General features: G+C 39.1%; 2 protein-coding genes across 2 annotated transcripts; one reads left to right on the forward strand and one right to left on the reverse strand.

The window, feature by feature from the left end:
• Positions 1-1,230: 1,230 nt before the first annotated feature.
• On the forward strand, positions 1,231-36,004 carry GFM2 (GTP dependent ribosome recycling factor mitochondrial 2; the record flags this gene model as incomplete). Its single annotated transcript, XM_084232936.1, has 20 exons — positions 1,231-1,416; positions 2,153-2,237; positions 3,353-3,410; positions 3,854-3,951; positions 6,072-6,197; positions 6,879-6,967; positions 7,775-7,863; positions 9,215-9,275; positions 9,518-9,697; positions 13,186-13,266; positions 14,053-14,201; positions 16,076-16,216; positions 16,305-16,404; positions 25,073-25,262; positions 26,275-26,351; positions 27,224-27,362; positions 29,819-29,998; positions 31,528-31,643; positions 35,107-35,289; positions 35,867-36,004. The coding sequence occupies exons 1-20, from the start codon at positions 1,354-1,356 to the stop codon at positions 36,002-36,004; spliced, it is 2,343 nt and encodes a 780-aa protein (XP_084089062.1). The 5' UTR covers positions 1,231-1,353.
• A 448-nt stretch (positions 36,005-36,452) lies between these two features.
• On the reverse strand, positions 36,453-58,507 carry HEXB (hexosaminidase subunit beta; the record flags this gene model as incomplete). Its single annotated transcript, XM_084232937.1, has 14 exons — positions 36,453-36,513; positions 36,835-36,939; positions 37,095-37,185; positions 39,086-39,260; positions 40,052-40,124; positions 41,053-41,139; positions 42,241-42,421; positions 43,717-43,846; positions 46,456-46,557; positions 47,822-47,932; positions 48,181-48,227; positions 50,682-50,747; positions 54,813-54,958; positions 58,263-58,507. The coding sequence occupies 14 exons, from the start codon at positions 58,505-58,507 to the stop codon at positions 36,453-36,455; spliced, it is 1,620 nt and encodes a 539-aa protein (XP_084089063.1).
• Positions 58,508-72,089: the final 13,582 nt, after the last annotated feature.

Genomic DNA, 72,089 nt, shown 5'->3' on the forward strand with positions numbered 1-72,089 from the left:
GATTCAGAACTTCAAAGAATGTTGTTCATGTGGTGTAAGGTAGGTGAAGGTTGCACAGGCTTTTATTCCTCTAGCCTCTATAGCTATCACCTGCAGCCCTGAATGCAGGAGGCGCTTGGGAGCGTGGGCTCGGGGTACACATGCCTGATGGTGGACACCTGGAGTGTGATGTGGGCATGCATGAGTGGGCACACCTGAACTTGAAGGCTGAGGCTATAAGGGCAGTGTCACATAGAGAATGGGGGTCGCGGATGACCAAAGGCTGCAAGAGTAAGAGACCACAAGGCGACACCAGAGAGAGCCCAAAGAGAAAGAGTAAAGATTCCCCCGGGGCTAAGAAGCCTACAAGCCTCTTGGTCCCCCATCCCTGACTTGTGAGCCTGCAGGCTTGCCCCACAACAATGGCTTACAAAGAGCTTTAAAGCCTGAAAAGGCCACTGAGGGCTCGAGGACTCTCTTTTACCTGTCTGCCCAATTGATAGAGAACCTGCCCTGTGCAGGTTATAATTGATAGTCAAATGCTAGAAATTAAATAAGACTTTAAAATATTGTATCCATTTAGAAATAATACAGCCACTAGCCTTTAAAATAAGTAGATTAGCTTTATGGAAAATACCTTTGTTTTTCAAAACAAAAATAACATTTGGGGGTGTGTTTATTTTATATAATTTTATAATTTTGGCTTAATATAAAACAATACCTCGTATCTGCTTTTGTAGTATGTTACTATATATGTGTATGTGGGTTTTTTGTTTGAAGTGTATGAAGCAAGCCAAGTCTAATTAAATATATAATATGATTAAATATATGTGGTTGGGATATTTTAATAGGGAGGAATGTTTTAATACTCTTTTCAGAGAATTGTGGGCCATCTTACATGCTATGCCAGATTTTCACGAGTGGTAATTTTTTTAAAAAAAATTATTTATGCATACAACAACTGGGGTACAGGCCAGAGGTGTGGGGGTTAGAGGATTCACCAGAGACAAAGTAGGGAACAGAACAGGCAGACTGACTGAAATACACTCCTGAAGGGAGCAGTGGGCGAGGCAGGAGAGGTCTGCTGCACCATGTGGGTAGCTCCCTGGCCGGGGATCGAACTCATGCTGCAGTGGCTGCGGATAGCTTCATAGGTTGCGTCTTAACCCCTTGCGCCACTAGGGAGGCCCACAAGTGGTAATTTCTTAAAGTTTAGTTGCAATGTGTAAATCAAATTGTATTAGTGAGCTTTTATATTATGTTAGAATCCATTTTCCTATTTTAGAATGCATCTAACACAGGGTTTTGCAAACCTCTTGTTTTTATAATTTTGTATATTTTTTTTTTCAGAGAAAACCAGTTTAGAAGGCCAAGATGTTTTTCAACTTGAGGATATTTTCACTGAACCATAAGAAAATATCCAGCTTCCGTGTTAATGTAAGCTTTTCTTTAAAATTAAGTGTACTTTGGCAATGTTACTTTATTGCCCAAAAGTCCCAGTTATTTCCAGCAGTTTCTTAATTGGGAGTATGGGAGAACCTGGAACCTGGGAGAAGCATATACCTTATCAATCTGTAAATTCATTTTGCTACTTTAAAATCACCTGTGCAGCATTTTGAAAACCATCTATTTTGATTTTCCACTTTGAGGTCACTAGTGGCCCTAAGCTGTTACACACAATTTTCTTCAGTGTTCATGTCCCCTGCCAGCTCTTAGCAGCTGCAGAGAACAACCAAGGAATATCTAGGTGTGAGAGGCCTTGTATTTATTTTAACCTTTCTGAGTTTTTGGAAACTAGGGTCATAGTCCTCAAGCTGCAGCTATCAGAGAGCTTGTTGAAACACAGGTAATTCACTACTATCCCCCGAGTTTCTGGTTCCCTTGTCTGAAGCAGGTCTTGAGAATTAGTCTTTCAGATAAGTTCCCTGTGATGCTGATGTTGCACATCTGGGGGAACTATCACTCTAAGGTCAGCTCAAAATAGCAGATTAGTATTAATTTGACCTTTATTCTTGTATTATAGTTTTGGTTTGTCACTTTTTAAAAGAATTGGAGTTAATTGAGATTAAGGAGATTCAAAGTATTTTGTTCTCTGACAAAGTTAGGATGTTAAAACTACTGTAACAAGTCATGCCGAAATAAAATTAATGTCATTTCTTTTTCTCCTCACTAGAATATGTGTTGCTGTAAAATAAGAACAAGTTTAAAAAAATTAAAGCCACCTGTGCCTCTTGGAAGAAGTTATAGTTCGCTACCAGGTATAAATGTTCAACTCTTATTTTCTTTAAACTTTCTTCTCCTCTCTCTCCTCCCTCCAGTTTGTAGGCATCTCCCTTATTAAGTAAACATCTGCTCCTCTTCTGGCCATCCCAATAAGCTCAACAAAGGGGAGGGCTGGCACAGCAGTTTAGCATGTGAATTTGCTTGTACTCTTGCTACAAAATACTGATTTTTCTACTCCACTTATGGCTTTTATACAAAAGCATTTTCTATCAGGCTTACCAGAATAATTTATTTTGAAGGTTGTTGAGAGTATTAGTTGTCTGGAATAGTATAGTTTAGGTAGTGTGGTTATTAAAAGTTGTAAGACTGAGGAGCTAATTCTGGATGTCATTCCTGTATTTGGAGTAAGCATATGGGAGACTCAATGAAACTAATTTCATTCTTTTGCTATTCTCATTACTGTCTTTGTCATGTGAAAATAATGGAGTAAAATTACTGACTGGCTGTGTGACTTGTAAGGAGATGTTAATTTAATGACTTGCATTATTGGTATATGCCTTGATTTCTTATTTTTCACATGCACATTTAACTGTTGCAGTGCAGATTACTGCTTGATCTTCAAGATACTGTGTTGTTTTCAAAGTATAACTTACAGAATTTTGGTTTAAATCATTATGATTTTGTTTTTTTTATTCCACAAATACTACTTAGCCTTTTAGAAGTATTAATTATAGGATCTGTTCAGTGATAGCGCCAACGCCATCTTTAAAGGTACTGTGTTAATGGGATGGCTGCAGGAAGGTGGGTTCAAAACTGTAGAAAAGTTAATTGTTGGCTCATAGAAGAATCACTCGTAGGTCCTCAGGCCTTGGAAAAATGCAGGTTCACGGGATTGTGCATATTTCATTTTACTTTGTTTTAAGATCTACTAGTACCTTAAGATTTTTGCTATCATTTCTATTTATGGAATAAATCTGTTTTGCAAAGTATATGATCCAGAAATTGTTTAAAATTTTTACTGCTTTTTAGAGATTGAGGGAAAATAAATATTAGATAAAAGTTACATTAATTTGGATTTTATATTTTTCATTTGTAAATTAGGTATAACTTCTTAAATTTAACAGTTCATATTTCATCCTCTTTCCATTAGGATTAATAGGAAATGATATCAAATCCCTTCATTCCATCATCAATCCTCCCATAGCTAAGTAAGTACTGCCACTGACACTGTCTTTTCTATTGGCTGCCATCAAAAGTTAGATTTCTCTCATGAACTTAATTTAGTATTGTTTGTGAATGCTCTAATTTCTGTGATTTTTTTTTTGCCTTACCTAATTATGAATAGATGTTCATATATATTTTTAAAGTTTCCTTTTCTCAGTTCAGTTCTAAGAATTTTAATGTAGCAACAGCACACTTTTCATAGAAATAAATATAAGACATGAGATTTTAGTTAGCTCTTTTATTAACTATTTTGTCAGAGTAGGTGGTAGGAATATGTTTTCCTTTTTTTTTCTAGTTTTCATGCCATTATATAAATTATTGAAATGCTAATCAACTTCAAGATTAGCAAAGTGGTGATATTTTGCTTTTATAGTTTTAGTGATGTCCACTTCATAATACCTGTTTTTTTTTTCCCCCTTTTAAACAGAATTCGTAATATTGGAATTATGGCTCATATTGATGCAGGGAAAACTACCACCACAGAAAGAATATTGTACTATTCTGGATACACAAGATCACTGGGAGGTTAGAACGTATTCCTCTTCCCAACCCCCTTTAGCAAAAACGTCATTGGGTAATATTTTGATTAAGAAGTCCACCTAGCAATCTTGAATATGACATGGAAACATTGATATCCAAACCACAACATAAAGATAAGGTGGTTGCAACACCCACCAAAGGATCTTTTTAGGTTCAACTAAACATTGAGACTCACAAGATTATCCTGGGCCATAGTTGGCACTCGTGTACACAGAAAACTGTAGGATAGGGACCATAGTTTAAAAGATACCAACAGTAGGGTAATTTTTTCCCCCATAGCTTGTAGCAGTCCACATAACTACCTGGGAATTACCTTCTTTGGCCACCCCACAGTGATGCTTAGATGCAAGGTAACAATGTATATATATAGGTGCCACCATGGCTTAGATGGCTCATGCCCCTAGACTGAATCTCATAGCTTCATGGGTACAGTTTTCAGGTCTCACACCAGGGTGACATGCCGTACCCCACTCAGGGAAGCCTCAAGCTATGACTCTCCTCCCTGTATTTGTGATTTATTCATAGTTCTTCCCCATTCTGATGTAGTTTACCATTCAGAAATTATTTTTTTTAAGATATGTTATCTTGATTTTTTTCATTTTCTTTTTATAGATTTATTTTTTATTTATTTATTTATACAAGCACTGGGTACAGTCAGAAGCGCGGGAGGGTGAGAGAATTCACCAGAGCCAGAGCGGGGAGCAGAGCAGGCAGAAGGACCGAAGCACACTGCTGAGGGGAGCAGCGGGTGGCAGGGGAGGTCTGCGTGCCATGCGGGACCCTCCTCCGGTGGCCGGGGAGCAGCCGGGGATTGAACCTGCGCTGCAGAGGCTGCGGGCAGCCTCGCAACCCAGCACTCAACCGCTGCGCCACCGGGGAGGCCCCAGAAATTATTTTTTTATGAGATATGTTGCTTAATTTACATAGTTGACATACTTCAGTTTTCTGGTTTATAGAGAAAATCACTGTAAAATTAACTGGAGGTCAAATTCTTTTACAGAAGAAGAAAGAGTTTTGTTAATCTTCAACCCATAGTTATAGTACTCTTTACCTAAGTTTTGAAATTACTTTAAATTGAAACGTTAAAGGCTGATTTCTGATGGGGAATACACATTTAAATCCCCCTGTAGGCTCTCTCTTTTTAAGTTTGGTTTTGCTTTTCTAATAATGCAGAGTTCTACTTTGTAAATTAAGATTCAGCAAGTCTGTGATATGTGTGGGTTTTTGTATGATACATTTTGAAATTATGTATTTGACTCATTGTGTTCATGATAGTTGTGGTTCTCGGATGCATTAGCACTTATATTATGGGGCTCCTTATCTTCGATAAAACAATTTTTTTTTCCAAAATAACTTTTACATAATAAGGACTCTGTAGTTCCAGTGGGTATTAGTTATGGATATCATTTTTTAAAATGTATATTTTACAACATCATTTTTGTACAGTGTATGCTTGCTCGTCTTGATTATAGTTCCCGTGAAATTCCCACCATCAATTCACCTGTGTACCATGATGGTACTCTTCCCACCCCTGTGAAACAATTTATTTTGAAATTTTGAGATGGAGATCATTAGGTCCATAATACCAAGAGTGAGAGTGACTCTTTTTCAAAAACTGCAGGATGATTTTGAAATGTACTCTGTTGAGAACCATTTCTCTAGACTCTTGGAATTGGTTAAGTAGGTTAAGTAACTTGTTCAAGACCACAGAATAAGAAGTAATAAAGTTGGATTTCAATCTAGGTCTGTTTGCTCTTTCATTGCATTACTCTGCCTCCTAGCAAGGGATCAGGTGTGAGGAATGTCAGATAAGGAAGGATAATGAAGGTTAAACTAGGAAAAAGATAAAAGATGTATATGGTTCAGTAAAATTAAAATATTTAAATAGATGTTAATCTTCATTATTAAAGAAGAATGATTTTAATGGCAAAATTACTAATCTTGATGAAAAAGCTTTTTATACAATGAAGATTTATCTTAAGAAAGATTAAGGGCTCTAAATATTAAACCTTGTACTTTATGAACAGTTTTTATTAAACTGTCAGATATCAAGTACCAATACAATATATTTGCTGCTAAGCTTATGTCATGTTTTTCCTGGTTAGATGTTGATGATGGAGACACAGTGACAGATTTCATGGCTCAAGAGCGAGAAAGAGGCATAACGATTCAATCAGCTGCTGTTACATTTGATTGGAAGGGGTATAGAGTCAATCTAATTGATACACCAGGTATGTTGCTGTTTCAGCAATGCAGAAATGCTGCATCACTTGAGGGTTTTATCATTTGTATACATGTATGTTTTGCAAATTGTGTAAAAATCATATAATTTAATAACTTAACCGTTTTTAAGTGTACTATTCAGAACTTTTTTATCTACAAGAACTGAAACTCTGTGCCCACTAAACAACTATTTCATCTTGTATCCTCTTCCTCCTCCCTGTAACCATTCTACTATGACTATGAGATTCACTGCTTTAGATACTTCGAATAAGTGGGATCATGCAGTAGAATCTTACAGTGTTTGTCCTTCTGTGACTGGCTTATTTTACTCAGCATAAAGTCCTCCAGGTTATCTTGACTATCCACCTACTTACACATGTATACATAGTTTGGTAAGTGACAGAATTTCCTTTCTAAGGCTGCATAGTATTCCATTGAATGAACATAACACATTTTGTGTGTATAAAATATTTGTGTATATACCATTCATCCATTGGTGGGCATTTGGAGTGCTTCTGACTCTTGCCTATTGTGAATAGTGCTTCTGTGATCATGAGTGTGGTAATACCTATTTGGGGCCGTCCTTTCCAGTCTTTTGCATACTTATTCAAAAGTGGGATTCTGCATCACTAGTTGTTTTTGTTTTTTAAAAAAGATTTTAAACATCACATTTTTCATCTTTTTCTTAGGTCATGTGGACTTTACCTTGGAGGTTGAACGCTGCTTAAGAGTACTGGATGGTGCAGTGGCTGTATTTGATGCCTCAGCTGGTGTAGAGGTAAAAAATATTGCCTAAGTGAAGACAGCAGAGTGATGTTTTTAAAAAGTAGTATGTATCAGGGGCCGCCCTGGTGCTGCAAGGGGTGAAGTCTAAGCACTATGAAGCTATCCGCAGACACTGCAGCATGAGTTCGATCCCCCGCCAGGGCACTAACCCACATGGCACAGCAGACCTCTCCTATCTCGCCTGCTGCTCCCCTCAGCAGTGTATTTGGTCAGTGCACCTGTTCTGTCCCGCACTGTGTCTGGTGAATCCTCTCACTGCCCACACCTCTGGCCTGTAACCCAGTTCTTGTATGCATAAATAAATCTTTTTTTTAAAAAGTAGTATGTGTCAGATTTAAATATAAGCCTTTATTTGGTAAATTTGACAAAATCAAATTATGGTTAAAGGAAGTTGGAAATTACTACTGAGATGTGCTCTATATGTAGCTTCAGATATTTCATAGTAAAAGTGAACTATTTTACTCTTTCTTAACACATAGGAAAGTTAATGTTGAGAACTGAGAAGAGCCTGACATTTTACCTTACTTTCAAGCTGATGAGTTAGCCTGCCAGAGTTTGATGACTTCTGGCAGCCCTAATTGCCACAGCGTGTCAGGTGACAACTGCACATTCAGTGGGAACCCTGTGCTTAGAGAATGCAAATATTTCATAAGCAGCAGAAAGAGAAACTTGAGACTTGGTGAGATAACTGATTTATTTTGATCAGGGTTAGTAAACTATTTTGAACATTGACATCATGTATGTCTATTCCATGTGTAATAGTTACTTTTGTCCATATAAATATTTTTCCTTTGAATAGGCACAGACTCTCACAGTATGGAGGCAAGCTGATAAACACAAGATACCTCGCATCTGTTTTTTAAACAAGATGGACAAAACTGGAGCAAGGTATTTAAAGTATGTCTCTGTGACTTAGCAAAATGAGACTACAGTTTGAGCTTTCAGTGAACTATAAATTAAATTTAGAAGCACACTGTTTCAGGGTGAATTTGAGTATGTTGGAAATTCAGAGGAATTGTCCTAATCCTTACCAATTCTGAGTTTGCTGATTTAAGAATAATTTCAAAATCTCATTATTGGTATCCTTGCACCAACTTTTCTATTTTCTTTGGTGTCTTAAAAGGCCCAGTTAAATTTATTCAAGAAAACATGTAGGCTCAGAACATCTTGAGACCTAAATTCCATTCAAAAATATCTTAAACCATGTATTTTGATTCTGTGTAGAGGTTGTTCGACTAAATGATCAACTAAACGTCTTATTAAACAAAAATAAAAAGCAAATATTCCCTATAAAGTATAAATAGACTGTGGAATCCCAATTCTATCCCACTTTAAAAAAAAACAAAACTGGGCCTCTCCGGTGGCGCAGCGGTTGAGCGCTGGGTTGCGAAGCTGCCTGCAGCCTCTGCAGCCGGTTCGATCCCCAGCTGCTCCCCGGCCACCGGAGGAGGGTCCCACATGGTGAGCAGACCTCTCCTGCCGCCCGCTGCTCCCCTCAGCAGTGTACTTCGGTCCTTCTGCCTGCTCTGCTCCCCGCTCTGGCTCTGGTGAATTCTCTCACCCTCCCATGCTTCTGACTGTACCCAGTGCATGTATAAAACAAACAAACAAACAAACAAATAATAAATAAATAAGACATGCCTCTAGAAAATTAAAAAAAAAAAAAAAAAAAAAAAAAAACCTCCTGAACAGCTAGTTCATAGGTTAACTAACAAGTTGGGATTAACAGAGATCTGATAGATAATCGATCACCTGGATTCTAATGTGTGGAGGCTACATCTTGTTATCTAGGATCCTGAAAGGTGATATATTACTGATTACACTTTTTCTATTTACAGTTACAAAGCATAGTCTTTGTATTCCTGGAAGTTATGGTACTCACCTTTATTGCTAAAATTAGGGGATGTGAGAGAATTGTTTCTTGTGGTTGCCTCACAGAAGGATGTTCTTCCTTTTCCCTTGATTATCTTTAGCTGCTGGGTGATAATGCTCTCAATTAAATGGAATTGGGAGAAGAGAATGTAGATATTTTAAGACCTGAATATAAAGCAAAAGCGTTAATGCTGACATGTGGTAATGCTCACTCTTACAAAGTATTGGGTTTATTCAGGACATCCCATGGAAAGTTGCTTAAAGGTAAACATTGGGGAGAATGAAAACAATTACAGTTATAGAATAATCTTAAACCTTTTTTTAGAATCTTAGCTTTTTTTTTTACTATTTATCTTTCTCTCTACAGTTTTAACTATGCAGTTGAAAGCATCAGAGAGAAATTGAAGGCAAAACCTTTGCTTTTACAGGTAATTTAATCAATAGCACTCTCAGTTTCTTTATCATTTTATTTTATTGTGACATACATATATTTCTGAAGCTATATATTTCTCAAGTCCTTTGTGGAAGAACGGGCACAAATAAAAATAGCTATTTATTATAGTAATAACAATTACTTGGGGAAAGTGGTATATAATTAGATAAGTTTTATCACCAACGCTGTTCTAAATGAGTGATCGTTTAAGAATATTGCTCTCACTTTGACTTATAGTTACCAATTGGAGAAGCCAAAGCTTTCAAAGGAGTAGTGGATATAGTAAAAAAAGAAAAACTTCTTTGGCATCCCAATTCACATGATGGAAAAGACTTTGAAAGAAAACCCCTCTTGGAAATGAGTGATCCCGAGTTGCTGAAGGAGACAACAGAAGCAAGGAATGCCTTAATTGAACAAGTAAAATAAATACTTTGAGTATAAAATTACCGAAGTAATTAGAAACTTAACATTTTTTATTGTGAAATGTTATGTAAAGTCACTTTTGGAAAATGTAAAGTATAATGAGTAATACTCTGAAAACTAATGTAAGCACCACCTAGCTTAAAAAATAGAAGATTAGTAATATTCTTGCATCACTGTGTGTACTTTTCATATTTCCCCCCACTAATCATTTATCTCCCAAACACTATCTTAATTGTAATAATCGTCTTCCATTTGCTTTTCTTTAGGACAAAGGTATGTATCCCAAAAGAACTTAGTTTTGCCTGTTTTGGGACTTTACATAAAAGGAATGTTACTACTTTGACTACATTGTTCAACATTTTGTTGGTGATACATCCATGTTGATAGGTGTAGTTATAGTTTGTTTATTATCTTGTCTGGTGTTACAGTCTGTGATTATACCACAGTTTGTCTATTCTCCTGTGGGTGGACTTGAGGTTGTTTTCTCTTTTTTGCAGTTACAGTGTTGCTGTGAACATCCTTATATATATCTCCTTGCGCACATGTGCAAGAATTTATTTTATGGTTAAGCCTAGGAGTGGAATTGCTGGGTCAAAGGGTATGTTCATTTTTCACTTTACTAGATGTCAAATTGTTTAGAAAATACAATAAGTGGGGTACAGGCCAGAGGTGTAGGGGGTGAGAGGATTCACCAGAGTACGGAATAGAACAGGCAGACTGACTGAAATACACTCCTGAGGGGAGAAGCGGGTGAATTAGGAGAGGTCTGCTGTGCCTTGTGGGTCACCTCCCTGGCTGGGGATCGAACTCATGCTACATTGCATGTGGATAGCTTCATTGTGCTGTGTCTTAACCCCTTGTGCCACCAGGGAGGCCCCTGTTCAGAAAATTTTAAAATTATTATTTTTATAGTTAATATATAACTCTGGACCTGAACTGCCCTCAAAATAGTAAGATTGTAAATGTTGATAATATTTATCAATATAATGTTAATGTAGAGAGCAATTAGTAAATCATGTTAGGTAAACTCCCGGAATCTTAAGATAGAGAAAAGTATTTGACACTGAACCCTTTGACTTTTCACTACTAAATTTAAACTGTCCTCTTAGTTTTAATTTTTTTCATTCACTTTTTTACATAGTTATTTTTGAAGTAATTATTTTTCATTATGATTTGTAGTAATCATGAGCTTTATTATTTGTATACCAGTGATAATTACTATTTATTATTGGAAAGTAGTTATTGAGAACCTACTGTGTGCTAGCTTAAATATTCACATATATTATTTCATGCTTACTCCAACCTTATATTATCCCCATTTTACAGGTGAGGAAACAGAGGCTTAGCCTACTTAGAAGAGTTGTTACACAACTGTAGCAGAGCTGGATCAATTTAAAGCTAGACTCTTACCCCCTTGATATGAGGGCATATAATGGATAAAAGTGGAATTGATATTTATTAGTAGATCTCCTTTGGGTTTTTTTTTTTTTATGTGTGTGTGTGTGTCTTCTGCTAAAAGGCATTAGAAGAAACTTAAAAATGTTGTACTCTAGTTGACAGACCAATGTACACTTGCAGATATATCCCATATTCTAGGACATGATTAAGTATAATGAAAATAAAGATTTGAGATGATCACTAGATGATTATATTCTAAATACAAGGAATACATAGATATGGATAAAGTTAGAGAAAAAGACCACATCACACCCATGAGAATTGCTACTATAAAAAGCAAAGTAAATGTTGACAGAGATGTGGGGAAACTAATTCTTCTGCTTGTTGGTGGGAATGAAGATGGTGGGGCCCCCTGTGGAAAACAGTATGGTAGTTCCTCACAGAATTAAAACTAGAGTTACCTTAAGATCTAGCAATTCCACTTCTGGGGATATATCCAAACAATTGAAAGCAGGGTCTCAAACCATGCTTATTTACACATTCATAGTCATAGCAGCATTGTTCACAGTGGTGATAATAGAAGCAACCCATCTATTCACAGATGAGTAGAAATAAACTAAATGTAGTATGTGCATACAATAGAATGTTACTCAGCTTCAGAAACATAGATGAATGTTGGACATTATGCTAACTGAAGTAAGCTAATCATGCCCACACCAAAACCTCAAATACTGTATCATTGTACATACATATGAGGTATCTAGCATAGTTAGATTCATAGGAATAAAAAGTAAATGATAGTTGCTGGGGTTGGGTGTGGGGATGAATAAGTTATTTAATGGATGTAGGGTTTCATTTTGGCAAAATGAAAACATTCTGGAGGTTGATTTGTACTTCAGTATGAACAGAGTGAACACTACTGAACTGGACACTTAGAACTTGTTGAGATGGTAAAATATGTTATGCGTACTTTACTACAGTTAAAAAATTTTTAAATCAGTGAATAGTATTAGTGTAAACTAGAATCTCCTTCCTATGTACTAAAGGTAAACAGTAATGACAGTAATACTTATTTGTATACTTGATGTTCTGAAAGAATAATCCTCACAACATCACCGTAAGGTAGTTAATAGTAAATAGTTATTGGGTAGTTACTCCATAAGTAACCTTGGCAGAGAAAAGCAAAATTAATTGACTGGAGATTTTGAACAAGTAAGTAAGTAGTGGAGCCATTCCCAGGTAGTGTGATTCCAGAGGCTGTGCTTAACCATCACATACACTACTTTTCAGCAGCATGGTTTCTGCTGTAGTTCATTGTGTTAAGTGTTTTTCTTACCATGTTTGCGTGTTTTGCCCCCTTGTACTGTTAGAAACTTTTAAAAGTGTTTCATTAATTTTATTATTAACTGAATAATTCTATTTCAAATAGGTAGGCAATTATGAACAGGACATGAGCATGCGTTGTATTTTTAACTGTTGAAAAGATGTCTATGCCCCTATTTTAAGTATATGCAGGATTACAGTAAGATTACAATAAGATTATTTCTTTTAGTTTGGCTATCTTAGGTGATCTGGGGAATATTCAGAATATTGGAGGAATACCAAATGAAATTTTATGAACTAAGATCTCTGAATTTACCTAAAAGTTACCGCGTGCGCGTGTGCGCTCTCTCTCTCTCTCTCTCTCTCTTTCTCTCTCTCTCTCTATATATATATAAATAAACATGCATGTATTAACATTGGTTATAAATTCTACATTTCCTTTCTTTGGAGAATTCTGAGTGGTTAGTACTTAGTTGAAATGTTTTATCAGGCTCTGGATTCCCATGAATTAAAAAAACTAATAATAATTCTTCAATTTTCAATCTCCTTTCCTTTGGAAGAAAAATCTTTTATTTCTTTAGAAGATATGAAGAGTTTTTTGACCTGGATAAGATAGGTCATGTAAATGTCATGAAATATCTGGATAATGTATATTTATTATATAAATATGTGTATTTATTTTAACATTTATGTGTACTTATAATGTAAGTTATAAGTTATATAAAATATACAAGTTACAAAGCTTAAACCTTTCTTTACAGGTCGCAGATTTGGATGATGAATTTGCTGACTTGGTTTTAGGAGAATTTAGTGAAAACTTTGATTTGCTACCAGCTGAAAAGGTAAATTTTATTATATGTTTTTAGATTTCTCTGTTTCAAGTTGTTTTTTAAAAATCTTTGCATGTGATTAGAAATGTTGAGTTAAACAAAAATTAGAGGTGCATTAAATCAGGAAAAAGGCAAGTAAAATACTGAGTCCATTTTGAAATTTTATATTTAGTATTTGAACATTTAAATGTGATGTTTATTAGTCCTATAGTCATATAACATGATTTCTGTTTTCAGAGAGCTCAGAGTAAAGTGGATTGACTTAACCATTTCTAGTATTGTTGCTTGCAAGCACACCTGTGGCTTTCTTGGTTTTGAGACCTTTTAAACTTTCACTCTCTGAGCTTTCATTTTCCCTTGGGTTTTATTTAATGTGAATATAATTCATTTGAGGAAATAACTAATGTATACTTTTTTATTTCTAACCAATTCCTCTGTTAGACTATCAAGATTAAATCACAAGTATGTTAATTCATCTATTCAAGAATTATTTTTAAATACCTACTGTATTTTAAGCACTTTTCTGGTTTCTGGGGATTTAGTAGTGTTGTTATAAAACTTGTAGATTTATAGTCTAGCAAGTGAGGAGACAGACAATAAACAAATATTTACTAAACCAGGTAGCTATTGATGTTATTTAAAAAACAAACGTAACATCATAAAGAATGATGGGAATGTACTGAAGAGTGCTATTTTGCATGGCTGGTTACGGAAGGCCTCCAGTTCTGATATATTTGAATATTTGGCTGAGATCAGTATACCACACACAAGATACTTATTTATATCCCTGCTTTATAGCTACAGACTGCAATACAGAGAGTAACACTGGCTCAGACAGCTGTGCCTGTACTTTGTGGAAGTGCCCTGAAAAACAAAGGTATTCAGCCTTTGTTAGATGCTATTACCATGTATTTGCCTTCCCCCGAGGAGCGCAACTATGAATTTCTGTAAGTATTCAAGTACATAGATTAAAATCATGTAGCCTTGAAAAAAACAGGTAGGCAAATGGGTCATATTTTGTGACCTACGATTTTAAAATAACATTGGTGAAAAATCATTGTAAGCGATATATGGAGCCATAGTAATATTTATTTGTGAAAGGGACATTTGTTTTGTAACCTGCTGTGTATGCAGTGATGGAGCCAATAAGTGTGGCATTTTGCTGGGTACAGAATATATGTTGACACTGCCGTTTTAGATTTTCAGAAAGTAGTATGGTAAGTCGTCATTTAACATTGTAGATACGTTCTTGGAAACTGCAACTTTAAGCAAAATGAGGCTAATGAAACCAATTTGACTAAAGATTAACTATATAAACAAGAGTTAAGTTCCTATGACATGTTCCTGGTCACAGAAACATTATCAACCTTCTAAATAAAGACAAAAAATACCTTTAACATTAAACAATTTATATTCATTTATTTATTTCCAAACCATTTATTCCAGTTCAGCATTGCAGGTGGCAGGAGCCTATGGAGACAGCTTGGGTGTGAGGTGGGACCAGCTCTGGACAGGACAGTTTTCTGTCACAGGGCACACTCACACACATTTCCACTCACTGAGACTGGGACAATTTTGATGGGCTAATGACCCTAATCTGCACATCTTAGGAAAGTGGGAGGAAATAAGAGCTGCTGGAGAAAACACATGCAGACATGAGGGGAACATGCAGATGCTACACAGACAGTGGTCCTGACCTGGAATGAATTTTTTTTTTTCATCCAAGTTATAAAATAATATTATTTGAGACCTATATACTAGAATGTTTAATAAACATACTGTACGTTTGTTTCTATTCATTACAAATTTTAAGATTTTTCATAAGCTGAAAGTACTTTGCAGCTTTGGAAAGGTTATTTTACTCCTGTTGTCACTGATGGCATTGTGTGTATATAGCAATAAATTATCTAAAATCTGAGTGAGCATTGTGCAAAAATGGCAGACAGGAATGACCTTGAGCCTATTAAGTAGTGCATTAACCACTTTGCATATCTCTAAATTGGAGAGATACTATGGTGAAATGACTGTGAGCATGGACTACATATATTTGGATATAATGCCAGCTCTTCCACATTGCTTAGCTTTTCATCTGTAAAATGCAGGGGCTGGGAACTATGTTATAGTATTTGTATAAGTATCAGATGAGTTGGCATTTATCAAGTACGTGGAACAGGGCCTACTATGTGGTAAATTCTCTATGTAAGTATTTGTTAAAGTTAAAAATTGGAGGGAATTGAAATAAGATTGGAGAAGTTCTATACAGAGGTATCTAACCTATTTTGATTCAGAATCCTTACAAACTGAAAATATGTAACCTCAGCTCAGAAAATGTACTTACATATAAAATTTGGCAGTTTCAAAGGGATTCAACCTCTCTGAAATCTTATCAGTGAACGCCAATTTAAGGACATCAGTCTCTAAGAAGGTTATTTGTGTAAACAACTTCAAGTTTATGGTATAGATTTATGTGAAAGCAGTTATAGGAAAATACTTGCTTATCATGTACGTTTTTTAAGAAGTGATGTGATGTTGCTGGGTATATTTTTTTGTGGCGGAAACTCTTGGCAGTGGAATTATTTGCAAACAGATGAACTATTTGGAAGAGAATTCATTAATTTTAGTTTTGAGAAATTAATGGTAAGATCTCACTTTAGTCCAATGGAATGAATAGCAGTACCTAGTACTGTCTTTATTTAATCTGCCTGAGTATTTAAATGAAAAGATCTGAGGCTAAGTCTATGTAATGATTCTGATCTAGTTTGTATAGATATGAGAAGTATATTTGAACAATTTTTTCTGGAATATCTTCTTAATTTGATAGGCAGTGGTATAAGGGTGACTTATGTGCATTGGCATTTAAAGTTCTCCATGACAAGCAGCGAGGACCACTGGTTTTTATGCGTGTTTACTCAGGCATGATTAAACCCCAGTTGGCCGTCCATAATATTAATGGAAATTGCACGTAAGTAAATGTCCAAGTTACTTTTTAAAACTGCATTTATTTCTTTAAAAATACTTTGCTAAATAAATAATAAATCATGGTTTTACAGGGAGAGAATAAGTCGTCTGCTTTTGCCATTTGCTGACCAGCATATAGAAATCCCATCTCTGACTGCTGGGAACATTGCTTTGACTGTAGGGCTTAAACATGTAAGTGACAGAATGGTTCCTCTAGGAAATAACAAGTTAAATATTTCATTAAAAGTATTTATTTTGTGATAGCAGTAACCCATTAACAGTCCAAATATCCATTAGTAGAGTAATGAATATTGTAGCATATTCATTAATATTGTTGAACTGATACGTTTAGTAAGAAAAAGTAAATTATGAAAGACTATAAAACAGTACGGATTATAGTCATATGAACTGCAAATCCAAGTAAAATTGTTTACTGTTCTTGGATATGTACATATTTTAAGTTTATGTAAAACGGTATTCCTGTCGCAATGTCGGAAAATTTTTTTTTTCCTTTCTTTGTTTTTTTTTTTTCCTTTCTTTCTTTTTTATTTTTTTATTTATTTTTTTTAAGTTAATTCCTTTTTATTTATTTTTTTTATAATAAATTTTATTGTTATATTCCCCATACAATTGCAGCCCCCCCATTCTGACCCCAATCCCTCCCCTCCCGCCCCCCTAAAAGTGTCTCTGGTTCATAGTTTTTTGTTGATTTTGATTTTCACTTTCTTATAGTTATTCATTTTCCTGGTCCCTTATTTAAGTTTTCTAGATTCCTGCTATGAGTGAGACCATCCGGTATTTTTCTTTTTCTTTTTGGCTTATTTCACTGAGCATGATCCCTTCCAGTGCCATCCATGTTGCTGCAAATTGCATGTGCTTATCTTTTTTGAATGCTGAGTAATATTCCATGGTGTATATGTACCACATCTTCTTGATCCAGTCATCTATTTTTGGACATTTGGGCTGTTTCCAAAGCTTAGCTATTGTAAACAGTGCTGCTATAAACATAGGGGTGCAGGTGTTCTTTGGAATTGATGTTTCTGTGTCCTTTGGGTAAATACCTAGGAGTGGAATTGCTGGATCATATGGAAGCTCTATGTTTAGTAGGTCCAGAAATCTCCACACAGCTTTCCACAGTGGTTGGACCAGTTTGCACTCCCACCAACAGTGCAGAAGAGTTCCTTTTTCTCCACACCCTCGCCAGCATTTGTTGTTGCTAGTTTTTTTAATATGTGCCATTCTCACTGGTGTAAGATGGTATCTCATGGTAGTTTTGATTTGCATTTCCCTGATGGCAAGTGATGTTGAACATTTTTTCATATGCCTGTTGGCCATTTGCATTTCCTCTTCAGAGAAGTTTCTTTTTAGCTCTTCTGCCCATTTTTTGACTGGATTCTTTTCTTTGTTGTTGTTGAGTCTCATCAGCTCTTTGCAGATTTTTGTGATCAGTCCTTTATCATGAGTGTTGGGTGCAAAAATGTTCTCCCAGTTGGTGGGGTTTCTCTTTGTTTTTGTTATTGTCTCTTTTGCTGTGCAGAAGCTCTTTAATTTGATGTAGTCCCAGCTGTTTATCTTTGCCTTCACTATCACTGCTTTGGGTGATGTGTCTGTAAAGATGTCTTTGATGTGCAAATCACGTAGTGTTTTGCCTATATTTCCTTCTATATATTTTATGGTTTCAGGTCTTACGTCTAGTTCTTTAATCCATTTTGAGTTGATTTTTGTGTATGGTGTGAGGTAGTGGTCAAGCTTCATTCTTTTGCATGTAGCGACCCAGTTTTCCCAGCACCATTTATTGAACAAACATTCTTTGCTCCAATGCATAGTCTTTGCTCCTTTGTCAAAGATTAGTTGACCATAAATCTGTGGGTTTATTTCTGGATTTTCTATTCGATTCCATTGGTCTGTATGTCTGTTCTTGTTCCAATACCATGCAGTTTTGATGATTATGGCTTTGTAGTATAGTTTGAAGTCTGGGAGTGTGATGCCTCCATTCCCTTTTTTTTTCAGGAGAGCTTTGGCTATTCGGGGTTTTTTGTGATTCCATATGAATTTCATCAATAATTGTTCTATTTCTTTGAAGAATGACATTGAAATTTTGATTGGAATAGCATTGAATCTGTATATTGCTTTTGGAAGGATGGCCATTTTAATAATGTTTATTCTTCCAATCCACGAGCAGGGGATGTCTCTCCATTTCTTTGTGTCTTCTTCTATTTCTTTTAACAGTGTTTTATAGTTTTCTTTGTATAGGTCCTTTACCTCTTTTGTTAGATTTATTCCCAAATATTTGATTTTGTTTCAATAACAAAAGGGATGGTTTTTTTGATTTCTTCTTCTTCAGATTTATTGTTTGTGTATAGGAAGGCTCCTGACTTTTGCGTGTTGATTTTGTATCCTGCCACTTTACTGAACTGATTGATGAGTTGAATTAGCTTTTCTGTGGAGTTTTTGGGGTTCTCTATGTATAATATCATATCGTCTGCAAATAGTGATAGTTTGACTTCTTCTTTTCCTATTTGGATTCCTTGGATGTCTTTCTCTTGTCTTATTGCCCTGGCTAGGACTTCCAGTATTATATTGAAAAGCAGTGGTGAGAGTGGACATCCTTGTCTTGTTCCAGATCTTAATGGAATTGCTTTCAGCTTTTCACCATTGAGAATGATACTGGCTGTTGGCTTGTCATAGATGGCCTTTATGATGTTGAGGTATGTTCCTTGTATCCCAAGAATTTCAAGGGCTTTTATCATGAATGGGTGTTGCACTTTGTCGAAAGCTTTCTCAGCATCTATTGATATTATCATATGGTTTTTATATTTCTTTTTGTTGATGTGTTGGATAACGTTGATTGATTTTCGGATGTTAAACCATCCTTGTGCCCCTGGAATGAATCCTACTTGGTCGTGGTGGATTATCTTATGGATACATTGTTGGATTCTGATGGCTAAAATTTTATTGAGGATTTTTGCATCAGTGTTCATTAGGGAGATTGGCCTGTAGTTTTCCTTTTTTGTGTTGTCCTTGTTCGGTTTTGGTATTAGTGTAATGTTGGCTTCATAGAACGTGTTTGGTATTGTCCCTTCCTTCTCAATTTTTTGGAAGAGTTTGTGAAGGATAGGCACTAATTCATCTCTGAATGTTTGGTAGAATTCATTTGTAAATCCATCAGGTCCTGGGCTTTTGTTTTTGGGGAGGTTTTTGATTACCATTTCAATTTCGCTAATTGTAATTGGTCTGTTTAGGTGTTCTATTTCTTCTTTATCTAGCTTTGGGTGATTGTAGCGTTGTAGGAATTTGTCCATCTCCTCTAGATTGTTAAACTTGTTTCCATATAACTGTTCATAGTAGTTACTGATTATTCTTTTGATTTCTGCTGTGTCCGTTGTGATTTCTCCTCTTTCATTGATGATCCTGTTTATTTGTGCTTTCTCCCTTTTTTCCTTTGTGAGCCTGGCTAGGGGTTTGTCTATTTTATTGATTTTTTCAAAGAACCAGCTCTTGGTTTCATTGATCTTTTGGATTGTTTTTTTAGTTTCAATTTCATTTATTTCTGCTTTGGTTTTTATTATTTCTTTTCTTCTACTGGTTTTGGGGTTTTTTTGTTGTTCTTTTTCTAGATCTTTGAGCTTCGAGATTAGGTTGTTTCTTTGAGTTCTTTCTTGTTTCTTGATGTGAGCTTCTATTGCTATATATTTTCCTCTTATTACTGCTTTTGCTGCATCCCATACATTTAGGATATTGGTGTCCTCCTTGTCGTTCAGTTCAAAGAATTTTTTAATTTCTTCTTTGATCTCCTCATTAGTCCAGTGGTCTTCCAGTAGTGTGGTTTTTAATCTCCATGAGGTAGGAAAGTTCCTTGCCTTCTTTTTATGGTTTATTTCTAGTTTGATGCCTTCATGGTCAGAAAAGATGGTTGATATGATTTCAATCTTGGTGTATCTGTTGATCTTTGTCTTGTGCCCCAGTATGTGATTGATCCTGGAGAATGATCCGTGTGCGCTTGAGAAAAATGTGTACTCCGTTTTTTGGGGGTTTAGTGTTCTATAGATGTCTGTTAAGCCCAATTGCTCTAGGTCCTTATTTAGAGCTTTGGTTTCTTTACTTATTTTTTGTCTTGTTGATCTATCCATTGTTGATAGTGGTGTGTTGAAGTCTCCCACTACGTACGTGTTTTCTCTGATGTCTGTTTTCAGAGAGGACAACAGTTGTCTGATATATTTTGGTGCTCCTTCGTTTGGTGAGTATATGTTAATGAGTGTTATTTCTTCTTGAAGTATTGTCCCCTTGATCATAATGTAGTGACCACTGGGGTCTCTTTTTATCTTTTTGAGTTTGAAATCTGTTTTATCTGATATAAGTATAGCTGTTCCTGCTTTCCTTTTTGGTCCATTTGCTTGTAGGATTGTTTTCCATCCTTTAACTTTGAGCCTATTTTTATCTTTTGTAGCTAAATGTGTTTCCTGGAGACAGCAAAAGGTTGGGTTTTGTTTCTTAATCCAGGCTGCAACTCTGTGTCTTTTTATTGAAGAGTTTAGTCCATTTACATTTAGAGTTAATATTGATATGTTAACATCTGTATTTGCCATTGAGTTTGTCTTTCCTTTGATTTTATTTATTTATTCTTTTAATAACTTTTTTTTTTTTTTTTGGCCTTCTTTCATTGTTATTCGTCCCTCTGAGGTTCTGGCTTTAGGACTCCTTGTAGTATTTTTTGGAGTGGGGGTTTAGTTGCAATGAAATTCCGGAGTTTCTGTTTGTCTGGGAAGGTCCATATTCTTTCTTCAAAGAGGAAGGAGAGCTTTGCGGGACAGAGTATTCTTGGTTGGCATCTGTTTTCTTGGAGTCTGTTGACTATGTCCCTCCACTCTCTCCTTGCCCGTAGTGTTTCTTCGGAGAAGTCTGATGTCAGCCTGATTGGCTTTCCTTTGAATGTTATCTGTTTCTTCCCTCTTGCCAGCTTCATTATTTTTTCCTTGTCCTGGATTCTTGGGAGCTTTACTATTATGTGTCTTGCTGTATTTTTCCTTTCGTCGTGGAAGTTTGGTGTTCTTCTTGCTTCTTGTATATCAATTTTCAGCTCCTTCTTCACATTTGGGAAGTTCTCTTCAATTATCTCTTTGAATATTTTCTCTGTTCCTACTTCTCTCTCCTCTCCTTCTGGTATTCCTATAACTCTTATATTTCCTTTCCTCATGGAGTCAGATAGTTCCCGAAGTCTTCCTTCATTCTTTTCCCTTCGTACTTCTCTTTCCTTTTCTGTTTTGGTTCTTTTTATTTCTGTGTCTTCAAGATTACTTATTCGTTCTTCCATTTCATCTATTCTGCTTTCATTGCTTTTCCCAGAATTCTTTAGTTCTTCCACTAATTCTTTGATCTCCTGCATTTCTTTTAATTCCCTCTTTAGGGACTCAATTTCATTCTTCTGATCGTTGATTATTTTTCCCTTATCATTGTTTTCCTTTATGACTTCTGTCTGTTTTTTAATCACGGCAATTTTAAATTCTCTTTCTGGAAGGCTCAGAAGTTCTTCCAAGTTACTGTCGTTGCAGTCTGGGGGCTGGTTTTCTTTTTGTGGTGTGCTTTTTCTCTGGAGAGTTGCTAGGTTGCGTGTGGTTCTTCTCCTCCCTACTGTCTGTTTTCTAATTTGCCGTATGCGTTGGGACACTGTGTAGTTGGGACTGGCCGGCATCTTGGGTGAGCTTCTCTGCTCCCCTCTGGTTCCTCCAGGAGTCATCTGTCAGTTTCAAGCAGTCTTTATTGGAGAAAGGTCCCTGTCCTAAAATGTCGATGTGGGGACACACTCCCCTGTGCGCCTGGTCTGCCCCGGCGGTGGGTTCCTGCTCCCCCTCTGGGCTTGGACTGCAGGCCAGAGGGGGTCTGGCGTGGGCGAACTTTCCCCGCTCACCTCTGGCTCCTGAGGAAGCCTTCTGCAGGTAGTCTTTACTGAAGAAATGTCCCTGTTCCAAGATGGTGATGTGGGACACACTCTCTGCGCGTCCGGTGTCAGGCACACTCTTCTGCGTGCCTGGTCTGCCCTGGCTGTGGGTGCTCGCTCTCCCTGTGGGCTCAGACTACTTGTTCGGAAGGGGCCGGGTGTGGGCTAACTCCCCAGCTGGCCTCTAGCTCCTTCAGGAGCCTCTGCTGGCTTCAAGTCGCTAGGTGGCGCCAGAGATCTCTCCTAGAGCCCTTGGGGAGCTGATTTTCCACCCCGTGTGACAGGGAGCAGAGCGGGGATGGTAGGGTACACCTCAACGGCTTTGGGGTGCTGTGTCTGCCTTGTGCCCCACCGTCGTGGGGAACCCACGCCCCTAATTTCGTGCCCCGGGTCTCAGTTCCAAAGCCCTCAGTTCCAGGACGCGGGCTGTAGCCCAGTTCAGTGGCGCGGGAATGGCGCCTTTTGCACCGCTCCCGTGCCTGGGCGCATGGTTCCTGCTTACTCAGGGAGGGACCTTCACCTCAGTGAGGACCTCCGCGCGTCTCCCCGCAAACTTAGGTCGTCTCCCAAGCCTAGGTCGCAGGCGCGGGGACCTGGGCAGCCACAATCCTGGTCTGCACTTGCTTTTCAAGCGCGCCGAGCGCGCCACTTTCCTCGCAAGCTTACCGGCAGCCCGAGCTGTGTGCGCGTCTCCCGGGGTCTTTGTTCTTCTCTAATGGCGCCCGGAGCTGTTCGCTCACCGCTGCGGCGAATCCTGCAGTGTTCGCCTCAGCTCCCGTTCACGGGGTGTGGTGGCTGTAATAGTTCCTTTCCACTCACAGTCCCGCTTGCTGCGTCCTTTGTTCTTGTTGGCCGTTTTGGTTTGTTGTTTCCCTCCTCTCTGCTGGTGGGAGAGTGCCGCCTCTGTGGGCGGGGGAGGGGAGCAGGGTTCTGCCCTTCCCTCCCTTCTAGTCCTCTTTTATGGCCACTTTCTTCTTCGGGTAGTTTGCTGGAGTCACCCGTTTATCTTCCGTGTCCCAGTTCTCACTGGGACCTGCCGCTTTTCCTCCCTATTAACTTTTTTTAATGGGAGATCTTACTCGCAGCTTCTCCTCGCCGCCATGTTGCTCCGCCCCCCTCGGAAAATTTTTTATTGATGTAACATTACATTATAAAATTATGTAAGTTTCAGTTGTGCATCATTATAAATTAACATCTGGTTATACTGCTTTATTTCACCACTAAAAGTCCAGTTCCATCCTTAACGTACAAGTAGCCCCATTTATGTAATTTACGAACCCCACTGCTCCCTTGCCATCTGGTAACTGTGATTTTTCCTTATAGACTAGTAGTTTATTTTTTACTTTGTTCATTTGTTTTTTCTTTTTGTACCACATAAATTAAATCTTAGGATGTTTGTCTTTCTTCGCCTTTTACATCACTAAGGATAATAGGCTCAGGGGCTATCTACATGGATGCAAATGGCAGGATTTCATCCCTTTCTAGGGCTGAGTAGTATTCCATTGTGTGTGTGTGTGTGTGTGTGTGTGTATACACACACACGTGTGTATGCATGCATATATACACCAAAATTTTTTAATCCAGTCATCTGTGGATGGATACTTAGGCTGTTTTTAGCCCTTGGCTGTTGTAAATAATGTGATATACTTGGAGATGTGTATCTCTTCCAGTTAGTGCTTTTCTATTTGGTAAATACACATAAGTGATCACTGGATTACATGAAGTCTCTATTTTTAACTTTTCATGCACTACTTTCCATAATGACCGCATCAGTTTACATTCTCACTGGATAATGTATAAGGATTCCTTTCTCTCTGCATCTTCTCCAACACTTGTTTCTTGTCTTTTGGATAATAGTGATTCTTATAGTGTGAGGGTTATCTCATTGTTTGATTTGCATTTCCCTAACAATAAGAGATGATGAGCATCTTTACATGTGCCTATTGGCCATCTGTATGTCTATTCAGATTCTCTGTTCATTTTTAATTTGGGTTGTTTATTGTTGACTTTTATGACATCTTTGTATATATTGTATATTAATCATACCTCGTCAGATGTATGATTTACAAATGTCTTTCCCCATTCAGTAGAGTGTTTTCAGGTTTTGATGATAGTTTCTTTTGTTTTACAGAAGTTTTTCAGTTTGATGTAGTCTCATTTACTTATTTTTGCTTTTGTTTCCCTTGCCTTTGGAGTTGAGTCTCCAAGGTCTCCTCACTGATGTGAAATATACCATACATGTTTTTTATGTATTTTCTGGTTTTCAGTGTTTAGTTCATTTTTAATTAATTTTTGTGTATCATCTTAGTGATCTAGTTTCATTTTTATGTGGTTGTCAAGTTTTCCCAACATTTGTTGAAGAGACTTTTCTTGCTCCATTGTATGTTCTTGGCTCCTTTGGCATAAATTAAATTAGCTGTGTCTCTCTCTATATATATGGGCTTATTTCTGGGCTCTCAGTTCATCCATCTATTTGTTTTTTGTTTCAGTACCATGCTGTTTGATTAATATTGTTTGGTAGTATAAAGTCAAGGAGCTTATCTCCATTTTTTTCTTTTTTTTCCTCAGAAATATTTTTGTTATTTGGGGTTGTTTGCAATTCCAAATAAATTTAAGAATTTTTTGCTCTATTTCTGTGAAGAATGCCTTTGGAATTTTGATAGGGTGTACATTAATTATGAATATTACTTCAGGTAATGTGGCCATTTTAATGATGTGAATTCTTCCAACTCCTGAGCACAAAGTCTTCCCATTTCTGCTATCTTTAATTTCTTAGTTTTAGGTGTACATATTTTTCACCTCCTTGGTGAAATTTATTCCAAGATATCCTTTATGTGCCAGGTTAATTTTTTTAATTTTGTCTTGATGGAAGCTGAGTGCTTCCTAATAGCCTGTTTTGTTTCAAAACATTTTATTTGCTTGCAGACTGCCACTGGAGACACCATAGTCTCATCCAAGTCCAGTGCATTAGCTGCTGCTCGTCGAGCCGAAAGGGAGGGAGAAAAGAAGCATAAACAAAACAATGAAGCTGAGAGACTTTTATTGGCTGGAGTGGAGATTCCAGAACCTGTTTTCTTCTGTACCATAGAACCCCCATCAGTGGCTAAGCAGCCAGGTAAAAATAGTCTTGGTGTGTCAGTTAGTATTCTGATTAGTTATATAAACATTGTATCTTCAAAAGATTCCTTAAGTGGTTGTGTTCAGTTTTATCAGTATTTGTTGGTAAGTATTTCTTGTGATTGGTCGAGTTTATTTAAGATGTTTTGACTTTTACAAACTCCTTTCATTTTTTCTTGTCTCATATATTAGCCATTTTTCTCATATTCTTCCTTACTCTTATGGTGCTATCTTAGAATTCTAAGTCATTGATGTCAGGACTCTTCTTCCCATTAGATTTCATAGTAACCAATTCATAACTTACTCAGTTTCTCATCATAATTTATAAAAACTACTTTTTCTTGTTTTCTAGCTCAACCTCCATAATTTGGTGGACAAAAAATACACACAGATACATGCACACACATCTTATAGCTAATATTGTTTGATTTTTTTGAGTGTTATACAGTTTACTCTTTAACATATTTGCTCAAACTTTCAGTGGCTTCTCATTACACCACAAACCCAAACTCCTTAATATGGTACATAAAACTCATGCTTCCAGCTGTATCACTTCCAGTTAGATTTGGTTACATACAGTAGAAAAACCCAAGTAACAGTTGCTTTAATAACAAAAGTTTATATCTCCCTCTTGCGATGTATGCCTTCATTTGGCAGTCTAGGGGTTACAGGATGCTTCACAATGTCATCAGCCATCAGTCCAGTCTTTCTACCCTGGTCTCTCTGATACATAGCACCTAGTCTTAGTCAACTCAAAATGGCTGCTGGAATCCTGGTATCACATTTGAGTCCTTGACAGAAGTAAGGAGTGAGGGGAGGGGAGACAGAATACCCAATCTCAAGTTACCTCCCATCACTATTTTATCACCTTCCTATTCTCTACAAAGCATTTATGGCTGTTAGAAATTTTTTTTTATATATAATTTGCCTATACACCTATTTCCCACTAGAACATATGCTACATTATATAAAAAATGAAATGTAAAGATAAATTATTATTTATTCTCTAGATTTGGATCATGCATTGAAATGCCTTCAGCGTGAAGATCCCAGTTTGAAAGTGAGGCTAGATCCTGACTCTGGACAGGTAGGCATATTATTACTTAATCGCAGAAATCTTTCAATAATAGTATGTTTGTGTGCTTACATAAATCTAAAACACTGCCTGAAAAAGCTTTGTTTTGGTTCTTACAAAATTAATTTCTGATTAGTATAGTGATCGTCAAGCTAAATAGACAAATTCCCCTTAATTCCTTAATATAATTATACTTCATGTAAGTAAACTATTCCTCAATATCTTGACCTTTCAAAGACAGCCTTTTTGAAATTTGGAAATAAGAGCCTTGAGCCTTTTACCAAGGCATAGAAGCAGCATGCCAAAAGGAGGACGTAAAGGTACTTTTAAAGACAGTAATACACAGACTGTAAACTATCACCCATCACTCCTCTAATAACGTGGAAGGAGATTAGAGTTCTAAAGTAGTTATAGAACTGTGGTGTATTTTATAGCACAGTAGAACAGATGTATGTTCTGAATCTTTTTTTTTTCCAGAAGGCAATGCAAAGTTTATATAAGATTTTGGTGAAAGTTCCTTTAATATATTATAAATCTGTCTTTAAAAAGGATAACTTGATTGAGTTACTCTGAAAAATACTACTTTCTTTTCCCAAATGCTGGCTAAATTAGGTAGTAATTAAGTTTAATCCTGAAAGCTACAACAATAGCAATTGTAATTCAACTATAATGGAATAAGGTGGGAATGATTTTTAATTCACTTATAGTTACTAATCTAGTCAGAAAATTTAAAAATAGTGTTTGGATGTAGAAACTAAAAACATTGTAAAAGAAACTCATTTGTAATTAACAATAATATACATTGATATTATGCCTTTATATACTGTTTGTCATAAAACATAATTTTTTTCCCCTTGATCTTTATTTCTTCATCTTTTAACCAGACTGTCCTGTGTGGTATGGGGGAGTTACATATTGAGATTATTCATGACCGAATCAAAAGGGAATATGGACTGGAAACCTATCTAGGACCTCTCCAGGTGGCATACCGAGAGACCATCCTAAATTCAGTTCATGCCACAGGTAAGAAGTAAACTATTAATTCACTGTTTTCATTTCCTCCTCCTCCCCTTCCTCTTCTCCCCCAAGTTGTTTTCTGAATTACTTAGTTAAATGTAAAAGCAGGGTTTCCATTGGGTACAGATTTTATGTATGTTTTCTTTTTTAGGATTTTTTGTGTTTTGTCTTAAACACAGTCCCATTCCATTACCACTCATTACATCTCCTGGATGAACCACTTATCAATAAGCTATTGAAGTAGATGGCTCATCCCAGTTCTCACTACCGGAGTAAGCATAAGAATTTGAAGGTGATGAGTTATTTTTACTATATAAAATAAGAGAAAAATAACTTCCCATTAAATGATACTCCTATGCTGAGGGTATTTTGCGAAAGTACAATTTTTATATTTTTGTCCCCAAATTCATGATTTTCCTACGTCTGATAGTTTCAATTTGGTTCCCTTAAGGAAAAGAAAATGATGATTATGACTATTCCCCCCTCAAAGGAGTACATAAACATGGACAGGCTTGTGAAAAAATTGAGAGAAAAGATGTTTAGGATAACTATGTATATTCATGCAACTCCATGATCTGTCAAAAGGTCAGTTGGTTACTTTTCACTAAAACTTGCAAATCTCTAAACAGGTGGAATATAAGAGCAAATGACACCAAATAAACTTGGTATTATTAAAATTAAAAATTTGTTAGACTATACTATAAAAAGGCAAAAAGATATACTGAGAGATTAGTGTCCAGGATATGTACGAACTTCTACAAATCAGTAAAACCATGACAACTGAGTTGAAGGTGAGCAAAAAAAGATTAAACAGGTTTTCACAAAAGAGGCCACCTAAAGGCCCATGAACATTAGTTTCAGTACTGATTAGGATTATGTAAGTTAAAAGTACAAGGTACTACAGGCATACCTAGTTTTTTTTGTGTTTTGCTTTATTTCCTTCACAGAAACATTTTTTTTATGAAACCCTCCATAGTAAAAAGAGTACAATTTATAGCTCAGATTATGGTTAGCATTTTTTAGCTATAAAGTATTTTTTAATTGAGGTATAAACTTCAGTTTTTCAGACATAATGCTATGACATATTAATAGACTATAGTATCAATATAACTTATAGGTACTGAGAAACCAAAAAATTCATGTGACTTGTTTATGGCAGTATTTTTTAGTGGTGGTCTAAAATTGAACCAGCAATATCTCTGAAGTGTGCCTGTATTTTACCCCAACAGAATTGGCAAGAATTAAAATCTGACAATGCCAATTGTTGGTGAGATGAAATTTCTATAAAAATTTCAAGTGGGATGTAAATTATATATCCACTATGAAAACATTTTGGCAACTTTCTTGTGAAATTGGCCATGTGTCAACCTTAGTACTTAGCAATACCACTCCTAGATACAGTCTAGAGAAACTCACAGGTGCACTGGGAGACAGGTATAAAGCTCTTCTGTAACAGAAGAAAACTGTTAAGTAGAAAAATGCTCAAATATATGTGGCCAGAATGATGGATCAGTTGTATTGTTGCTACAAGGAATAAAAGAATAAACTACATCAATAGGCATCAGAATAGAATATCCAGATGATGATCCCCATCTTGTGAAGCTAGAAAAGCAAGTTACAGGGTATATGTAACAAATTTAAAATAAAGGAGACGTACACTTTCTTGCCTTACTTAACAATGGGAATGCATCAAGTGATTTCATTGTTGTGCGAATAGCATCGAGTATTACACAGACCTAGATGGTGTAGCCTATCACACATTTGGGCTACACGGAACAGCTTTTTGGAACCACTGTGTATACGCAGTGAATGCATAAGTGAATAGGGATACGTGCATGTGTGAGATAACTAAAAAAATCATAAAAGTGAATAAATATGATGTGATAGTGGTTACTTCAGAAAGCACTAAGTTACTGCCATAAATATAGCAGTTATATTTTAATAAAATATTGGAGATTAGTGGCAGCTATCGATTATTAGCAAATGAGAGATGCTGCTTTCTATCTTACCAAAACATTTTTGGGAAAGAAATTTATAAATTTGGGGGAAAGAAATTACAAATACTAAGTATATAAAATATTCTGGAGATTATGAAATTTAAGTTTATGGATTAAGGGTTAAGAGCCTTTTAATTTTCTCTAGATTACCTGCTGTACTCTAAATGTTTTACCTGTAAATGAAAATTTTATAATTAAAAGAATTTCAGTCACTTAAGAGATGTTTCAAGAAAAATTATAATCTGCATGTCAATTTGTGGGTTCTTCTTCCTTGGCACATCTTAACACTAAAGCAATATTAATAGGTAATTACAGCAGATCTTTAATACTATACCTATCATTAATAGTTTTCCTGCTTTGTTGTCTACCAGACTTTTAAACTGTTGATTGTAATTTTGCTAACTGTGACCCTTTGACATCTTTGCAGAACAAATCTCTAAGGTATTGTATTTGATTTGTTTGCAGATACCTTAGATAGAACTTTAGGAGACAGGCGGCATCTTGTGACTGTAGAACTGGAATCAAAGCCAATTGAAACCTCATCTGTTATGCCAGTTATTGAATATGCTGAAAGTGTTAGTGAAGACCTTTTGAAGGCCTCTCAAGAGGCCATTGAAAATGGAATTCACAGTGCATGCCTTCAAGGTGAGGTTCAAATAAGAAAGAGTAAACTTAGTATCACACTTAACCATTTAATCATTGCTAATATTAGATTGTCTTTTTTTCTCCCTTTCTCTTCCAATATGTTATATATCTTTTACAGTTCTCTCATAGTCCTTGCATATTCTATTCTGGATTTCTTTTTAGTCTTCTGTTTGTTTTTCAGTCTTGGAGATTTCTATTGATAAATCTGCTAGTTTGGAGGCTTTTTCCTTACCAGTGCTCAGTCTACCTTTATGTCAATCAAAGACATCTTTCATTTCTGTTAATGTTTTGTTATCTCAAGCATTTCTTTTTTGGTTCTTTCCTAAGACTTCTGTCTCTCAGGTTTTATTACTTATCTGTTCCTGCATGCTGTCTACTTTGTCTAGTAGTGTCCTCAGTATATCAATCATAGTTGTTTTCCATTCCCAATCTGATCATTCCAGATCCCTGATGCTGGATCTGTCTAGTCAATTTATGCTTTTTGCTTTTTAGTATCTCTTGTAATTTTTTTCTTGATAGCCATGTTGATAAATGATGTACCAGCAGGTAAAAGAAGATATGTCAGTAGGCAGTGGTGAGGTATGGGAGTAGTGGAAGTCTTCTATAGGTTATGATTAGGTCTCATTTTTTTAATTTATGCATACAAGAACTGGGGTGTAGGCCAGAGGTGCGGGTGGTGAAAGGATCCACCAGAGACAGAGTGGGGGGCAGAATAGGCAGATCTACTGAAAGCCACTGCTAATGGGGGCAGCGGGCACAAGAGGAGAGGTCTGCTGCGCCATGTGGGTCAGCTCTCTGCCTGGGGATGGAACTCTTGCTGCAGTGACTTGCAATAGCTTGTTAGCACAGAGACTAACTCCTGTGCCACCAGGGAGGCCCTAGGTCTCATTCTTAGAGTGAGCCAGTGCATCTGATCTGGGAAGAGCACAAATGTTTTTTTCCTACCCTCTAAGGAGGAACAACATGGTTAGAGTGGGCTGGAGTTGGGTATTGCCCCAGGCTAGTTAGGCTCAGCTAGTACCCCTGACATTCAGGCTCCAGTTAACTGGCTTTTCCTGAGGGTAGGTCAGAGAGCTCTGGAGGATTTCAGAATGATTTCTTTTTCCTTCTCCCTGCTGGAAGCACAAGATTTCCCCCTATTTAGTGTGAGAACCTAACTGAGCTCCTAGAGGTCCATCTCATAAAATTGTGGGGCTCCCTTATAACTGGGCCTCCCTGGAATTTTTAATTCAAACTAGCCCACATCCAACCTGCAGCAGCTCAGCAATTACAGTTGGTTTTCCTATCCCAGCACTGTTTCCTAGGGAGGTTTCTGCATATGAGTTCTGTGCTCCAGAAAGTGTGACTCTGTTTGTGTCTGTTGTGGATCCAAGGAAGAATTGTTGATTTTTCAGCCTGTTTCGCTTTTTATTTGTTGTTAGGACAGAGTGACAACTTATATGTGGAACTGGAAACCAGAAGTCTTCTATCTTTACATTTCTCAGTTACTCCTCACTATGTATTGAGTCTAATACATTTTCCCTTGCTAGGACCACTGCTTGGATCCCCAGTTCAAGATGTGGCAATTACTTTACATTCACTGATAATTCATCCTGGTACTTCCACAACTATGATTTCTGCCTGTGTCTCAAGATGTGTACAGAAGGTATAGAATTATCCTAATCCCTTTTGCTTTAAGGTGGCTCACTTGACAATAATGCAGGAGGTGATCCTGCAGACAGCTGTGCTTGCAGTGCCTGAACTGTTTTTATCTTCTGAGCCTTATAGTTTTGACATTGGAAAATTTTTGATTTCTTAATCACCACGGTTTTATTTGAAAGAGGATCTTAGAAATTACTGTCTAACAAAGATTGCCAGAACATAATCTCAGATTTTGACAGAGGCACTTTTCCTTACTGGCATCTTATGTGTTCCTACCCTGGACATACACCCATTAGAGGCAAGCTTGCTAGGTTTAAGTAGAGGAAACTTCTGGGGACAGCTTGGCCTAAGATGGGCTATATTCTAAAGGACATTGAAGATATAAGACTAGTTATAATATTGGAATTCCTGTTTATTCAGGTAAGATTATTTTAATCAAGGATCATGAAAATCAGCAGATTCAGAATAGGCATCTTCTCTTTTTAAGGCATCAAGCAATCTGATACACTTGTGGAAGCCTTGGGATATGTGTTGCCCCAGTTACATACCAGAGCTGGGTTAACCCCAGGGCCTGGTGTGCTGAGTGCTGATCCCAGGCACTCGGTGTGGAAATACTCTAGTTTTCCAGGGGATTGATTCTGCATTAAAATGTTTGTCATTGTAGCCATTTTTTAATATTTTTGGATGGCATTTGAGATCTGATTTTCTGTAGTTGTATTTGAATCCATGAAGATAATGTAAATACCCTAAAACCCAGGCTTTAAAAGGCTGAGTTCAAGTTAATACTTTCTGAAGTAATTAAAGGCTCTTCCGAAATTGGTTTTAGTATTGGGGGAAAAAAACCTGAAAGACAATGTAATGTTTCTAAATTAATTCCAAGCCCCAGTATATTGGCCAGTCCTTCAAAATCTAATCTGCTTTCTAAAAGTAAAATCTGAGTTGATTAGTGATAAGATTATGCTTGCATAAGGAATAACGGACTTCATGTAAACTTTAATTTTAAATCATTACTTTAAATATTCCTAACAAAGTACTCCAGCTTATCTTGTGAGAAGCAGCTCCTCTCTGCTTATGAGAAATTAACAATATATGAATAAATTAATATATTTATGGAATCATTCAGGTTATGCTCAATGTGCATTGGGCACCGAGAAGGACCCAAATAAGGAGGCATTGGTTCTTCTTGACATAGAGGAGCTTATGATTATAAAGGTAATTAATTGTAGCCATAGGATAGCCAAGGTATTAGATACAATGAGCTGAAAACCATAAAAGCCGAGGAGGTGGCAACTGGGCAAGACCCTTAGAAGTTCATATTTGAACTGAGGTGATTTGGGGACAGTTGGTGGGGGAGGCTATTCCAGGCAAGGGATTACAGAATCCTTTTAGTGATGGTATCAGATGAAGGCAGGATAGTAGTGAAAAATAGTGTTAGAAAAGTAAAATAGAGTCAAATTGTAGTGAAACCTTTAATAACTATATTTAGGAGTTTTACATTTAGGAGATTTGTTTGGAGAACAATGGCGAACAAAGTTTTTGAGAAGTACAATATAATCATTAAAATGGAGGTATCGGAGTAAGGAAGAGCTAGTTCAGGACAGGGCATGGTTTAGTTCTCAGCTGGAATAGTAGCACCAGGAATGAAAATCTTGCAGCGTACTTGGGGGTTAGGGAATCAAAGGTGCACATCCAGGTGAACTGAAGAATAGTGGTATCGTCAACAGAAATAGGAAAGAACAGTGTTTGGAAAAGAAATTCATTTGGGGCATATTGAGTAGCTGTAGGATATTCAGACACTATCCCAAAGCAGGATACAGGCTGGAGCACTTGAAGTTGTTGAAGAGGCCAGATGTTTTTGAAGCTTTGCAAGTAGGTAATAGTTCCAGTGGAAAGATTGTGAAAGAAAAGAGGACTGAGATGTCTTCATGAACACAGTAAGTCCTTCTTAGTAGTCCCACAGAATTCAGTCCTCTTCTTAAAGCAGCACAAAGGTTTTAAGAATTGCAAAAATACAGAGGATATGTGGCCCTCCCCAGTGGCGCCAGGGGTTAAGATGCAACCTGTGAAGCTGTTCACAGCCACGGTAGCATGAGTTCGATCCCCCCGCCTGCCAGGGAGTAGCCCACATGTTGCAGCAGACCTCTCCTGTCTCACCCGCTGCTCCCCTCAGCAGTATACTTCGGTCAGTCTGCCTGTTCTGTTCCCCACTCTGTCTCTGGTGGATCCTCTCACCCACCACACCTCTGGCCTGTACCCCAGCTCTTGTATACATAAGTAATAAATCTTTTTTAAAAAAATATAGAGGATATGTTAGGTGTTTGTTGTTGACTCATTTTTTTAAGTAGTATTTTCACTCAAAAGAAGGACTGAAATGCAATTTCTAGAGTTGTCATGTTAATTATTTTAAAGGCTTACTAAGCTATGAAGAATGGAGACATTGTTTTTATTACATATATGTATTGTTGAAATTTCTGTGATAGAGAATATACCCTTGGTTTTACTAATATGGCTGCTTTTCATGACTGAGAGGAGGCAGAAGTGAAATATTAGGCACAGAAAGGCTGGAGGTCCAGAACCATTGCTTGAGAGTATAGGCAATAACTCCCTCACAAAGGCCTTCATAGTAATGAGAAGTGAGTCATGGGGATGCAAGCAGAAAGGTTATCATCCAAAACCAGATAAGGATGAGAGTACATTCTGGAACCCTAGTTCTCTTACTTAGTTTCCATTGTTATATCCCACCTGATAACCAGAATCTTAAATTTGTAGAGACTTGTTTTGTGAATTCTGATAGGCAGAAGTTGGATGGCTTTTTACAATCAAACTTAAGGTGCTTATTTTAACTCCATCCAAAACCTATTTACCATTTTATGTGATACAGATGGTGTCAGATTGGAACCTTCATAAGTTTTCCTTATATTGCTGCTACTTCTCAGTTTTCTACTTTTACCTTGCCCTGTCCTGTTTAGATGTGTATGTGCTTCTTGGACTCTGAAATCTAAAATTCTGGACAGATAACTCCATTTTAACTAGAGAATGTGTTTCTACTACCTACAACCTTATATTAATTTTTTAAACTCTTAAATCCTTCCTTGATTCCCTGATATATGGCACTAACGATATAGGCATGAGGAACAAAACAGTTTAAATAGAAGTAATTCTTTGATTGAAATGTGAAAGCCGTTTTGTTTGTCTTTGGAAGCATGTCCATGAGTGCTAACTCAGCACCCTCTTTCAACATATCTTACAAGAGGCTTCAGACATACTGTTGAACCATATGTACAAGTGAATATCAAAGTTTTTAACTGCTTATAAAATGTTATATTCAGACAAAATTAAAGTGGGTGTGTCTTTTTAACTAGAGCTCTAGGTTTAAGTATAGATTTTTTTTATTAATCTTACTTTTTTCTGACAGATATTTAATTCCAATTTAGGAAACAGTGATTCACATTCCTTAATTTCTTTAGGCTTTGAAGAAAGCTGATAAGCAAGTTTTAGAGCCCCTGATGAAGCTTGAGGTTACAGTGCCCGGAGATTACCTCAGCCCTGTCCTGGCAGATCTGGCACAAAGAAGAGGAAACATTCAGGAAATTCAGACTCGTCAGGACAACAAAGTTGTTATTGGATTTGTTCCCTTAGCAGAAATTATGGTAGGTACTTTGAAATTTAAGTATTTCTTAATACAGGGGGTAGATCCTGAGCAAGAACAATCAGTAGCACCTGAAAGAAGCATCAGAACTTTGATGTAGAGGGTGCATGTAAAGTTTCAACCATCAAGAACTGTTAGGACTTAAGTTTAAAATTGTTGGGAAATCTAGAGATTAATGGCAGTGCAGGGAGGGTCATTTCTAGTCCTCCGTCAAGTCATGCTGTCCCAAAACGTGGCACCAGCCTCTGTAACTATTTTTTCCCTTTCCAAGCCCTTCTACTGTTTTGAGTTTTGAGGCTTATGTCTGACCCGCCTCTTCTGCTCAAGGATAGTACTGCAGAGCCAGGAGAGTGGTGGGAAGGGCAGTGTTATCTTACCCAAAGCTGGGACCAGGGAGGACATCTGAAGCATGCCTACACACTGCTTTCTGGCATCCACAATATTTCTATACCCATTGCTTCCTGAAAAAATGGTTAAATGATATGTTTGAAACATCATCTTTCCTCATAGTGGTCAAAAGATAAGCAGCAAAAACAGAAGCTTGAGATTTGATAACTGATTTAAATTATTTTGATCAGGGTTACTCAACTGTGCTTCGAACATTAACATCAGGCTCAGCTACTTTTGCCTTAGAATTGTCTAATTATCAAGCCATGAACCCTCAAGATCAAAGTACACTGCTGAACCAGAGAAGTGGTTTGACCTATGTGCCTTAGCTCTTTGGAAATGGAGAGAAATTCAGGAGCGCCTACTTCATTTTCAGTAAGAATTTTTATTGCTTTCTTCATGGGGCAAATTACTGTTTCACTGTGTTCAAAGAACTAGATGTAACTTGAAAACTAACAATGACACTGGAGCTGCCCATCCTACTTTACGTCATAGGTACATCAACATCAAAGCATATTTCCTGATCCATAAAGTTACTACTTTCAGTAGTTAATGTATTCCAAAGGGCTGAGCCTTAAGTGATACCACATGGTTTTTGAGTTTTTTAAGCTTCTTTCAAGATACCAATCTTCTGTATGAAATGTATAAGAAAAAATGTTCAATCAATAAAAATATTTATTCATAAACAGCTTACATGATTTCAGAATCAAGTTGACTATAGTACAGATGGCTGTGGAGTTTTTTCTCCCTCCTATTTTACTTCGTTTGTGCTCTTTTTTACTTAGTGTACTCAGGATTACAATGTCCAGTAAAAAGGGGTTGTGCTGCGATTCCACGTCTGTTGAACAGATAAAGTATGAATAAAAAATGTAACTTATACATTTTAGAGAATTTAAATCAGAATCACTATCATACTGATTACTTTAGAATGAAGTGGTTCAAAATGGAGTTCTTAATTACATATCTATAAAACAATAAATCCAAATGTATCTTTCTCCCTAGTTACTGTTTTCTTTCACACAAAACATAGTTCCCAATTTCTGCTGCTGAAATCACATTTCTATTTATAGAAACAGAACATCAACATAACCCCAAGCTGCTAGCTCAGTTTAAAAATAGGAAGGTTAAAAATCACCCTGGAGTAATGTCCTGTTCTTACCTGACCATTCTGCAGCGGTGAATGGTTAGTCTCCTGTAGGCACTATCTAGATCTGTGACCTCTTCATTACTCCAGAGTCGCTCACCAACTGCACTTGCTCGAGGCCTAAAATGAAAGCACATATCCTCAAAGCAGTTTAAATTCATGTTTTCTTAAATAAGTGTCCAATTTATTTGCTTGGGGAAATTTCTAATGTATTCCAACTTGGATAGAGGAATAATGCTAGGGCATCGTAATTCAAATGTTACCAAATTCCGTACCATAATCTTGGCATGAAGTTTGTTACATCCACATATTCTCCCCACAGACAAGCTTCTCCACCAATGACAAGTCTTTTCTGTTCCTGAGAACCTACATTTAAAAAATCAGTAAATTGATGAAAGCGAAGTAGATGTACCTCAAAGCTTATACACAGGCAATACTGCTTTCTTCTATCTTTTTTCCAGGGCAACATTTCTCTCCTATAGTCATTTGAACCTTGAGAGATGTTCATGGTTTGCAGCCCTAAAAACAATGTGGCAGGTGTCCCACACCTGACATGATGGTACACACAGTGTTTGTTAGCATAGCTTACTAATGTGGTAGACCAGTATTAAAAATATCATTTTTAGTTTTAGGCATACTTACTTGGAAATTAGAAGCATTTTTCCCCTGGTTGCCTGTAATAATATGCCTGGGAAGATAAGTGGGAATACTAGAGACTAAGCACGTAATACCTAGTCATACATAATCACGACTTTTTTGATTCTCAGAAAATGCTCCCTTCCCCTAGGATGCTTACTCCTCAGAACCCAAAGACGAGGACCTAGCCTTAAGTCCATTGAACAAGACTAGAGCCTTGCTTGGGTGTTTTATGTTGGAGAGGCAGGTCAGGTTACTGCAGACCTCTTGGAAACGATAGAGAAAGATGAAATCCTGTCATTCACAGCATGGATAGACCTAAAGGGTGTTATACTTAGTGAAGTAGGTCAGATAAAGACAAGCACTCTTGTTTATCATACACATGAGTGAAATCATAAAAAATAAAAAACAAAAACACTGATAAGCTTTTAGACTATATGAATGGAATAGTGGTTACAAGGAAAGAGAGAATGGTGGTAGGAAAATAGGGTAAAAGGAGCCAATTTGTTAGAATACTTAAAGTGGAAAGATATTCCCTGCTCATGGATAGGAAGAATCAATATTGTCAAAATGGTCATCCTACGCAAAGCAATTTACAGATTCACTGCAATCCCAATGTCACTCTTAGAGGAAAGAACAAAGATTACTGAAATTCATAAGGAAACACAAAAAAAGTCCAAATAGCCAAAGCTCTACTGACTAAAAAGGGGAAAAAGAGGTATCACACTTCTGAACTTCAAACTGTACTCTAAAACCATTAAAGTAGCATGGTCCTGAGACCAACAAAGACCAATGAAATAGAATTGAGAAACCAAACAAAGGATCAGACAAGGGCAAAGTTTAAAATGGATCCCTGAAAACTGACCACAGATATAAGACACTTAGAAGGGGAAGGTAGTGGGGAGGGGCAGGAGATCACAATGGACTATGGTGAATAATTATGGGTGCTTTGGTGGTGGGAGAACTATGGTGACTATACCTGAGGAGAGAAATCCTATAATTTGGAAAAAAAAACAAAAACAGGATTTAAAATAATGATACATCATTAACAAAAAAGTTTGTAAAGAAAAAGGGGGCCAATTTGTATGGTAATGGATGGAAACTAGATTTTGGTGTTGAAAATAGTTGAATCAGAGGTTGATTTATGAGGCTATTCACCTGAAACCTGAATGTTATAAGCCAGTGTTACTGCAATTGGAAAAAAATACAGAATCAACAAGCAACTCTTAAACCAGAGACACACGGGTGGCAGGGGGCCGGGGGTTGGGGGGGTGTGGAGGAGGGATTAGGGTCAAAATAAGAGGGGTGGGAATTGTATGGGGAATATAACCAAGATGAAAATGCATACATTGTGCAAAAATGAACAATGATGTAAAAATATAAAATAAAATACAGAGCTAGTATCAACAATCATTAGTGAAAATGGAAAATAAAATCTAAGGGACTCTGTTTTGGAAGTATTTAGGTAAGAATATGAATTTTATCACAAAGGTTAGAATAGGGCTTTTTAATGTAACAAACAAAAGGATAAAAGGGTAATTAGTAGGTAGGTAATATCTAGGTAAGGATTTCTTGGTATAAGGGTTGGGAAAAGTTAACAAACCAAGGTAATGATGGTTGCTTCACTTACCAGGAAAATCAAGAGGTTTCACTTTATAGTATTTTCTCCAATCTTCTCCATAACTAATCAAGTCTAAGTACCAGGGAGCAGAAAGAATCACAGGGAAGCCAGCTGCCGTGATGCGTGACTGTTCTGTGGCATATTGGTTGGAAATCCATACTTGAACTGTGGTGCCTGCAGGAAGCTATTAAAGTTACAAATTGCAAAATGTATTAGGTCTAGCAAATATAGTAGAGGAAATTAAAAGCTCAAGACATTATAGCTAAAGAAATAACTTCCAAGATGGCTGAAAAAAAAAAAAAACCAAAACATTTTCTTTCCCCTTTTCCCTCACAGTAAGTGCCAAATGCGGTTTACTTCAGGGACTTAAAAGTTTCATCAGCCTCAAGGTAGGATATTTAACTTTTGCCAGTATATCACTCCATATAGATGTAATGAATGAAAACTTTAGTCCATTTCTGTCACACTACTGTTTTACTTTGAAAGTATGAGGATGTCACCAACTTTTCTGGAAAGGTTATATTAGTAGCTAACTCAGTTGCCCCATGCAAGAGAAATTTGACTATGTTAGAGAGAAATGCCATTTGAAATTAATTTTATTGTTAAGCACAATTGTCAAAATATACTTAATAGCAATGAGGTCTCATTTGTACTCATTTGTTTATTCTGCCCTTCTGTAAAAAAGAACTGAACTTCAGAGAACTTCAGTTTGGGATTAAGAAGAAGACAGCAACAGAGTTGGGTAGAAGGGGAAGATGAGAAGGACGCACTAAAGAGTAAAGTACATGGAAAAAAAAAAAATACCATTATCACTGGGCTCAGTCTTAACAGCTATTGCCTTACAAATGTTTGAAAGAAAAGGGAAACTAATTTCCCCCATAATGTTGGGAACTCTTCATCAGGGTTCCTCCCATCCAAGATGTTAGAATGAATTTAAGTCTGTCATATGTGATCAGAATCAGATGCCATCCTCACCTTCACGTTATTATCAAAAACCTCTTGCCAGACTATGGAGCTCTTCTTTAGGGTTGAAATCATTTCCACGATCCTACCATTGAAAAAAATAAGTTATTTCAGATATCAAACTTAAGCATGCAAATTTTCTAGCAACATGGAGAGGGACCTTTCAACATAGCACAACCTCACAGCAGAACCAGCTAAAGTTGGGTGGTGGACATGGTGGCTCCTACTCTGTGGCCCCTAACAGAAGTTTGTTGATCCCTAGCATAGAGCATCTCTGTCGAGTAGAACTTTCCACAGTGATGGGGAATGTTCTCTCCCTCACTTTCCAGTAAGGAAGCCAGTGGACTCAAGGCTCCTGCACCCTTGAAGTGTGGCTAATGTGAGAAATTGAATTTTTCATTTTCTTCAATTTTAATTTCAATACAAACACTTAAAATGCTTAGATTCTGTGAACAGTGCTGTAGTTACTAGAGGGGAGGTAGGAATGGGAGAGAGTAAAATGAGTAAAGGGTCAACTTGTATGTTGGTGGATGGAAATGAGACTTTTGCTGGTGAGCATAACGTACTCTATGCAAAAGTTATAGTATAATACTATAAATCACTGTCACCTCTAAAAAAATTTTAAATACAGCCATGTGTGGCCACTGCTACCATATTGGACTGCCTGGGTGTAAAGTAAAAAATACTCCTGGAGTTGACAAAAGGGAATGAGTTCCAGGGGCTGTGGATGGTAATGAAGACTTTGCAGGGCAGCCAGGCTTTGAGCTAACTGTTATTTTACATTTCAAACAGTTATTGCAAAAAGTTTAGTGTTACCATGTTACTGGTTTAAATCAAGCAATGGATATATTGTGTCCTTTATGATTTTTCATCTACACTACATACAAAAAAGTATATAACATCTACACTTTGGCAAGGTGGGTACAGATATGGAAAAAGCAGTACTAAACAACTAAAACCTCTATAGGAAGCATTGACAAAACAAAAACAGAACAGGCGTACAAAAAACTTACTTTTCAACATAGAAAGATTCTAGTTTTCTAAAATCTTTTTGAAAGCCACTGCGTTCCATGAACTTTAGGATTTCTGGATTAGATGCCCTTAAACAAACACAGTGATTAAAATTTTATTTAAAAGTTTTATATGCCCAATCTATTTCATGTAACACCCCCCTCCCCCGGCCCCGAACAAAACCGGCAGCATATATCCCTAACATCATTTGTGCAGATTTAGAACTACTAAAGTCTGTAGGAGGTAGATTAAGCCAGGTTCAGCTTCTCCTCAGTGAGTAAATCCAGCCTGAGCAACATTTAACATCTGTGGCCTCTAAAGAGGCCACGCATGCAGAGATTTTGCACTCAGTCATTCTGAGGCCCTCAGGCAGACTTTGACAAAAAGTGTAGAATCTCTCCTTTGTACAGATATAATCTGTCACAAATTTACCAGGGCAAGAATTCCAGATAAAGTATTTAAGCCTTCACTGGCAGATGGTGAAAAATATGGTGGAGATTTACAACACCCTCAAAAACTACACATTGTTATCAGAATAAAAGATGTCCATATTGGAAAAGATAAAAATGCTTGGATTAGAAAAAGCACATAGTCAATTTCATAAAACTATCCCTTCAGTGAATGCGAAACTGAAAGTAAACCATTTGGTAAGAATCAAGCATCTGAAGTTGCCACAGGACTTAAGCAGCGGAAGATGTGGCTGACACATGCCTCGAAAGCCCTGGGGAATTAGTGGTGTGCTGGCACCTAACGTCCTGGGCCACGAAGCAGTTAGGTCCCAATGCCAAAACAGTTTCAGATTTAAAAAGGCAAATAGTTTTTATTTTTAGAAATGTCCATAAGCTGATTTCTTATAAAAATGACTTTCCCTTCTCACCTTTCTCCTCCATCTCAAGCTATTTGCAAAATGGATTTTTATTTGAAAAATCCTCCCTACTTAACCATTGCTGTCTTTCACCATAGTATTTGATTAAATCTCCATTTTCTTCTGCACCTTGATTCTCCTTTCTAAAAGCTTTAACTTTGTCAAACCACCCATATGTGGATTCTACAAAAATCCACTAGTTCAGGAATTGTGCTGCTAACTTTTAACCTTGAAAGCAGAGGTGTTACCCTAAATCTTATTATTTAATTTGAAATCTCTACACTGCCAATTAAATGTGAACAGGTAAAAATAAAATTTATCATACCAACATGTAAAATCCACTTCATCTCCTCCCAAATGAATGAACTGATCTGGAAACACCTTACTAATTTCTTGAAAAAATGTAGACATGAAGGTATAAGTTGAATTCACAATAGGGTTTACAGGTCCAAACGTCCCAGATGGTGTCTTTACATTATAGCATGGAGTAAGGAGGCCTTTTTGACCTGGAAAAGAACATGGAGATTCTTTTCTAATAAAGTATTTTAATCACAATACATGACTTTGGATGTGGTTATACCACTTAGTTCAAGTGATGAGATTTTATACAGAAAGAGAGAAACATGTTTACTAAGAGGGACTATGGGAATTTCTTCCAGATGAGAATTATTTGCTGAATCCTCTTTCCATACCTCTGTTTCCTTTTCCACCAGCCTCTCTGAGATTTTATCCACTTCAACTATTACCTCAAACATTAATGACTCTCCCAAATCATCAGTTTGGCAACTTTTCTTGAGCTTCGATCCATATTTCAAATTCTCGGCTGACAACAAGTAGCTATCCCAGCTACATCTCAAATAGGAGCTCACAAAACCAGAATTCTCTGCTCCCTAAACTCCTTCTGTAGCTTCTCCCAATTTTCTTATAAGGATACCACATCCTCCTAATCTAACTTTTCGCCTGGAGTCAATCAGTTGCCAAGGTCTGTGACTCATTTCTGTAATGTTTCTCAGTTCCGTACACTATTTTCCACTCCTGTCATCACCATTTGGAGCTAGGATGTCAATCTCTTTCCCCTCCAGTCTGTCACTTTCACATAGGTCTTCCTTTGTGTGACCCCCATCACACTCCTTTGCTGTAATTCATGTTCAATGATTTGTGTGTTGTGAAGAAGCCCATGTTCCTCACCCAAGGCTGCACAATGTACTTGTCCAGGCTTATTTCCTACTGTTGTCCATTCTATTCTAATAATTCATATACTGAGCAACCATGAATGCTGGGGGCTGTGTTAGGCACCTTACAGTCATTATTTAATCCTCAAAACCATTACAAGATAGCTACTACTAATCACCACATTTTACGGATGGGGAAACTGAGCAAGCGATGTTCTTTAACCTGCCCCAGGTCACTCAGTTCATAAAGGGCAGGAGCAGGATTTAAACCAGGCAGTTTGGCTCCACAGCCAGTTCTTAACTATTGTAAAGTACCTCCTACTCTACTGTGTGCCAACTAAATTCCTTTCCTTTTATTCCCTCTCCCAAAATTATAAGTGTTTTCCTTAATCTTGCAAAAGCATTTTAAGTGTTACTGATCAAGAAACTGTTTCTTGAACCCTACTCGCTGAAATCATTTTTGTTTTCTGCTGTCCCTTGCTTTTATGCTTAAGGCAGGGCCTGGACACAGTGACTTGCTCACAATAACATATTTGTGCAACTCACAAAAACAAAGTGAGTAAACACCTTTGATAAAAAATGCAGAACTTCAAATGCTCACTTTTTGCAACTTAAAACACAATCCTTACCTTTCCCCCAGGACTGTGTATGGCCAGGTGTATCAAATTCTGGTATGACTCGAATCCCTTGTAGTCGGGCATATTCAATCACCTTACGGACATCACGTGGTGTGTACACATGAGACAAAGAATAGCTTCCCTATAAAGGCACATTTATTAAAGTTACAATTTACAATGTGAATGTGGTCCTAGAAATTATGAACAGTTCTGTTTGCACTTTATCTAATAACTGATTTTTTCCAGTATCACAATGTATTAAATATCCCCATGTATTGGGTGACCCATTTAAAGCTCTCAGCACACTTTGGGTTAATCCCAGCTTTCCCAGTAGAACTATCTAGTAGCCCCTCCTGTTTCCCCAATGTCTGTTTCATCCTATTTCAACCTCATACCAAAACAAGTAAAATGCTTGACTCCAGAGTGAAAACTCTGAATATACTGCTCTTGTCAGGTTCAGAATAAAAATCACACATTATATATATAGCATAACTGTTGTCTTTCAAAGTTACTATATTATCAGCTTTAGGTAAATACCCCCAGGATCTAAGTGACCAGATATTTTTTAAAGTTTCACTTTATTTTTATAGTTCACGTGACAATTAGATCTCAGTATTAGTTGTAACTAAAGATAAAGATCCACTAAAGTTTTCAGGGTATAGACTAAATGTTCAACTCCTGAAGAGTAGCCTTGCTCCACTTCTAAAATCAAATTTGTATCTAATCAAGACTAGATTTAACTCTTTAGGGTAAATACAGGGGACAGAAGAACATGTTAAATGACACTATAGGAGTGCAATAAGCAAAACCCAGACTGGGACAGTATAAGACAAATAACTTAGTGTCTTCAACAAAATAACATCTTACAAGGGGAAAAAAGAGATTGGTAGTTGTGGGCATCTGTTGATCAAAAGAATTTACAGGCATTATGAATTGAACACAATACAGGAACCTTATTGGCACTACAATTGAAATTTTTCTTTTTTAAAGATTTATTTATTTATATAGGCACTGGCTACAGTCAGAAGCGCGGGAGGGTGAGAGAATTCGCCAGAGCGGGGAGTAGAACAGGCAGAGTGACCGAATACACTGCTGAGGGGAGCAGCGGGCAGCAGGAGAGGTCTGCGCGCCATGTGGGACCCTTGCCCAGGGGCCGGGGATTGAACTGGTGCTGCAGAGGCTGCGGGCAGCTTCGCAGCCCAGCGCTCAACCACTGCGCCACCAGGGGAGGCCCTACAATTGAAATTTTTTTTTTTTTATACAGGCATGTTTTATTTATTTATTTGTTTGTTTTGTTTATACATGCACTGGGTACAGTCAGAAGCGCAGGAGGGTGAGAGAATTCACCAGAGCCAGAGCAGGGAGTAGAGCAGGCAGAAGGACCGAAGTACACTGCTGAGGGGAGCAGCGGGCGGCAGGAGAGGTCTGCGCGCCATGTGGGACCCTCCTCCGGTGGCCGGGGAGCAGCCGGGGATTGAACCAGCGCCGCAGAGGCCGCGGGCAGCTTCGCAACCCAGCGCTCAACCGCTGCACCACCGGGGAGGCCCTACAATTGAAATTTTTGAAAAGAAAAAGACACTTGGGGAAATGTGTAATTTGCTCTCTTTTTTTTTTTATTTGAAACCTGTGTTAAGGTATTATGGTAATTAAAAACTACAGGTCTTTTTTTTTTTTTAAAGATTTATTTATTTATGCATACAAGAGCTGGGGTACAGGACAGAGGTGTGGGGGGTGTGTGACAGGATTCACCAGAGACAGAGTGGGGAGCCGAATAGGCAGACTGACTGAAACAAACTGCTGAGGGGAGCAGTGGGTGAGTCAGGAGAGGTCTGCTGTGCCATGTGGGTTGTTCCCTGGCAGGCCAGGGATTGAACTCGTGCTGCAGAGGCTGCGGACAGCTTCACAGGTTGTGTCTTGCCCCACCAGGGAGGCCCAAAAAACACAGGTCTTTATGAAAGACTTGTCAGGGATTTAGTCAAATGATCAGGGAGAGGGGGCACAGAAGATAAAAGATTGGCTTACTGAAGCTCATTGATGAGTTTATGGGAATTTATGAAATTGTATACATATTTACTTATGTAAATATGTATAAGATGTCCCTAGTAAAAAAAAGCAAACAAAAACTCAAGCAAGTACAGCCAGCATTCCAGTCTACATGACAGCCTCAGAGAAAGCTTTGTAATTGTGGCCAGAGGATGAAATTTAGAACCCTGGCTCTGACCCATCCTCACTGCAGCCTTGGGTGAGGCATCTAGCTTCTTTGGATGAAAGCTGCTGTCTTTGTCGTGCAGGAGGGTTAAACTAGACTACATGGGGCTCACTTCCATCCCCCTGGCCTAATAGTATTAATCTGAACACCTCTAATTGAGACTATGCCATTATTTTCTAGGAAGGAGCTCTCATCTCCAAAAATCCCTAATTACATAGTGTTTCAGAGATAAAAAGCAGTAGTTACAGAATTCCAAACTATTCTGTTTAACATACAGTGGACTCTTTGATACATATAAGTACTTAACCTCAAGTTAATAAATGCTTCCGTTTCCTACATTCAGGTTTACACTTATAATCACAAGACAATTACAAAATTTTAGCTTTTATGGATCTAAAATGCTACCCACAGCATACTTTAAAATTTTAATTCACAAACGCCTAATTTTTACACTTTCTTCTATCCAGAAGAAACATTAAGTACAAACTTCTAATGAAACTACCAAACATTTGTGTAGACAGACTACCACATGAATTACTCACCTTATTACTTAACTCTGGAAAAGTGGTGCTCTGGAAAGGGAAAGACTGGTCATCAACTATGTGCCAGTGGAGGACATTAAACTTATTAAAAGCCATGGCATCCTGCAAGCAAACATGTTTTAAAAATTATATACTTCATATATAATACCAGTCCAATTTACATATCTACATTTAGAACTGTTTATATTGTGTCTCCTTCCATTTAACATCTAGTTATCAGTGAAGAAACAATGTGGAAGAAGTATAAATTCTTTATCTTACATTCTTATCATGACCAGTCAGTCTGATTGGTCTGAGGGGCTTGGGGAGAGGGAGTTGGAAGAAGGTGGTCAGAGGTTCAAACTTCCATTTATAAGAAGTCCTGGTGATGTAACACAGCATGGTGACTATGACTCACACTGCTGCAGGGCAAACAGCAAAGCTGCGAAGCGAAGAGATTTTAGAAATCTTTCTTCTTTTACTTTGTCTTTTTACTACATCTGTATGTGATAATGGATGCTAACTAAGCACTACAGTTAAGCCATTAGGATGTGCACCTTAACTTTAAAGAGTGATGTCGCTAACAATGAAAAAAAACATCTAGGAACTGATACAGTCATTTCAAAATAAAAATGGTCCCTAAGTATATTTCTTAAAAACCTATACAGAATTTGTACGTATTCTTACCAGATGATTTTGCTCATTTGGAATATAAAGAAAACAAAAAACAGACAAAACGAGATCAAAACAAACCCCTGAAATCTGACTGTACAATTGAGATGGAGAGCAAAGAGAGTAGGGAGTCAAATGGACTCTGGTGAATTATGGGTGCTTTGGTGGTGGGTATGATGTGGCAACATAAATCTGAAGAGTTCTAAGTTTAAATGAGATTTGGGACACAGAAGTTTATGTCATCCTCTGCTACATAAAATTATAAGGTTATTACCTATTTTATGTTTATTTATAATGTGTTAACTTTTTACACCATGCATTTCTTTCTTTAATAAAAGTGACAGTAATATCTGTTGAGGAAAAGAATTCAGGATATTAATGAAAATATGAAAATAATTGTTTTGATAACAGCATGTTCTTAAAGAATCAAGTGAAAGTACAGAAAAATATAGACAGAATATGTCCTCACTCCTACAAACTTGCAATAACTGTTGGGGATGAACCAATGAAAGACAATATGAGAAAATAAGTATTGTCAGCCTCGCACACAACTCCCGCCACCCACTTTTCAGCTGAGAAAATACACTTCCCAGGGAGAGAGGGAAGAAAGCCCAGTGCTTATACTTTATACATGAAAAATGAATCCCCCTGTACCAACCTGTACAACAGCCTGAGTACCTAAAATAACAGACAATGGATTAAAATGATTACCTACCAGAGCTTTTAGAATACTTTGAACTGGCAGATAGTGTCTGGCTGTATCGATTAAAATTCCTCTATGAGGAAACCTTGGAGAATCAGTAATGCTGGACTCATTGATCATGAACTAGAAAGACAAAATAAATTTCTGATTTATTTTTATAATTTTAAACTTAATGAAGACTACATCTGTCTATGCAAGTACTGGATAAAAGATTAATTTTGAACCAAAAGAAAGTGAAATTTACTTTTTCCACATAAGATAAATATTTGGAAAGAAGAAAGCACTGAGAAGCAATTAGTAGCTAAAAAGCTTACATTGTTCCTATTATATGTTTATCCAACAATGTTTAGTAACATAATACTCATACTTACAGTCCCATAAGTATCTTGATAAATTAACTGGCTAAAGGTCTCTAAACCTAGGAAAGTAAAATGTAAAATGTATTACATTACTTTGTAAAATAACAGAAAAACTTGGATTATTAAAACACAGACCCAAAGCCAGATAAGGCAAATAAAATTAAATACAATATTACACCCATACCTTCTAACATAGTTGACTTTCTAAAATCAAAGCTCAATTTAAAAAAAATCCCTTTTGTCATGAAATAAAATGCATGACTTCATGTACCTATCCCCTGGGTTTTGTTTGAATTATAAACAGAAAAAAATATATTGTATTATGAAACAAAACACCAGTTTCTTAATAAATGTATAATATTATGAGAAAGAATTTGATAAAATATTGTCACTTTATAAGACACCTAAAATTTAAGAGAATAAAGGCTTTAAAAAAAACATGAAAATATAAAGGCCCAACTTATAATATCTTATTTGTACCTTCAAAGACTATCCCAGAACATTTTTGCACAATGAGATATTCCCTTAAAATACTCTATTACAGTCCTCTAGTTGTCTTTCACTTTACCAAAATTCATTGTTCTAGTTGACAACTATATAGCCAGGGAAAATTTCAAACTAAGAATAATTCAAAGTCATTTTTGCTAACACCTTTTCTCCACCCCACCAAAATAGACTGCTACTGGGAAGAATAACTTTGGAATTTTCTGTAGAATGGCAATATATTCAGTTAGAGCATGTTACAATGGAAGTCTGGTAGTAAACACAACATAAGGACTTCTTGGAAAAGAGTTCAGTCACTGCATGCTCTCAAAAGTTTTTTTTCATGTGGATCTAGATAAACACCAATAAGGATATGTTATCACTAACAGAACCTAGATAAGAGAGTCAGGTCAATCTAATAAAAGTTTAAAATCACATGACATATATTAATGACCTAGGTGATAATGATTGCAGGTTACACTTGTATATATATAGATGTTTTATGTTCTACTTTGAAATAAGAAAATAATCACACCATTATTATGACTATAAAACTATATATTTTATATTACATTCAGCCTGAGTCAAACCTAAAGCCTTTAATTTTAATTACTACAACTGGTTGTATAGGTCACATTAAAGAGACTTATTCTCCCTTTAACAGTACTGCTATTTGGAAGTCAGTACAATATAATACCTACTTAGAGAAGAGGTAAAAGCAGCTTTGGAAAGCAAAAGTCAGTATCCTAATGTCCAAACATTAAATTTCAGACTCTAAAATCCTCAGGAAAAGCTTTTCAGGCTCTATTGCATCTAACCACTCAAGAGTATATTTATCTTTTGACACAGTTCCTACAAACTTGGTTATGTTTCTAAAGCCATAGGAATTTAAAATAGGGGAAAAGTTCACCCCTTTCTCTGCCAATGTGGTGAGGACAGTAGACTTCATCACCTTGTCATCTCACAAGACTTCAGGACCAAGTGACAAAAGCAGAATCATGTCACTGCCCCAGTGGATTTCGATGAAGGCTGTTAATAAAATCAGGTATAACTCCAGGAGGAGACATTGAGGAGGAACCCAGCTGACTCAACAAGGACTTGCACATGAGAAGGTGCACATATTCTTGTTGTATCCAAGTCACAAGAATCCTGCCCTATCAAGCTGAAATGTCGGCAGTACCTACCTGGTTGGGCATATTTTATTGGGAAACTGGTTTCTCTCTCTGTATTTATGCTTTTGTACAAGTAGGCTGATTCATTAATAAGAACAAAAGTTCTTATTACAAGTTACTGAACTTTGTTTCAGTGTGAAAACTTTACTTTGAAAATTAAATAATAAATAAACAAAATGGGCAAAGAAAGCTACTTGCTCCTGAAGCCAAGAAGTGATAGTGAGGGCCTCCCCGGTGGCGCAGCGGTTGGGCGCTGGGTTGCGAAACTGCGCGCGGCCTCTGCGGCGCCGGTTCGATCCCCGGCTGCTCCCCGGCCACAGGAGGAGGGTCCCACATGGCGTGCAGACCTCTCCTGCCGCCCGCTGCTCCCCTCAGCAGTGTACTTCGGTCCTTCTGCCTGCTCTGCTCCCCGCTCTGGCTCTGGTGAATTCTCTCACCCTCCCGCGCTTCTGACTGTACCCAGTGCATGTGTAGACAAAAGCAAACAGACAAACCAGCAAACAAATAAATAAAGCATGCCTCTATGAAAAAAAAAAAAAAAAAAAAAAAGAAGTGATAGTGAAACAAAACTGAAACAAATTCCTCTGGAACAAAGTGGTTAGGCCATTTATAGCATTAGAAAGTTATAGTCCCAACAGCATTGGATGTAATACCCTTAAGAACTTTTTAACAGATGAAGTTATCTTTCTCCAGTTCCTTAAGTAGAACAAATTTAACATAAATCATCAAGGAAATACCACACAAACCATTCTGTAAAAGGTTCAAGGAAGCAAGATTTTGCTTGATTTCCCAAAGGACCAGTTGAAAAATATTTCTTTACCATGATAGAAAGTAACTGAGACACTACATAGGATTTACCTCGTAATACTCCCCAAACTCTGTTGGCCTTGAGGACAGCCACTGGTCTTTTCACATTTAAAGTATCTAAATTGAAATATAAAAGTTTATCTGTTAATCTCCAAATAACACAGTAAATTTCCTAAGCATATAACTGGTATTTCTGAAATTTTTTTTTAAATTGAGGTATAATTGACATTCATCATTATATTAGTTTCAGGTATACAACATATGGTCATTCCCCCCACCACACTAACCTATCCCCAACCCTATTCCTCATGTCTGGCAACTGCCAATCTGTTCTCTTTATGTATGAGCTTGGAGTTTTTTGTTCTTGTTTTTAAGATTCTATATGTAAGAGAGATGTTGTGGTATTTGTCTTTATCTCACTTCCCTTAGCTAATGCCCTCAAGTTCCACTTATACTGTTGCAAGTGGCAAGACTTCATTGTTATTTATGACTAAGTAACATTCACCATTCTCCCTTCCTCCCTACTCCCTCCATCCATCCACAAACATACATTTAATGACATAATGACTTTTTGGTAAACTACAAAGCATATATACCACCTGGTTACAACAGGTTATACAATATAGCCTAAGAGTATAGTAGGCTATACCATCTCAGTTTGTATAATTATGCTGTTATCATTTACACACCAATCAGCTTACGATGCATTTTTTGGAATGTATCCCTGTCTATAAGTAATGCATAACTGCAGTCCACAACATTTTAATCCGTTCATCCACCTGTGGACACTTAGGTTGTTCCCATATCTTGGCTATTGTAAAATGCTTCAGTGAATATAGAATTACTGCTATCTTTTCAAATCAGCGATTTTGGTTTTCTTGGGCAACTACCCGGAAGTGGAAATGCAGAATCACACGGTAGTTTCCTAAGTTTTTGAAGAACCTCCAGTGTTTTCCATAGTGGAAATTTATAATTCCCACCATTATTTGCACTGCCATTAACAGTGCAGAAGTATCTTTTCTCTATAGCTTCACCAATACTTGTTTATCATTTTGTCTTTTTGTAACAGCCATTTTAATAGGTATGAGATGATATCTCATTGTGGTTTTGATTTGCATTTTCATGATGATTACTGGCGAAGAGCATGTTTTTATGTATCTATTGTTATGGAACATTCTTTCCCCTGAGTTCCAGACCTGTTCCTCCAACTGGCTCCTGTACATTTTCCCTTAGATGTACTGGCTCCTTTAATTCCACACACTAAACTCGTCCCTTGCCTGCTCACACTTCACCAATCTCCATTTCTCCTTTAAATCACTACCCTCTAGCCAGTAGAGTTGTTCAAGTCAGGAGCTTGGGAATGAACTCCAGGATTCCTCATTTTCCCTCCAGGAGAGTTATTCTCTCCAACTGCCCCTCAACAGGCTATGGTTTAGTTAAGGTTTTAAGTCAAAACTGCAGATATTTTGGGGCACCCACAATTCCTTGGTGACACCTCCAGTATCACTCAAACCCTCAATTTTCCATAAGGCTTCTGCTTCCCCACTTGCCCTGCACACATCCTAAGTCTGCCTCAAGATTCTCTTCTTAACTCACTTTAATTCAGCTTTGTCCCACTTAGTAAAAAAGTTCACACCTATGTAGAACAGGGCACCAGTGGGCTGCCTTGGAAAACTGGGGGGGTGGAAGTTAAGGGGCAGGTAACCTTTCAGTTTTTGAAATCATTCTGCCTAAGAGTCATTTGGGTCTATTAGAGAAGTTTGGGGTAGAGTCAGCCACAGATAATTAGTGGACGACAGAACAGATTGAATGTTAGAGGGTGTGGCACGTGGACTCTGCCACAGTAAAAACACACAGGGGTAGCAGGTTAATGATTTAATAACATATCTGGGCAACAATCATGACCCTCTCAGGTATATGCTGGCAAGGGAGCCTTTTCCACCAGGAAGTCACGGTGATGGGTTAGATAAAAGCCAAGCTAAAAACCGTCTTGCTGTTAGGAGTTTTCTCTCCATGGGATATCAAATTTTTAGTTAGCTACCTAGAGCTCATCATTCCATTGGGCACTGTTTAAAAACATTTTTTTGCCACATTATAATTTTGAGGTCTCCCAGAAATAGCACAGAGTTGTCTAAAAACATTGACAAATTACATGTACTCTCAATGCTGATAATTTTCCAATAGCTAAGGAGTGGCTGATACTAAAAAGGATTCCGATTCAATTCAATGCAAAAATCACAAATATAAAGTATTTAGGAATTTTGTATTCCAAATATATGGAAACTTTAGAATGTTAATTTCAAAACCAAAGTATGAATGTTAACACTGATTAATTTCCCTGATGTGGGATGGAGCGGCATCTTTGACCTTTTAGTTATCCTCTTAGGTACCATGAATACATTTGTTTGTAGAGTACGCATACAAGTAACATTAACATTCATAATTTAAAATAATATTATAGAGCTAAATCCTCTTGACATACCTACTCAACTCTTCTTCTCTCTGAGGAATAGGCATTTACATATACTTGTATAACAACTAAATATAGTATTTATTGTTCCTGTGTATACATTAATGTATGAATGACATCCTATTGTCCACATTAATAAAGAAACTCCTGTTTCTATTTTTAATTCTGCTTAGCTGTAGTGTAATATTCTTAAGAGTGAATTGACAAGATGTATTTAACCATTCTTCTATGATGAACACTTAGTTTTGTTTATAGTTGTTTAGTATTAGAGGCAAACTGCATCAGATATCCTTGATGTAATTCTCTACTGTAGAAATTAGTCCACTTGTGAGAATATACATATTTTTGATAATGCTGTGATACTTGCCACTTCCTCCATTTCCTCCCACTAGAATAATTGATAGCTTATCTCCATGTGTGTCACATTAATCATCATCATCATCATGAATTAGTTTAAAACTTAAAATTAGTTTATCCTTTTACCAGAAAATTTCATGATCATCTTATCTTAGGAAGTTTCCTTCTCAGAATAAAGAGGGTGTATGAAGCAGGATGAAAGACAAGCTATACCTCTCCAGTTTTGATACATTAAGTTTTCTGAAATTTACCATAGGTCATCTGTATTGCTAACACACAGCAAAAAATGGTCTAATCATTTCTTTCTCAATTCAGATTGCAACATCTCTGAAAGCTATCAACTGAACTCACATGGCTGATAACAGCAAGTGAGGCAGTTTCTTTTTGAAGAACAGCTGTGATATTGAAGAGTAATGAAGTTATTTTTTCAGCTAGATTTATTATTAACAAATCTCACCTATACCTAGACCATTGACAGATGTTTAACTCTCTGAAACAATCTGAGGACAAAAGAGTTCTTCCTCTCAGATACATATTATCCTTTCTGTCTTTCCACCCAAATCAGCAGTCTGCACTAGATCTGCATATCCTCATGTAGCGACTCTTTGATTCTATGGTGGCCATTCCACTTATTCCCCATCAGTATGTACTATATAAAACCTGTCCAGTTATTTATTGCTTCCAAAATAATTTGGAAAAAGCCCTAGAAAACAATGTTTCAGGTACCAAAAGTCATGTAGCTAAATGCTTATTATATTATCAATCAAATGAAATAGCTCTACTCCCTACACCCCCACACCCTTAGTACTGCATTATCTTTGTGTCAGATTATAGAAATCATGTATATACACAGATTTGTCTTCATAATAAAAGTTAGTAAATTTAGTCCAAAAAAGGGGATTAACCAAGTCAGTTATGGCAAATCCACACAACAGATAAACAATATTCAACCATTAAAAAGTAAGAAAAATATTTAGTGAAATGTTTATAATGTACTGATACAGAAAAGCAGACTATAAAAACCCCTTGGAGAGGACTACCCCAAATTCATGCCAATGCTTATCATATGCTTATATTTAAATCTATGTAAAATAGTCAAACATTTTACTCTGTAAAAAAAAAAAATCTGAAATATTTGAGTGCTAGTTATGAGTGATGATTTATTTCCTCTTCATTTACTAAAAGATTTTCTATAATAATAGTGCATTTTTATTTATAAAACCACTTTAATGGTAATTTTAAAGCCAGGTATTATCAACTCACTGGCCCAAAACTCACAATTTTTCATGCAGGGAGCCTCAAGTTTTTAACAAGCAGCTCTAAATATGATATAGTCACATTGTACAGGTACTTACAGGACTCATCTGAAGAGATATTGGGGAAATTGTCACACTCTGAGTCATGGACAACTGAGACCATAAGTTGCTGTAACTGCGTTTCATTATAAAATCTAGCAGGACCATGACGCCTCTTGTAGTAACCAAAAATATACTCATAATACCTGCGTGAGAAATAAATTCAAATAAATTTTAAAGCACTGTAGTAAAAAATAAATACACACAAAGTAGTGGTCATTGTAGCTGACTCCTCAAATGCATTCTACCCAGTATTAGTTCAATCAAAGGCTCCCACAAGTTCCCCTGCATTCCCAAGTGACTCAAATAAAAGCCCTATTAAGAACTAGAAACCAGGGCCTCCCTGGGTAGCACAGGGTTAAAGTCTAGTACTGTCAAGCTATCATCAGCCTCTGAGGGTTCAATCCCGCAGCCGACCTCTCCTGTCTCACCCGCTGCTCCCCTTAGCAGTGTACTTAAGTCAATCTGCCTGTTCTGCTCCCCACTGTCTCTGGTGAATCCTCTCACTCACCCCCACCCCTCCCCACCTCTGGACTACACCCCAGTTCTTGTATACATTAAAAAAAAGGAACTAGAAATCAAACCAGTAATAGTAGTCCCATCACTCTTAGGTGCACAAGCCAATGGTGGCCAGGGATGAGGAGGGAGTTGATGGTATTCCCCTCCTAAATGAACCATGAGAAGAAAACTATATAATACATGAACCAGTTGCAGCCACACTAAAGACAGCAGAGCTGAGAAGGAAAGAATATTTTCCCTAATGTTACAGAGCCAATCAGTCAACTAGTCCTGAAATCTTCCCTGCACTGGACTTCTTGATGTGTAAAATAGGGTTTTATTGCTGAAGCAAGAAGCAAGAGACTGAGTTAGGGTTCTTGTTCCCTTCCAACAAAAACATTCTAATACATCAACCCCAAAAGGAAGAATACCAGCATAAAAAATTCTACAGTCTGAAAAAGTTACCTTCTGTTGGTATCCAAATATCAGAGAAGGTAGTTATTAAATAAACATTGAAAGTTGGTAGGAGATAAAATATCAGATAGTCTTCAAAGCAATTTTAAATTTTATATGTTTTGATAAGCCAGAGATTGTTTATGCTACTTATTTATAAGAATAGCTTCATTTTTCCAGAGAAGTAAGGAGAGCTTGGAAAGTTCCCATAAATCTGGACATGTATGGAAGTTAACCAGTGAGAGTGAATGGAGAACGGTGCTAAGGCCCATTGTCACAGGAAGATCAACAGATTCAAAAGGAAATTAAGATCACTGAACTATATACTTAAAAAAGGGTTAAGATGGTAAATTTTAGTTTGTATTAATTTTGCCACCATTGACTTTAAAAAAAAAAAAAAAGAAATTAAAGCTATTAGCATCTTTGAGATCTGAGTTATGTGCTGGCTTGTCCCAAATAAGGAAAACCTCCGTCTGAGATAATTAAAACTCTAACAGAAAACTCAGGGTTCTGAGGCAGTGATGTTCAAAGGTACTTGGGCTAATGTAAGGAACTGAGGAAAGCTGTTCATTTAAAAAAGCATGTGATGGATCTTGTCCTAGAAGCTGAGGAAACACCCTGCCTGCAAAATGCATTCTGTTTCACAGCGGGGTTTATGACAGAAGTGGGGCTATTTGGAGACTGGAGCCACAGGATTCTGAACAACCTAGGGCCTAAATTCCTGGGTGTTCCTGACTTCCAGAACTTTTGGAACTTCCCCTTGTGTGTAAATCCTTCTAACGCCATTGTGCTTTTACTCTGAAGTAGATACAACCCTACCGAGTTCCTGAACACTCACCCAGATGTTTGCAAGTCTTAGCCATAGGTGTAATGTTTTACAACCTGCTTCCTAACAATGCAGGGTGTAATTTTAACAGCTGCTTCTCACATATGCCATGAATTAGTGAGGTAAACTCACCAGGTAATCACCTGTACTGCCTTCCGATGCCAAGCCTTGTTTTTATCAATTTCATAGCTGATTCAAGTCCTAGCTATCTAACCTTGTTAACTATGGAATCATCATACTCCTATCACTTCCGCAGACTATCAAGTTCTTATTTTATTAGTACTATGGCACATAAGTGATATCCAATTTTACAAAAGAATTTCAAAGCAAATACGTGACCTTCAAGTATTTTTTCTTTTCAATATTCCCATGCAACCAACCAGCGTGGGTTTACTTCTTCACCCCTGACTGTATCCAATCTGACCTGTCAGCAGATTCAATACCAAAGACTTACTAGAGTTATGCATCTAAAGCCAGGCTAAAACTACCCAGTTAGTTGTATTTCAAAACTGAAGGTGAGCTTAAGCACCCTCTGCCTGCATTATCTTGGGTCTCTGGAGCCTCAGTCTAAGCTCCAGGCCCCTTTTGGGCCAGCAAGGAAAGTTATTTAGCTAGTTTTTCATTTTGTCCACCAGCTATCCTGCAGACATAATGAAGCTATCTTGCCCACTGGAAGATGGAAAAACGGGAGGAAAGAGGCAGTCTATCCAGCAGCAAATTAAATACAATCCTTCAAGGGCACTCACACCTTCAGGTCAGTCCTGCCCACACAGGAGGCAAAGTGAGGGGACAGACGGGGCAAACTGAAGTATCTCTCCACTTGCCTTGCATACCTGTGGTTGGCAAAGGCCAGGGCGGGAGGCTGCCTCCCATTACACAGTTTCCCTGGTGACCAAAGGAGGCATGGACAGGTTAGGGCCGAGGAGCTGTGAAATGCTTAAGAAAAAAAAAAGGAAGCAGGGAGGGCAAGCACATGACCGAAGCTGGGAAGCGAAGCGGACACCGTCTTCTCTGCGCTGCCGACTACCCAAGCTCTCAGGTGCAAACACGCAGCACTTCTCCCGGAACAACGACTCCGGGAGGGAAGGGCGTGTTAGCCACTGCTCAACCTAAGGATTTCTCCGCGACCTGAATTATTACCATATCTGAGGAGGCGCGGAGTGAGGCGGCGGGAAATGACAACCGGCTATAAGGACTCCCTCTTTCCAAGTTTCACGCACTCATCTTCCTCCTAGAACCCCTTGGAGTCAGTCGCCGCCACTCCTTGCACTCCCCCGCCCCACACCCCAAGCGGTACACGGCCAGGTTCTGAGCAACCTACTCCTTCACTCAGAATCCTGCGTGCCACACAGGGGTCCTGAAATGGCTGCAGGACGTCTCCTAGGAGGCAGGAGAGGGAGGTTAAGGCTTTTGGTTTCAACTGGTGCTTTAGGGGCCGGCTCTGCCACCTTCTCGATCTGTGACAGCTCAGGTCCCCCGCCGGCTCCCACCCGCCTTCCTCGCGGAAGAACCGGGGAGAGCCCCGCGGCGTGGCTGGGGAGTTGTGCCGGCGACAAGAGGCGCGCAGGTGTCGCTCCCCGGCCCCCCCGTCAGCGCCGCGCCCCAGCGCGCTCACCCCTCGCCGCCCCGCGGCCCCCGCTGCCCCGCTCGCCCGGCCGCCCGCGGGCCCTCACCGCCGAAACGCTTCCTGCAGGAGGTCGCAGCCGGGGCCGGCCTTGGAATAGGGGTCGTGGACGAAGTCGAAGTTCTCGGGGGAGAGGTAGAGCTGTCTCGGGCTCATCTGCGCCGACAGCGGCATGGGCCACAGCCCCAGGCTCTCCGCGGCGGCGTCGCGCGTGGCCCGCGCCTCCAGCGCCCCCAGCGCCGCCAGCGCCAGCAGCCCGAGCAGCCCGAGCAGCCCCAGCCCGCGCGGCTCCATGGCGTCTCCGCGGCTCTCCGCGCGGCCGGCTCGGGTCCGCGGCGCTGCAGCCGGGGGACCTGCCTCTGGCCCGCGACCCGGATGGAGGCAGCGCGGGGCGGGTAATCCCTGAGCAGAAGGCGGGGCTCGCCGAGCAGAAGGAGGGGTTCCTGGAGCAGAAGGAGGGCGCCCGCGCCGACTCCGCCTCCAGGCCTGGGTCGAAGCGGCTGGGGCACCCGCCGGCTCCCGCTGCCCGCGGGGCAACCCAGGCTGCTCCCGGCGCGTCCCCCGGCAGGAGTGAGGACCCCCCGCCCCGAGGAAGGAGGCAGGGCCACCCGGCCGGGACGCCAGCCCCGCGTCCGCTCCCCGCTCTGCTGGCAGCGCGGACTTGCTCGCCCTCGCACCGCTGTCTCCGTGAAAGCAGAGGACTCGGATCTGCGGAACACCCCAGGTTCCCCACCCCAAAGTAACTCCGCCGTCGCTTGGTTTATGCGCTCCTATATCTGGACTTTTCTTTAACTGTAACTGAGTTTTAATCAACAAACCCCCCGCCCGAAACTGCCAAGGGCTGAGTTTTGAACAGATGGGCGCATGGCCCTCCTGCAGGATTTCCAGGAGAGGCTGTCTTGACCGAGGAAAGATTAAGGACTTCTTTCCACTTCAAAAGGACCGTGGGCCAAAAGGCACACGATACAGATACAAAGAACAAATGGACTTGGAAGGAGAGATTAATAGTCTAGATGTAATTTTCAAAAACAGTTCAAAATATTCTATTGCAAAATAGAATAAAGAGTGTCGAAACATTTTATTCAACTCATTAACTAGACACGTATTACAAAGGTAAGTCTGGTTCAAAGACAATTTAATAAAGCAATGTTAGAATATAAGTTTAATAAAGCAATGTTAGAATTTAACTAAGAGCTAACTAGTTAAAAAAAAAAAAACTGGGCGGTATCCTACAGCCACTCAGCTCAATCATCTGACCCTGGGTCACCCCAGTTTCACTAAAGGAAAAAAAATAAATTCATGTGTAATGATTTCCTGTGAGCTACTGAAATGTTTGTGTCAGGTCTTTTTGCAACATTTTTAGATAAAATAGCAGCTTTAGAAGCAAACATGATTAGAGCCAATGTGGCAGTGATTCAGATGTTATATTGACATCCAAGCTAAATGGTTAAATTGGTGTCAGACCCCAAGAACACAAAAGGGAGAATAAAACTCCCCTAACTTTTCTGAGACTTGCAGAGAGCTTCTCCTGCCAGCACTAGCCAGCAGACCGCAAACCGGAAGTGGGGGTGGGGTCAGTTTCCCCAAAAGGGTCAGATAGACTTTTTTCAGTAGGGCCAGAGTGGCTATCATTTTTGTGTGGGTACTAGAGGTGGATCAAGACCCTAGGAGACAGGCAGTCTGTTTCCATTACTTGGGGATTGCCATTTGTATTTATTTGGCAGAAAGCTGTGAGGGTCCTGAGGGCTAGAAGCAGCTGTTATGCCTAAATTCTTAGCTCTTCCCTAATCAGAGACCATCATGGCCCCAGGTTCTGCCCCATTCCTCAATTGCAGAAGCCATCAGTGCTTCCTTCCTTTTGCGGGATGAGACCCACAAAAGGGTCTCATGCAACTGTAGGTTTATTAGTAAACATGTAGTCTCTAAGAATCTCATCTTTACTTTCAGATTAAGGGTGCGGTCACCCCCTCCTTGTCTGTCATATAAAGTGTCCTTTGTTTCCTTAATGCTCCAGGTTTCAAAATGCAGGATAAATATTTCTGGTCCAAAAGAGAATTTACATGATTGTAAATTCTAAAGAATAATTATAAATTCTAAAGAATCTATGTATGTTATTATTATGATTGTTTTTCTTTTGCTAACCTGTCCCTGTGTGACAAGGTGGTCCCCAGGGAAAGGGGAGGGTCCAGGTTCCCTGCCCTTTCACAAAAGGAAGGAGACCTGGAGGAGGCACATTTTGCAGAGAGACATGTGAAGCGGCTGCACTTGCTTCCTGCCCTTCGATTGGTACCAGGGACTTGGGGAACATGGAAGGAAGCACTTGAAACAGACGTGGATGAGAGACCCCCTGGGAGGTTAACAGTGGCAGCCTTTAACTTGAGTTGGGTTTTGATTTTGCTTTTTTCCTTCCAGACTTGTCTGGCCCCTTCTGCCCACTTCCTGTGGGTCCCCATAGGGTCCCCATAGGAAGTGACTTGGACTTGTGGCAAGCTTTTGGGCCCAGTATTCCTGCTCTGGGCCAACCCTGTTTGGCTGGGCATTTACCCATGAGGGGACAGGTAACTTTGGGTGTTTGATTTGGAAACTCTATTCTTTCCCTTCTCTCTATTGCACACTAATTGTATTAAAGTTCCTTTCCATCAAAGGTCTTATGCACTACAATATGTTTTGTCTTGATGAGGTGGATGGCAGAACCCATTTAGAGTGGGCAGGTTTGGGGGTCCTGGAGTACCCCTCCTCCTGCCTTGTAACAGGTATTTGCATTACCAAATATTTATTTTTATTTTTTTAAAGATTTATTTTATTTATCCAAGAACTGGGGTACAGGTGCAGGAGGGTGAGAGGATTCACCAGAGACAGAATGGGGAACAGAACAGGCAGGCTGACGAAATGCACTGCTGAGGGGAGCAGTGGGCGAGACAGGAGAGGTCTGCTGCACCATGTGGGATTCTTGCTGGCTGGCCGGGATCGAACCTGTGCTGCAGAGGCTGCGGCCAGCTTCACAGTGAGGTGCTCAACTGCCTGCGCCACCAGGGAGGCCCTACCAATTTTTTTTTTAAAGATTTATTTATTTATGCATACAAGAGCTGGGGTACAGGCCAGAGATGGGGGGGGGGGGGGAGGGTTCACCAGAGACAGAGCAGGAAACAGAATAGGCAGACTGACTGAAACACACTGCTGAAGGGAGCAGCGGGTGAGATGGGAGAGATCTGCTGTGCCATGTGGGTTGCTCCCTGGCCGGTGGGGGAGCAAACTCATGCTGCAGGGGCTGCAGATTGCTTCATAGTGCAGTGCTTAACCCTGGCGCCCCCAGGGAGGCCCTGCCCTACCAAATATTTAAAGAGGACTTCACCTTGTATATTAGTTGCTGTATAACAAATTAGTCCAAAATTTAGGAGCTTAAAACAATAAATAATAAGTGTTAATAAGTATCTCAGTTTCTGTGGGTCAGGAATTCAGCAGTCTTAACTGGGTGATTCAGGCAGGCTTAGAGTCTCTCATGAGGTTGCAACCATCTGAAAACTTTTCCTGAAAGCTCGGCTAATGCTCTGATTATTCTAGGCTAACTTACATGACCGTTGGCAAGAAACCTGAGCTCCTTGCTGACTGTTGCCTTAGGTACTCAGTTATTGCCACATGAGCCTCTCCATAGGGCTTCTTGTGTATGTTCACAACATGGCAGCTGGCTTCCCCCAGCCAAATGATCCAAGGAGAGAGCAAAGAGAAAGTTAGGACACCTTTATATGACTTACATCTTATGATTAACATTTCCACTACATTCTATCCCTTTGAAGTATCACCTTAGAAATGATCAGACTGGACCTTCCTGGCGGCGCAAGGGGTTAAGACGCAACCTATGAGGGTTTCCCTTGTGGCACAAGGGGTTAAGCACTGCACTATGAAGCAATCTACAGCCTCTGCAGCACAAGTTCGATCCCCAGCCGGCCAGGGAGCAACCCACATGGCGAAACAGACCTCTCCTGTCTCGCCCATTGCTACCCTCAGCAGTGTGTTTCAGTTAGTCTGCCTGTTCTGTTCCCCGCTCTGTCTCTGATGAATCCTCTCACCCCCACATCTATGGCCTATACCACAGCTCTTGTATGCATAAATACATAAATCTTTAAAAAAAAAAAAAATGGGCCTCCCCGGTGGCGCAGTGTTTGAGCGCTGGGTTGCAAAGCTGCCCGCAGCCTCTGCAGCGCTGGTTCAATCCCCAGCTGCTCCAGGGCCACCGGAGGAGGGTCCCACATGGCGCGCAGACCTCTCCTGCCGCCCGCTGCTCCCCTCAGCAGTGTACTTCAGTCCTTCTGCCTGCTCTGCTCCCCCCTCTGGCTCTGGTGAATTCTCTCACCCTCCCGCGCTTCTGACTGTACCCAATGCTTGTATAAATAAATAAATAAATAAATAAATAAATAAATAAATAAATAAATAAATAAAGTCTTAAAAAAAAAAAAAAGACGCAACCTATGAAGCTATCTGCAGCCACTGCAGTGAGAGTTCGATCCCTAACCAGGGAGCTACCCATATGGTGCAGCAGATCTCTCCTGCTGTACCCCAGTTCTTGTATGCATAAATAAATAAATTTTAAAAAAATGATCAGGCTGTCATATATGACAATTCAGGCTTATAAGGGGTGACCCTAAGTATGTTCCACCAACATCAGGGCAGAGGGAAGTTTTAAAGGATCTAACAGGGAAGTGGTCTAAGCTCAGTCATTCATTTGAAATTATGAGTTGCTTGACTGGAGACTTCAGACATGCTGCAATGTGGGATAATTTGTTACATTCAGCAGATGAAGTTCCTGTTTCTTACCTAACCATTCTTAAGGAGTTAACAGGCTATTGGTGTCTTTCATAGTTATTATGAAGGAGAAAACAGCGAGTGGGTGTTCTTCAAAATTGCCCACAGATTATTGAGCCAGGCTGCTGACTTTTTACCTGTAAGTCTCATCATGGAAGTTATTAACAAGATAGAGTCTGATTGATTCAAAATAGGTTCCACAGAAATGAGTTACTAAATATAGTCTACATTCAAGAAGGCTAAAGATAGTCTACATTCAAGGCTCCACCTATTGAATGAAGGAGTCTACTCTCTAATCATAAATTATTTATATACCTCCCAAATGTAAAATACATTCCCTTCTTTCCAAGAACCCAAAGTTTCCTCTCTGCAGATCATTAGCTTGAAATCAAGAACGTTGGCACCCTGTGCAACTTGGGAACCATTAAGTTCCCCCAAACTGGGAAGGTAATTTGAATCCAAAGAACAAAGCAGGCAGGTCTATTAATTACTCTTAAAGTTTATTAAGGGAAACTTACATATAGGGGTCCTTGGTAGCAGAGCCAGTAGACAAGTCTTCAGGACAAGGCAGGATCCATGCCACCCACCCTAATAGGGGTCTCTGTGTATCCAGCTTAGTACATGGGGCCATTTTTGTGTAAGGCTACTGGTACCAGATGCTCAGGGAAGACATGGCATGTGTGTCTTAGTTCTCTAATTAATATGGTGTATATTGATCACAGATAATATCTAAATATTAGTACAGATTAGTACAAGAATGAATCAATACCTTTGTAGGAAATAATGGTAAAATTGGCTATCTTTCCAGAGTAGGACAACTATCAGTCACCTGCCTAAAATGATGTTGATAGAAGATGGAATTACTTTGATTTTCCTACAGATCAACTTAGTTCGGGACATGAATGATATATAGATGTATCATATGGATATGTAGGTATATCTGCATGAATAGATGTATCCTTACATATCCTCAAGTAAAGTTCTTCTTAATTGGAAGACTTGTGAACTAAAGAGATAGGATATCTGCTCCCCACACATGTAATATTCAATGATGGGACAAGCATAGGATAATCACTATAGACAATTCTGTTCAAAAAAGGGAAATTTGGAGGCACTGTGGGGTTAGTAGCAATTCCGATATCCAGCAGGGCAAATGTTTGAATTTCCTGGATTAATACTAGAGATAATTGTCTATGGCTCTTGACTCTACTCTCCAAGCTTTTCAACCCAGAGTCAAATACTTCTGAGTAAATTAAAGATCTAACTGACTTATTAAACACCTCCTGAATCAGGCACCATCCCATTCAGCAAGTAGGAAAAAGCTCAAAAGATTTGCACAAAATGGAAGACTTTTCCTGTATAGGTAGAAGGTGGTGAGAAAAAAAAAAAAGAGGAAATTGCTTCAGATAAGGTTGCATTCCTTTGGGAACATAGAAATCTTTCAGACAGATTACTTATGAATGTTGATCTGCAAATTCCAGATTGACTGTCTAAAGGTTACTTACATTCCTGGGAGCAACTGACACTGCAATTCATTTAGGTTTGTTGATAGCATAAGTGACTCCATTTGGGGCCTGTTGTCTTTTCCAAATAATAGGCACATCTACTTTCCACATTACTGCAGACCACTATTGTGTTGCTAATCTTTCTGTCAAGATATAACAAGGATGTTACTTGCTTCCATTTTCAGTAAGATTGTCCAGTCTCTCCTTTAGTGAACCTCCTTAAGTCTATGCTTCTACTAACAATCTTTTCAAGGTACTTCATGCTTTCACTAATGCTGTCATCAGTGTCATCCACTTTCTGTCCACTGTTTGATTCTAAAGTCAACTCACACATTTTAGTGTTTGTTATGGTAGCCCCCAATTCCAGGTGTTAAAACTTCCACATATTATTTATTTACTGCTGTATAACAAATTACCAACCCTTACAGGGTTTGTCCGGGTGCAATTTTGGTTGCTACTACCAAATTTCCCTCCAAAATGGTTAACAGACTATAAGTGTCCATTTCCCCACAACCTTGTCCCACTTTTTAAAATTTTATAGACTTTTAATTTGTATTTCCTTGATTAGTTGCGCAGGTGCATAAATGACTATTTTGTTAGCATGAGACTGAAGGGCACCCAGAGACCCCAAACTGTTAAGGGGTGCACACTCTGAAAGGGAGTTAGTCATTCATGTGCACAAGGCAAAGGAAGCATGTGCTCAGTGTAAAAGATTTTTAATAAAGCTAGCATGCACAGACAGAAGAAAGGTTATACCTAGTAGAACTCTGAAAATTCTATATTCCCTCATTGGCAAATGCCCGGCCAAACAGTCTCAGCCCAAAGAAAGACTGCTGAAGCCTGAAAAGTTGCCACAAATCTAAGGTAATTTTTCTGGCAAGGAACCCCAAGGCAGGTTCCAGGAAGCTAGAACAGAAGAGACTTCAAATTCAATATCAAACTACCAGTCAAGATAATGGCTGCCATTGTCTCTGTCAAGGACCAGTAACATCTTCTCCATGTTTATCACCCACATGTCTCTTCCAAGTAGCCCTTCCCAGTGATTCCACTCGCCTCTCCCCCATGTACCTCCTTCTCTATGTCTATATGCTCATCCTTACAAGTAAGGTATTTCAGCTGATCTTGCTAATCTGCCTGCTGGTTTCAGCAGATACTGGTTTCCCATTATGTTCCTCATACCTGCACTTTTTTTTTAAGATTTATTTTTATTTAGTTATGCATACGAGAACTGGGGTGTAGGCCAGAGGTGCGAACTTTTGTTGTTGATGAGAGGCCTCCTACCTGACTGTATGCCTAGCTGACCTGCAAGAACTCTGGCTACCAAGACAACAGCCCCGAGAACAAGGAAGACCGAGCATCCCACAAGTGGTCAGTAATGGCACAGGAACAATTGATAAGCTCCTTGGGAAAGAAAGAAATTTAGATAATTATTTCAGCCCTCCCAAATCAATTCCAGATTTATTGATAAGTTAAAATAAATCCTAGAAGAAATTAAAGTGAACATTGATTAAATCTTTTTAGAGGGAACACTGGGTCTCATTTAGATTTGGATGTTGCACCTAAAGGAAAAAAATGAGTAATTCTGAAAAAAATTGTAAACTTTGCATGTCAAAAATGTGTTCTTAAAAGTACTCTTTAAACCTTATTAAATGTGGCAAATATAGCTAATAATGGTATAATGCATTTACTATATACTCTCACAGACCAATAAACATTCTATTAAAAAAATTGCCAGAGGACATATGTCCAAATAAGGAAATGCAGCTGGTTAACAAACATGTGGACAAACATCCAATCTTGTTTGCTGCACAAATATGTGTATAATTAGAAAAAAAATTATAGATGAAATTACTCAAGATGAAAGCAAATTAGAATGCTTAATGACTTATTCTGGGGTCACCAACGCTTGGCCATGGCTTGAGTGTTTCTGTGGGTGCTCTGTTCAGAGCAGGAGGCTCCTGGAGGCAAAGAGAAACTTTCATTTTAAAAGCCTTGCTAGACACCAGATGGTTTTTACATGGTATCCCAAACCTGTATAACAACCTTGTAAGGCACATGGGATTGGTCTTACACAAATGAGAAAAGCTAGGTGCAGAAGCATTGCTAGGAAGTTTGAGAGTCAGGATTTGAATTCCACTTGGCTTAACTATATACATTCTCTTTTTTTTAATTAATATTTTATTTTATATAATTCTTACATCATTTTTCATTTTTGCACAATGTATGCATTTTCGTTTTGGTTATATTCCCCATACAATTGCACCTTTCCCCTTATTTTGACTCTAGTCCTTCCTTTCCCTGCCCCTCCCCCACCTGTAGTGTGTCTCTGGTTTATAGTTGCTTGTTGATTTTGATTTTCACTTTGTATTAATTAGTCTTTTTCCAGGTCCCTTATTTAGGTTTTCTAAATTCCTGCTATGCGTGAGACCATCCAGTATTTTTCTTTTTCTTTCTGACTTATTTCACTGAGCATGATCTTTCTAGCTCCATCCATGTTGCTGCAAACTGCATGTGTTTATCTTTTTTGATTGCTGAGTAATATTCCATTGCGTATATGTACCACATCTTGATCCAGTCATCTATTTTTGGGCATTTGGATTGTTTCCAAAGCTTAGCTATTGTAAATAGTGCTGCTATGAACATAGGGGTGCAGGTGCCCTTTGGAATTGATGTTTCTGTGTCCTTTGGGTAAATTCCTAGGAGTGGAATTGCTGGATCATATGGAAGCTCCATCTTTAGTAGGTCAAGAAATCTCCACACAGCTCTCCATAGAAATTGGAGCAGTTACATACATTCTCTTTCTACAGGGCCAGGCTGTCTCTCCAAAATTCTCTTATCTGATAAAGAAGGCAGCAGCTATTGCTGTTGGAGCCTAAATCTGAAGAACTGCTCGCCTCTTCCCCTTATCAACTGCTAAACCAGAAGAAAGTAAGCAAGAAGGTCTAAGAAAACAGAATAAGGATTGAGAAATCAAGACAAAGTATGTAGAGAATAAAACCACAACTAGCTGCTGAAGGGCCTCATTGCTGCAGCTCTCAAGAAACCTTCTCTCCCCATATAAAGGGTCCCTGTCTCCATCATGTAACCTGCCTGGGCTGGGTCCAGCCCCCAAACAGATCACAATTCAGTCACTTTATTGTCTAGACGTCAGGGAGCCAGGGTCCATCTCTTTGTGGAGCAATAGGCTAGGTTGTCTGTTCTCTGAGGGCCCTTTGTCCATCTAATCTCACCCTTTGTGGACAGTGGATATCATATAAACTGTGGTTATTTACTTAGACTGTATCCAGAATAGTGTGATCGAGTAGGGGCAGTAGCATTAGAGGAGCCCTAATCGGGAACGCACCCAGCAGGGATGATTATGAGCCTCTGAAGTACTCCGATGGAGGGGCTAGGGAGAAAGCAGAGGGCATCATACCTAGTATAGGAATCTGCATGGACACACAGCATTGCTACATGCAAACACTATGTGATTAATAATCTGTTTTCTTTGAGAAAACTTTTGTTTTGAACTGAGAGTCCTGCCCCACTGACGCCATCAGGAAAACAGGATGTATTTCCCTGGCCCAGGAAGACAGGATATACCTGAGTCAAGATAACTAAAGAGGTGATGACAAATCCTAGGGACATGACGAAGACCAGGCCACTAACCATGATAGGCTGTTGTGGCGGGAGGTTTGCTTATGCTTAAATGTCTTTGTTTAATTTGCTAGAAAAAGGCCGGCTTGAGATGAGATTTCAGAAGGGGTTTTTGAGGTAAAATACCCCATTCTCTCAGATCTCTGGTTTTCTGACAATAAAGTACGTGTTATAGATTCAATTCCTGTCTCTCCATTCAGTTGGCTTCTGGCAGCGACAGGCAGCCCAACCCCAGCATTTTCTGGTTACGCTCTCATGAAGGCGATTGTTAGGGCAGGACTGACACTGAGCAGGTTTTCTATGATTCAGCAGACCGGGTAAAGGAGGAGTCAGAATCCTCAGTGGTTTTTGCAGGCTTTTATTGGGATTTACCAGGCATACTGCATGCAGGGGTGCCAGGGGGCCGGGAGGCTGCCAGGCCTCCCAGCCCCCAGCAAGTCTTCACTCTTTCTGGGCTCTCCGGCCTTCTCTCACATTCTCTCTGCTCTTCTCATGGCTCTGCTTCTCTCTCGGCTTCTCTGCTCCTCTCTCGGCTTCTGTTCATTCTTGGCTTCTTCTGGTGTCCCCGTGACGCCTCCCTTAAAAGCCCAGTCTCTCAGCCCAGGTGTACCCACTTCAGGTGCCCACCATCAGGCATGCATTCAGGACCACAGGGTTCCCTCATCTATCCTAATGGCGGGAGGGCGGAAAAGCCTGATACCTTTTACCTACCCTACAGTGATGCACTCCAGAGCTGTGGATTTGAACGTTATTTTTTGAAATCTAATAGCAGAGTTGGTTAAGCAGGACTGGAGTGACTTCCCACTGGTGAAACAGAGCTGAGATTTGTGGCTGACTGGGAAGACTGTACCTACCCCACTGCCTGGGAAGTATGAGAAGTCACATACTCAGCCCAACCTTTGGCGCACCATGGGGCTCTCAGGTGTTTGCTTGACCTGGTGTTCTTCCTTATCCTCGTGGCCACTGTCTCCTGCCCCAGCTAGAGAGCTTACCAGTCCTGACACAGAACAATGTTCCTCTGTGGAGTGAACCACTCAAGCAAAGACCTGAGAAGTGGTGGGACCTTTCCCCAACTCACCAGGATGGGCTGTATGATCATTTCTGTATGTGTTTGTTAATGTACATTGGCACACCTAGCAGACTAGGGTCTCAGACTCTTTCATTGTGAGAAACAAGATGGTAACAAGGTTGTCAGGAAGAGGATGTACAGTGTAGGGTAAGGTAAAAGTATCAGGCTTTTCTGCCCTCCCGCCATTAGGATAGACGAGGGAACCCTGTGGTCCTGAATGCATGCCTGATGGCGGGCACCTGAAGTGGGTACACCTGGGCTGAGAGACTGAGTTTATAAGGGCGGCATCATGAGGACACCAGCAGAAGTCGAGAGAAGAAGAGAAGCAGAGAGAACGCCAGAGAGCCCAGATAGAGCGAGGATTTGCTGGTGACTGGGAGGACTGCCAGCCTCCCGGCCCCCCAGCACTCCAGCACCCCTGCCTGCCATATGCCTGGTGAATCTAAATAGAAGACCTGCAAAAGCCACTGAGGGCTCTGACCCCTCCTTTAGCCGGTCTGCTGTATCAGAAAAGCTGCACCGTGTCCTGTCCTGCTTCTACAACAGACTCCAGCATTTACAAAAAGTCAAAGCCAGTTACAAATAAATTACTGAACACTTGTGTGGGGCAGTCTCCTCAAAGGGCCAGAGTGGCCTCTAGCTCCTTGGTATGGGACGTAGAAGTTAAGTTGCTGGGAGCCTGGAGAGGTCCATTTCCTTTATTTAAAGAATGCAGATTATTTGGGGTTGAGGGCAGTGAGGGCCCTGAGGGCTAGAAGCAGCTGTTGTGCCTAAATCCTTAGCAGTTCCCTAATCAGAGACCATCATGTCCTCAGGTTCTGCCCTTTTCCTCAATTGCAGAAGCAATCACTGCTCCCTGCCTTATGACCTAGAGGTCACAAAAGGGTCTCCTCCGGTTGTAGGTTTATTAGTGTAGTGCCAGTAAGGCACAGGGCGGGCAGGCAAATAAAGGAGAGTCCTGGAGCCCTCAGTGCCTTTTTCAGTCTCCAAGGATCTTTCTACACCAATTGTTGTGGGGTAAGCCCACAGGCCGGCAAAGCAGGAAGGCCAGGGTACTACAAGGTTGGCCTCCCAGGCCCCTGCGAATCTTTACTCTTTCAGCTCTCTGGCGGCGTCTCCTGGTCCTGCCTCTCTGGAGCCACTCATCTTCCCATAGCCACTCTGTCGCAGCTATTTTTTTTTTTTAAAGATCCATTCATCTATGCATACAAGAGCTGGGGCACAGGCCAGGGGCACAGAGGTGGGGGGGGTGTGTGAGAGAGGATTCAGAAACAGAGTGGGGAGCAGAACAGGCAGATTGACTGAAATACACTGCTGGGGGGAGCAGCGGGGGAGTCAGGAGAGGTCTGCTTCTCCATGTGGGTAGCTCCCTGGCTGGGAATCGAACTCATGCTGCTGTGGCTGCGGATAGCTTCATAGGTTGCGTCTTAACCCTTGTGCCACCAGGGACCCCCGTCATAGCTATTTTGTATGACGCTGTCCTTAGAGCCTCAGCCTCCAGGCCCAGGTGCGCCCACTCATGCACGCCCACACCACACTCTGGGTGTCCGCCATCAGGTACGTGTGTCCCTTGCCCAGGCTCCCAAGCGTCTCCTGTATCCAAGGCCTCAGGTGATAGCCACAGAGGCCAGTGGCGTAAAAGTCTGAGCAATCTTCATTTACCCTTCACTTAGTAAACATGTAATCTCTAAGAATCTCATGAAGTCTTGTCTGTCATGTGAAGTCATCCCCTTTGTTTCCTTAATTCCCCAGGTTTCAAAATGCAGGATAAATATTTCTGGTCCACACCATTATTCTTTAGAATTTAAAACCCCATCAATTCTCCATATGTATGTAATTACATTGATTATTTTTCCTTTGTTAACCTTCCTGATGTTGTTTTGATTCTTTGCCAAGTAGAACCCCGAGGGGTATGGGATTGACTTCTTTCATTCCCCGATGCTTGTGCACATATTGGCATAGGTCAGCCTTAAATGTGGTCATTTTAGTCTGAGAACAGGTCTCCAGGATAACTTTGGCCCACACATGTGTGCGATGAAAGTACAGAAATGCTAACATCAGAGATGCTAAGCTATAAAAGCAACAACCCATTCTCCCCTCCCCAAATGCCCATTTTGATTGACAGGTGGAGAGAATTGATCACTATTAGGTGCCTCCTAATTAGCTGAAATGACTGTGACTGTGAAGGCCAGCTTCCCTGCCGCCTCCAGGCTAGTGCTCTGTAGACTTTGATGGGGGTGGGGGTACATTGTTGTGGAGGAGGGGTAAGCGGCACCTGCTCCTATTGAACTAGATCCTGTTGTCTCCATGTAGACATGACTTCCAACTGGTCTAAGTGAGAATTTTGCTGACTTGTGGACAATGAGAACCAGGCCGCCAAATCGCAATCAAACTGGGCCATTGTCAATGTCTCTGCCAACTTGACCCACTATTATGGAAATTGCTCCAATTACATGAACACCCATTTGCATGTGAAATGACAAGTAAGTGCTTGCCTAAGAGGCAATTTTTGCAAGTGGAGCTGGGTGTTACTAATATAGGGTGGTTGTCCTTTGTTGGGATTATTTGTGACCCCCATGAGTTGACAGCCCTCCTCAAGCATTGCCTTGTGCCCTGTCATAAATTACTTGTCCTTCAAATGTTTCCTATGGCTTGCAGATGAGTCCCTTGAAATAAATGGGCTTCAATCACCAGTTTCAACAATTCTTCTGTCTCCAAGTAATAAAACATCTGGAAAATTGGGCTAAATGGATAAAACAGCTCTCTGTAATAAGAATCTGGCATCTGTACAACTGTATAATGCTTTTTTTTTGGGGGGGGGACCAGATGTGGTCCTTCTGTGTTATGAAGAACAGAGGCATGTTTA

Source organism: Talpa europaea (assembly GCF_964194135.1).
Source record: "Talpa europaea genome assembly, chromosome: 5".
NCBI lineage: Eukaryota > Metazoa > Chordata > Mammalia > Eulipotyphla > Talpidae > Talpa > Talpa europaea.